This window comes from Mus musculus, chromosome Y (assembly GCF_000001635.26).
Source record: "Mus musculus strain C57BL/6J chromosome Y, GRCm38.p6 C57BL/6J".
In the NCBI taxonomy this organism is placed as follows: Eukaryota; Metazoa; Chordata; class Mammalia; order Rodentia; family Muridae; genus Mus; species Mus musculus.
The window spans coordinates 19,110,489-19,182,577 of NC_000087.7; the positions used below are offsets into that span (position 1 = coordinate 19,110,489).

Here is a 72,089-nt window from a genome sequence, read left to right on the forward strand (position 1 = left end):
TCCTGCCTCCCCCCTTACCTCTCCTTGATCCCCAACATACCTACTCCCACCTCCAGGCCCTAGCAGTACCCTGAGCTGAGGCATAAAACCTTCACAAAACCATAGGCCTCTTCCCCCACAGATGGCCTACCAGGCCATCTCCTGCTACACATTCAACTAGAGACATGAGCTCTGGAGGTACTGGTTAGTTAATATTGTTGTTTTTATTTAAGGTTTCAAACCATCTCAGTTCCTTGGGTACTTTCTCTAGCTCCTCCATTGGGAGTCCTGTGTTCCATCCAATAGATGATTGTGAGCATCCACTTCTGTATTTGCCATTCACTGGACTATCCTCACACAAGACAACTTCAGGGTCCTGTTAGCATAATCTGTAAGTCAAGAATTTTAAGATCTCCTAAAAACACAACAAACAAACAAACAAACAAACAACAAACAAACCAAAAGACTATTTATGTTCACCAAAAAAACTAATAGTGATATATTATTTTAATATATCATACAGTTAATATATTTGGATTTATTTAAAATTTATGAGAAAAAAGTATTTTCAGTATTGCTGCAGACAAATATATAAATAAGACTAATCATTGATTGTTGTTTCTATCAAACAACATTTTTAATATTCATTTTTATTGTTACAATATTTTAGAAATATTAAGGAACATGATAAAAAATGGAAGGTTTGATAGGTTTTGAGTGGGCATCAGCTGGAGGAGTTGGGGTACAAAATAAAAAGAAGAATGTGATGTAAGTCTGTTTACTCAAAATATGTTTTTAGATGTTAACAAATTCAGATAAATTGAAATTATGTATATTTTCTTATCATAATGCAATAAAAATTAAATCAAAACATATTTCTAGAACTGGTGGGATTGCTCAGCAGTTATGAGAACGGGCTATTATTTTACAGTTCCTGAGTTCAATTCCCAGCAACAACATGGTGGCTTACTACCATATATAAAGTGATCTGATGACCCCTTCTTTCATGAAGGTGATCCCATAAGAAGAGGACTCATACATTTTAAAAATGATAGACTTAAACACATTAAAATGTTTCTATTATTATTATTATTATTATTATTATTATTATTATTATTATTATGAAAGTGTCTAACTACTTCCTTTCATTTCTTTCCACCAAACCAGCCTTGGAAATCTAATGCACAAGTAGGAAAACACTGCAAGTAAATGGGCGGAATGCTCTTGGATACATGAAATACACACTAGACTAGTTGAAAAAATGGAAAAACTAGCTGTTAAGGGCAACTTTTGGTTAGGCAGTGGTGGTTCATGCCTTCAATCACAGCACTTGGGAGGCAGAGGACAAGGATTTTTGAGTTCAAAATCAGCCTGGTGTAAGTTCCAGGACAGACAGTGCTACACTGAGAAACCCTGTCTTGAAATATAATAATAATAATAATAATAATAATAATAATAATAATAATAATAATAATAATAAAAGCACCTATTCTATGCGGAGGACCAGGCACAAAGCACCCACATTGTGGCTCATAACATATGCACAATCACAGTTTCAGAGAAACAGTGCTCTCTTGCGGCCTCTGTAGGCAACAGAGGCATAAGTGAGAGAGAGGGGCTGCTCAGCCTAGCACATAAGTGAGAGAGGGGACCTGGGCAGCCTAGCATGTAAGTGAGAGAGAGACCCTGCCCAGCCTAGCACATAAGTGAAAAAGAGGGCCTGCAAGGACTAACATCTAAGTGAGAGAGAGGTCCTGGGAAGCCTAGCACATAAGAGAGAGAAGGGCCCTGGGCAGTGTAGCACATAAGAGAGAGAGAGAGAACATGTGAAGCCTAGCACCTAAGAGAGAGAGAGAGAGAGAGAGAGAGAGAGAGAGAGAGAGAGAGAGAGAGAGAGAGAGAGAGAGAGAGAGAGGACCTGCCCAGCCTAACGCCTAAGTGAGAGAGAGGGCCTGAGCGGCCAAGCACATAGGTGAGAGAGGGAGGGCCTGCACTGCCTAGCACACTCTTCTATCAAGCTGAGGACTAGGAAAGTAGAGAAAGGAGAGTACCAGAGGTTGTAGGAAATCTGCATGTTCCCTTCTGAACTCTTAGGGCAGCATAGACTCTTCTGGTGTGCATGTGTACATGCAGAAGTCCACATTATTAAATGTTTATGCACATAAATAAATAAAAAACCAAAAATGCTTACAAGAGCCTCTACAGCTGAAATTAAGTAGAGCCATTTGCTGTATTTCATATGTTACATATTTGTTCTGGATTTTCAAGTTTGTAAGCACTTGTCAACCAACAAACTGGAAATCATTTGTCTTAAAGCCAGTAGATTACTCCCACCTTCTAAAATCTCCCTTCAAAGTACTTGGTATTCCGTGAACGCATGCGCAGGGTGTATTCAGCCAATCAGCACAGTTCTTTGGTGAGACCTATTTGCTCCAGCTGACATCACAAAGGATCCTCTGAGGCTTCTGTCCGGGTGTGGCCCCTGACAACGTTTTTTTTTTTTTTTTTTTTTTTTTTTTTTGCCATTGAGGAGCTAAGCACAGAAGGGTGCGGTTGGGAAGGTGTTCTCCTCTTAGATGAGCTGTAAGTGATAGTCTGCCCTGATCAGGGTTGTTGGACAGTTAATCGAGGTGTGACAGGGTGGGGAATCTCAGGCCCAGGAGGCCACTATGTGAGGAAAAGCCTCCTCATCGCCATTTTCTGTGGAATCTGAGGGTGAATGGAAGGTGGAGGACCGTATTCATGGAAGAGGATCGAACAGGTCAGGGCCATAGAGAATTGGGAACCCTTGGAAGAGAAAAGCTTGGGGCCTGGGGATAGGATCAGAGAACCAGCCGCAGGACTGTGGGTCAGGGAACAGGGAGCCATTGGTGAGATGCCTTGGCGATTGTCCTGTGTGATGTTCAGGATCCCTTAGAAACACACTGAGGATTCCTCCCTCCTCATTGTCTTCTCTATGGTGTGTTCCTTTGGTATAGACTGTATGAACATTGCAGACAGTAGAATGGCATAGGAAGATGAATGAAAAGAAGAAGAGGAGATAATTGTAAGAGATTCATAAGTCATTGGGGATGGATTCTGACCACAGATCGTTCTGTCTCAGTCTCCCATGTATTGGGATTAAAGACTTGCACCACCAAGTTCAGCTTTTTCTCTCAGTTTAGTTTCTGTAGGATGGGATCTATCTTTGTAGTTTCAGCTGGCCCGGCTTGGCCTGGCCTTGAACTTACAATCTTCAGATGTTTGAAATCCTCGGCTTCCCCAAATCACTAATTTCTCCAATATAAGGTCTTTCTGTGTGGGTGGTGGTGGTAGTTCATGTTTTTTTGTAGACTTAGTGGTGGATCTTTTTGATATGAATATACAGTTACCATGTTCTTTATCTTTCTGGATAGAACTGTGAGTTTACGTTACACTGAGATAAACTGGTAAACAGAATTGCTGATGTTTTGTTTAAAAATATTCTGTGGGAGATAGGACCAAAATTCAGATGCCTCAAAGGTTAAAGGATGTTGCTCATCATTTTTTTGGGAGGAGGGGAGGACTCATATGTTGAAGGTTGGCCAGTTTTTGTCTCTTTTTAAACTGAGAAATGGCAGATTGATAACTTAGGTTCTAAAGGAGGTTTTTAAAGAAGTGAGTTAAAGAAGTTTTTAAAACAAGTTGTGAGGGAGAGGGACATGATAAATGGGATACACAAAGGAAATGGTACGGGTAAGTGTATATATATATATGCATCACCATATTGAATATGTACACAGAACTCTCTGATAAAGGCAATTGATTAAAAATATACATGTTAAGTAAAAAAGAAATGATCTTTCATTGAGCTAAAATAATTATTTGATGTTTTGTTATTTTTAATTATTTAAATGATAATTTTTAATCAGGTAACTAAGTTCTTTTTTTTTTTTCCTTTTTATTTTTATTGTTTTTTTTCTTTTTTATTAACTAAGAAGACTACTGAGTTCTTATGAGAAAAATGGCTCTTAAGAAATTGAAGGTGATACCAAAGGAAGGTTACTTATTACTTTTGGACTTTGATGATGAGGACGATGACATAAAAGTTTCAGAGGAGGCTCTTTCGGAAGGTATAGCATTTCCAGTATTAATTGTGTCCTGCAGTTCATTAGACTTTACCTAGTCACCTGAAATGGAAGAAGTCTTTGTTAAGAGCTTACATATACTTCATTTCTAATTTTACCTATATCTCTCTATTCCTATATACAAGGTTTTGCAGCACATAAACCTACTCTTGGAACTATATCAGCATATGTTGAGAGAGAAGAACTTTCTTGATTTCACCTCAAGAAAAGACGTGAACATTGTTCGTATAATATGTTTGCCAAACATGAATTTATTTCATAAAACCTGCAAATAAATTATTTCCTTTCTTTTTCTATTATATATTTTCCTTATTTACATTTCAAATATTATCCCCGTTTCTAGTTTCCACTCCAAAAAATCTCCTGTCCTCTCCCCTCTCCCCCATCTCCCCAACACACCATCTACCAATTCCTAACCCAGGTATTTCCCCATACTGGGGCATAGGATCTTTACAGGAACAAGTGTCTCTCCTTCCATTGATGCCTGACTAGTCCATCCTCTGCTACATATGAAGGTGGAGTCATATGTCCCATTATTTGTTTTCATTGATTGGTGGTTTAATCCCATGGAATTGTGGGGTACTTGTTAGTTCATGTTGTTTTTTCTTCTAGGGGCCTGCAAACTCCTTAAGCTCCTTAGGTATTTTCTTCAGCTCCATAATTGGGGACCCTGTGCTAAGTCCAAAGGATGTCTGTGAACATCCACTTTTTTATTTGTCAGGCATTAGCAGATCGTCTCAGGAGACAACTATATCATTCTCCTGCACCCAAGCCCTTGTTGGCATCTTCAGTAGTGTCTGGATTTGGTGGTTGTATATGGGATGGATCCCCAAGTGAGGCAGTCTCTGTATTCTTTTATTCTCAGCTCCAATCTTTGTCTCTGTAACTCCCTCCATGATTATTTGGTTCCCCATTCTAAGAAGGAACGGCATATCCACACTTTGGTCTTCCTTCTTCAGTTTCATGGGTTTTCCACATTTTACCTTGGTTATTCTGAGCTTCAGGGATAATATCCACTCATCAATGTGTGAATATCATGTGTGTTTTTTGTGATTGGGTTAACTCTCTTAGGAAGATATCATCCAGATCCATCCATTTGTATAAAAATTTCATGAATTCATTGTTTTTAATAGCTGTGTAGTAATTCATTAAGTAAATGTACCATATTTTCTATATACATTCCTCTAAAGAGAGTCATCTGGGTTCATTTCAGCTTCTTGTTATTATACATAAGGCTGCTATGGACAAAGTGAAGCATGTTTCCTTATTACAAGTTTGAACTTCTGGGTATAACCTTATCAATTTTATGAGGTCCCATTTGTCCATTTTTAATCTTATAGCACAAGACATTGGTGGTATTTATTTTTCAAGAATATTCCCCCTTTGCCCATGTATTCCAGGCTATTCCCCACTTTCTCCTCTATAAGTTTCAGTGTCTCTGGTTTTATGTGCAGTCCCTTGATCGACTTAGACTTGAGCATTGCACAGGGGATGAGAATAGATCAATTTACATTCTACTACATGCTAACTGCCAATTGAACCAACACCATTTGTTGAAAATGCTGTCTCCTTTCCACTAGATGGTTTTAGCTCCTTTGTCAAAGATCAAGTGACTATAGGTTTATTTCTCTGACTTCAGTTCTATTTCATTTATCTACCTGTCTACCACTATACCTGTACCATGTAGTGTTTATCACAATTGCTTTGTAGTGCAGCTTGAGGTCAGGCATGGTGATTCCACAAGAGGTTCTTTTATTGTTGGGAATAGTTTTTCCTATACCAGGTTTTTTGTTGTTGTTGTTGTTGTTGTTGTTGGTTTGTTTGTTTGGTTTTTTTTTTGTTTGTTTGTTTTTATCAAATTCCAGGAGAATTTGTAAATTGCCCTTTCTAACTCAGTAAAGAATTGAGTTGGAATTTTGATGGGGATTGTATTGAATCTATAAACTACTTTTGGCAGAACGGCCATTTTTACTATATTAATCCTTCCAATCCATGAGCATGGGAGTTCATTCCATGTTCTGAGATCTTGTTTCATTTCTTTCTTCAGAGACATGAAGTTTTTATCATATATATCTTTCACTTTCTAAGTTAGAGTCACACCAAGCTATTTTATATTATTTGTGAGTATTGTGAAGGGTGATTTTTCCCTAATTTCTTTCTCATCCTCTTTTTCCTTTGAGTAGAGAAAGGCCACTGATATGTTTGAGTTAATTTTATATTCACCTACTGCACTGAAGTCATATATATGGTTACGATTTCTCTGGTACATTTTTGGGTCACTGATACATGCTATCATATATTCTGGAAATAGTGATATTTTGACTTCTTCCTTTCCAATTTGTATTCATTTGTTTTCCTTTTGTTGTCTAATTGCTCTGGTTAGGACTTCAACTACTATATTCAATAGGTATGAAGAAAGTGGGCAGCCTTGTCTAGTCCCTGATTTTAATGGGATTGTTTCATTTAGTTTAATGTTTCCTACTCGTTTGCTGTCTATTGTTTTTTTTTTTTATGTTTAGATATGGGCCTTGAATTCCTGACCTTTCCTGGACTTTTATTATGAATGGGTGTTGTGTTTTGTCAAATGTTTTCTCAGCATCTAATGAGGTGATCATGTTGTTTTCGTCTTTGAGTTTGTTTCTATAGTGGATTAAGTTGACAGATTTCCATATATTAAACCATCCCTGCATTACAGGGATGAAGCCTACTTGACCATGATGGATGATCGTTTTGATGTATTCTTTTATTTGGTTTGCAGTGATTTTATTGAGTATTTTTGCTTCGAAATTCATAAGGGAAAATGGTCTGAAGTTTCCTTTCTTCATTGAGTTTTTGTATGGTTTGAATATAATTGTAATCTGGCTTCATAGAACAAATTCAATAGTGTTCCTTCTCTTTTGATTTTGCATAATAGTTTGAAGAGTTTTGGTATTAGGTCTCCATGTGTAAGACCCCGAAGATGGACCTCCTCTCAAGTCCAGTAAAGTCCCGGGATGAGCTGGCCAGCACCCCAATGACTTGAGAGAAATCCACACCTGATGCAAACTGCAAGAGGATTTATTATCAGCTAGCTAAGGACAAACTCCTTCCACTGTGCAGGGCAGGGGCGTATGACTCTGAGATGTGACAGAAGAAGGTTTTTATTAGCTAGCTGAGGAATTGGGATGAGTTGGGAGGAGAGTTTGGAGGAGTTGGGAAGTGTTGGGGGGAGTGTTCTTCTCTGCCCGGATGTCCTTGGCAAAACTCCAATTTTCGAATCTCTAGCTGTAAGGCTCAGAAACCAAAAGGCTTTTTGGTGGCTGTAGATAACATAGAGTCTCTTTCTGGCTGTATTTTTATAAATCAGGGAAAACAATCTTGGAGAATATCCAGGTGCTTTACCTTCCAGGGAGAAACGCTCTAAGTTGTAGTCTCACATTTCCCACTCCTTCTAGTACATAGTTCTGATCTTATAAGTTAGAAAATTAAACCTCTGGCCCAGCTGCCAAACAAAGCCAACATGAGGACACAGCTTTAGGATATGTAAGATTGAGAACCTCAGAAGCCCATTGAATGAGACAAAAGAGCCTCTTGCCAGTGGGAGGAGGGAGGGAGGGAGGTTCCTGTGCAGTGCCCACTGTGTGTGAGCAGTGCCAGGCCAGTGGGCCATGGCAGGCTGGATGCCAAAACTGGGCACATGCTGGAGGTGTGGCAGCAGGGCTTGTGAGAATCATCAGGGAAAGTCCTTTTGATCTGAGTTCAAGTTTGCCAGAATGGTGGCACCAGACCAGGACAGGTACTCCTGTTTGAAATTTATGTGGCACCAAGATGGTTTCTGGTTCGTATGTTTTTTGTTTTTGTGTTTTTGCTTTAGTTTTTTATTGTGTTTCAACATTTCCAAGGCATCTTTTCTGACCAGTTGTAGGTCCTTCAAGTGAGCTAGTGGGAGTTCTGAAAAAGAAACATGAGGGTCAAACATTCCCCCTGCTTCTGTTAAAGGGGGGGTGGTTCCCAGTTGAGGAGTTCGAATGGTGTAAGTTTAAATTTCCCTGTGGTGTTCCATACTCAGAACAAGGTGAAGGGAAAAAGAGCTGCATAATCTTTTCTGCAGGTCTCTAAAACCAATTTAGTCAAGGTTTCTTTTAATGCTCTATTCATGTGTGTTTTTGAGCTTTACTAAAGTTTCTTTTATGAGTGTGGATGACATTGCATTTGGCGTATAAATGTTCAGAATTGGGAATTCATCTTGGCAAATTTTAACATTGATGAATATGAAGTGTCCCTCCTCTTTTTTTTTGATAACTTTGGGTTGAAAGTCGAATTTATTTGATATTAGAATGGCTACTCCAACTTGTTTCTTTGGAACATTTCCTTGGATAATTGTTTTCCAGCCTTTTACTCTAAGGTAATATCTGTATTTGTCCCTGAGATTTGTTTCTAGTATGCTTGGTCTTGCTTACACATCCTGTCCGTTATTCTATGTCTTTTTATTGGTGAATTGTGTCCGCTGATATTATGAGATATTAAGGAAAAGTAGTTGTTGCTTTCTGTTATTTTTGTTGTTAGAGTTGGAATGTGATTCATGTAGCTTTCTTCTTTTAGGTTTGCTTCAAGATCAATTTCTTGGTTTTTCTAGAGTGTAATTTCCCTCCTTATATTGGAGTTTTCCCATTATTACCCACTTGATGGGCTGGATTTGTTCGAGCATATTGTGTAGATATCGTTTTGTTTTCTCAATCTATTGTAAAATTTTTTGATGCGTCTAGTAGCCTTGTCTGGCATTTCTTTTCCCTTAGGGTCTGTATGACATCTGCCCTGGATATTATGGCTTTCATAATCTCTGGGGATAAGTTAGGTATAGTTTTGATAGAATTTCCTTTATAAGTCACTTGACCATTTTCCCTTAGTGCTTTTAATATTCTTCTTTTTCTTTTCTTTTTTTTTTATTATGCATTTGGAGTTTTGATTTCTATATGATGGAAGAAATTTCTCTTGTGGTCCAAACTATTTGGAGTTTTGTAGGCTACTTGTATATTCATAGGCAACTCTTTCTTTAGGTTAGGGAAGTTTTCTTCTATAATTTTGTTGAATATATTCACTGTCCCTAAATTTGAAAAACTTACTTGTCATTGATACCTATTATCCTTAAGTTTTGTCATCTCCTTGTGTCCTGGATTTTCTCGGTGTAAATATTTCCTTTCTAAAATCTCTTCCAAAAATTTACATGGAGAGTTTTTCCAGAGAAATTCAAATCGATAGTACTTTATTAACTATTACTTATATAGAATCCTTTCAAATGTTTTTGTTTTCTATTGTTAATACAGTAAAGAGCCCAGCGTTTGATAAAAATGAGAATATATCGCCTCAAGCAGAAGCAGATGAAGATATGGGGTAACATTTTCAATATTTTTTGCCAGCTCAATAGATTACTTCATAAGTAGTGTTTGTATTCCCTTCACTGGAGAAGTAGATTCAGGAAGATAGCAATACAAATCAGACACTGCTATATGTTGAGTTCAAGCCCAGCTTGAGGGCCTTCAGACCTTGTGATAACAAACACATAGCAACTAGTACAATATGACCACCTGCCTGAGATCTTCCAAGATATAACACAAAGAAAAGGAGAAAAATCATGAAAATAAGAAGGGGACCATCTGGCAAGAAGAAGGGTCTCAGCAAGAGTAGGTGACTAATGAATAAACTACTGTGGGTGTAAATGTATGAATTGGTAAAAGTAAAGGATACAAGATCACTTTGATACTCCACCATGTAATATATATATATATATATATATATATATATATATATTACATTTGTTCTTAACCAAACATTATATATTTATTATAAATAATTAAAAGAAAGTTCTTTTTAAAGTTTTGTGTGGGTAAGAAAAATGTCCTACAAGTCCACTATATTTCTTGCATTAATTTTTTATTTTCCTTTCTTCACAGAGATGAAGTAGACAGTATGTTGGATAAATCTGAAGGTATGTGTTTTTGGAGGTATTTGCCTGTTTTTTAAAGAGGTCAGAAGAGGGCATCAGATTTCTAGACTGTATAGCAAAAGGGGACAATTTTAGGGTTCACAGTAATTGTAGTTTCCTTTAAAACACATATGAGATAACTTCTCAGCAAACATTCAGAATGCAAGATTAGCTGAATGTAGCTCAGTGGTAAATCACCATTTAAAAGTGATGAGTTTCATCTTCAGTGGCAAAAATAAACAAACAAAAACAAACAAAGAAACAAAACAAAACAATAACAATAAAAACCCCAAACAAACCAACAAATGCACCAAATTAACAAAAATCCTACCAAACAAGCAAAACACAGTTATAAGTCTTGCAAATGAAATGTTAGGTTGTCCAGTTTGCCAAATTAACTGCAAATTGTAAAATGAGCAAGAAACCCAGTTTGCTCTTGTAAGGAAACAAGCAAAACCAGCAATAAGCATTTTAGGAGCCTAAACTTAGGCATGATTAGAGAAGAAAAAAAAATATACAGTGGCTACCACAAGAGAACAAACCTCTCAGAGGGGCTAGAGAGATGGCTGTTTTGGTAATGTGCTTTCCTTGAAAGTATATAAATTAAGGAGGGGGTCTTAAATCGGCTTTAAAAATGCAGGCTGCAACCCAGTGAAAAGTAGGTGGAGACAGCTTGCTGCTAGCCAGGCTAGTGGCATTGATGAGCTGCACAATCAGAGAGAACCTGTCTCAAGTTTTAAGTTTGGGCAGTCAGAGTGGTTCATGCCTTAATCCCAGCAGTTGGTAACCAGGGTGAGGTCCAGGACTACAACCCTGCCTTGAAAAAAAAAAAAAAAAAAAAGGAAGTTGGAATGTGATTGAGAATGAAGCAAATGTCTATTGGTCGCCTTCTTATGCATACTTATAATGAAATGTATATGCATCAGTTTTTTACAATACTCTTTATCTGATTTACACAATCCATTAAAATGATGGTTTTTGTCTTTTTGTTTTTTCTCTATGAGGAAATTGTCAATATTAAGAAAGTGTTATAATTTTGTAATCTCCACTGTATAGTACAAATAAACATCTTTCAAGAAAAATGATCAGCACACCTTAAAAGACACAAAGGACAGGGATGGAAAGATGGCTTAGAAATTAAGAGCACTTGTTGTTTTTGGACAGAACCTAGTTTTAGTTCCTAGGACCCACACAATGGCTCAAACCCATTTTTAATTCTATATCCATGGGTTTTGGAATTCTCTTCTAGTTTCTATGTGCACCACACATGCATGTTTATAAATACAAACATGCAAAAACAAATTACTTAAATAAATAAAACAATTGAAAATTACAAACAACAGCACCTTCATCTGAAACAAAGTAGGAGAGTCTTGTTTGGGGTCCGTTTTATTTTAGCTTTCAAGTTAGTATTGTAAACTTGGAAAATGGAAAGCCTCTGGGTAGTAGTGGCAGCTAAAATACTAACTCCTTTTTGCTCTTCAATGACAGACGACTGATTGAGCCTTTCTCACCCTTAGTACACATGTGCAAACACTGCCAATCAGCAAGGGCCTTGGCTGAGATTGTTTTCCGCTATCCAAACCCTGTTACCCAGTATGCTTTGTGGTAGTCATCAAGCCGAGTTCTTGTGGAAGCAAGGTTCTTGAGGAAGCATGGTAGGGAGAAGTCTCAGTAGAGGTAGTCAATTGTCTGTTGAAAGATGATTAATCCTGTTTGAGCTGGGGGCCTGTGTGGGGAAGAATGTGGAGGGGTGGAGGTGTTACTTTAGGAGTAAGGAGAGGAGGTAACCCTCACTGGACTCAGGAAGGTACTGCTTCCAGGCTCACAATCAACTTTTCCCACTTAGGTCTCTGCTGAGAAAAACAGAGAACTTCGCTAAGGGCAGGGGTTTGAACAGAATTATTTTCTAACAGAAAGCAGGAAGGCCAGGGAATTGGAGACCCTGGAAGTCTTCTTGGGGCTTGGGGAGGTGAGGAGTGAGTAAATTGGAAGTCAGTTAGTGGAGCCAACAGACTAAAACCTTCTTTTAGCTGCTGCTGCCTGCCAGGAATTCATTAAAAATGAACTGAAAACCAGTCTTCATTTACCTCTACCTGTTGTTAAAATGGCAGATTCCCGAAATTTCTATGTATAGGCTCCAATTGCCTCAAAATACAGAGGCTCCTCTCAGCCTCAGAAGTGCTGGGACTTCAGACATAATTCAGGCCAGGTTGTTGTTATTTATTTGTTGTTTTGTTTTAGGACAGTAAGCTCTAACTCTATATCTCAGGATTGTCTGAAACCTCACCTGCAGCTTTGACTGGCCTTGAAACTGAAGTCCCCAGCCTTACAAATGTACCTGGGCCTGAGGAAATATGTGTTCTTTATTTTTTATATTTAAAATTTGTTTGTTTGTTTGTTTGTTTTTTATTCCTTTTTTCTTTGTTGAAGATTGAAACCAGAGCTTCTTGCTGTAGCAGTAAAATATTTGTCCAGCCAGAAAAACTTTATATTTTAGATCTGCTTTAGATTTGTATTATGATGAAAAAAATTGAGGAGCTTGGTTATGATAAAAGCAACCATGATTTCATTTGGAGATTGAGATGCAAACTCATTTACTCTAATTTATCAAAACCCTAGCAACAATGGGACCAAAATTTAGATTATCCTGTGATTGCATATAAACCCACTTGAAGTCACAGTTAAAGCCATCATATTAGGTGTGTGTGTATGTGTGTGTGTGTGTGTGTGTGTGTGTGTGTGTGTGTGTGTGTGTTTATTTACATTTCAAATATTAGTCATTTCCTGGTTTCACCCCAGAAATTCCCTTTACCATTCCACCCTCCCTCTGCTTCTATGAGCATGTTCCCCCACCCACCAACACCCATGTCCCTGCTCTGGTATTTGCCTACACTGGGACACCAAACTTCACATGACCAAGGACCTCTCCTCTCACTGATGTTTGACAAGGACATCCTCTGCTATGTATTTACCTGGAGCCATGGGTCCCCCTCTTTGTTTGCTGGCTTAGTCCCTGAGTGCTCTGGGGTGGGGGGCGGTCTGCTTGGTTCATATTATTGTTCTTCCTGTAATGTTACAAACCCCTTCAGCTCCTTCAGTCCTTCCTCTAACTCCTCCACTGTGGACCCCATAATCAGTCTGATTGTTGGCTGTGAGCATGAGCCTCTGTTTTTGCCAACCTCTGGCAGAGCCCCTAAGGACACAGCCATATTAGGCTCCTTTCAGCAATCATTTGTTGGTATCCACAATAGTGACAGGGTCTGGTGTTTATATACGGGATGGATCCACAGGTGGGGCAGATTCTGAATGGTCGTTCCTTCAGTCTCTGCCCTGCACTTTGTCTCCATATTTCCTCCCAGTAGTATTTTGTTCCCCATTCTGAGAAGGACGGAAACATGCACACTTTTTTCTTCCTTCTTAAGGTTTATGTGGTCTGTGAATTACATTTTGGGTATTCTGAACTTTTAGGATAATATCCACTTATCAGTGAGTGCATACCATATTTTTTCCTTTGGGATTGTGTTACCTCATACAGGATGATATACTTTAGACCTATCCGTTTGCGTGTGAACTTCCTGAAGTCATTTTTTCTTTATGGTCACTATACATTTTTATCACTATTTCTCTATAATACAGCTTGAGGTCAGGGATGATTCCCCCTGAAGTTCTTTTATTGTTGTGAATGGTTTTACAATATCCTGGATTTTCGTTATTCCAAATGATTTTGCATATTGCTCTTTCTATCTTTATAAAAAATTAAGTTTGAATATTGATGGAGAGGGCATGGAATCAGAGCTTACTTTTGGCAAGATAGACATTTTTACTAAATTATTTGGGACACCAATCTATGGCCATGGGAGATCTTTCCATCTTCTGAGAATTTCAATTTCTTTCTTCAGAGACATGAAGTTCTTGTCCTACAGAACTTTGACTTGCTTTTTTTCGTGTCACACCAAGGTATGAGACTATTGTGAAGAGTGTTGCTTCCATAACTTTCTTTTCAGCCTGTTTATCCTTTGAGTAGAGGAAAGCTACTGATCTATTTGAGTTAATTGTATATCCAATCACTTTGCTAAAGTTGTTTCTCAGGCTTAAGGGTACTTTAGTGGATTTTTTGGGGGTCACTAAATATACTATCTTATTACCTATTAATAGTGATATTTTCATTTGTTCTTTTCCAATTTTTAAATTTTGACCTCTTTTTGTTGTCTATTTAATCTGGCTAGAACTTCTAGTACTATAGTGAATAGGTAGGGAGAGAGTGGGAAGCCTTGCCATATATTAGTGGGATTGCATCAAGTTTCTCTCCATTTATTTTGATGTTGGATCCTGGTTTGCTACTATGTTTAGTTATGGGCCTTGCTTTCTGAATGTATCCAAGACTTTCATCATGAAGGTGTGTTGATTTTTTTTAAATGATTCCTCAGTGTCTAATGAGATAATACTGTGTTTTTTTCCTTGAGATTCTTTACATATTGGATTACATTGATGGATTCCCATTATTGAACCATTCCTGTATCCCTGGGATGAAGCCGCTTGATCATGAAGGATGATCATTTTGATGTGTTCTTGGATTATGTTTAACAGGATGTTATTGAGTATTTTTGCATCAATATTTATAAGTTAAATTGGTCTGAAGTATCCTGTCTTCATTGGGATTTTGTATGGTTTGGGTATAAGAGTAAATGTGGCTTCATAGAACAAATTAAGTAGTGTTCATTTTCTTTTGTTTTTGCATAATAAATTGAAGATTGTTGGTATTGGTGTTTCATTGAAAGTCTGATAGAAATCTGTACTAAACCCATCAGAAACGGTGCTTTTTTTTTTTTTTTTTTTTTTTTTTTTTGGAGCGGGGAGCTCTTAATGACTGCTTCTATTTCTTTGGGGGTTATGGGAGAGTTTACAGGGTTTATCTCAACCTGATTGAAATTTAGTACCTGACATCTGTCTAGATAATTGTCCAATTCATCCAGATTTTCCACTTTTGCTAAGTTACAGGCTTGTATAGTAGGATCTGATGATTTTTTTGGATTTACTAAGTATCTGTTGTTATGTCTCCCTTTTCATTACTGGTTTTGTTAATGTTGATACTTTCCCTGTGCCCTGTAATTAGTCTGGCTAATGTTTTATCTATCTTGTTGACTTTCTCAAAGGTCCAGCTCCTAGTTTGTTTGATTTTATGTTATAGTTCCTTTGTTTCCACTTGTTTGATTTCAGCCCTGAGTGTGATTATTTCCTGCCTTCAACTCCTCTTGGGTGAATTTCCTTCCTGTTATTCAAGGGGTTTTAGGTGTTCTGTCAACCTACTACTGTATCTTCTCTCCAGTTTCTATTTAGAGGCATTCAGAGCTATGAGATTCCCTTTAACACTGCTTTAGTTGTGTTCCACAACTTTCAGTATGTAGTAACTTCATTTTTTTTTAAACTCTAAAAAGTCTTATATTTATTTTTTTTATTTCTTCCCTACCTGATTTATCACTGACTGGATTTTTGTTCACCTTCTACGTGTACATGGGTTTTCAATTATTTATATTATTATTTCAGATCAGCCTTAGTCCTTGGAGATTAGATAGGATGTATGAGATTATTTGGATATTTTTATATCTGTTGAGGCATGTTTTGTGACTGATTATATTGTTAATTTTGGAGAAGGCGTCATGAGGTGCTGAGCAGAATGGACAATTTTTGTTCTAGAATAAAATGTTCTATAGATATCAACTAATGTATTTGTTTCATAACTTCTGTTAGTTTAACTGTGTCTTTTTTTTTTAATTTTTCTTTCCAGGATCTTTCCATTGATGAGGGAGGGTTGTTGAAGTCTTCTGCTATTATTGTGTGTGGTGCAATGTGCATTTTGAGCTGTACTAAAGTTTCTTATATGAATATGGATGCCATTGCATTTGGACTATAAATGTTTAGAATTGAAAATTCATCTGGGTAAATTTTAACTTTGATGAATATGAAGTGTCACTCCTTGTCTTTTTTGATAACATTGGGTTGAAAGTCAAATTTATTTGATATTAGAATGGCTACTCCAAATTTGTTTCTTTGGAACATTTGCTTAGAAAATTGTTTTCCAGCCTTTTACTGTGAGGTAATGTCTGTCTTTGTTCCTGAGATTTGTTTCTGGTATGGTGGGTCTTGCTTACACATCCAGTCTGTTAGTCTATTTCTTTCTAATTGGTGAATAGAATATGGTGATATTAAGAGATACTAAGACAAAGTCTTTGTTTCTTCCTGTTATTTTTGTTGGAACTTTGTTCATGTAGCTATCTTCTTTTAGGTTTACTTCAAGATTAATATCTTGTTTTTGCTAGCATGTGATTTCCCTCCTTATATTGGAGTTTTCCCTTTATTATCCCTTGAAGGGTTTGATTTGTTCAAAGATATTGTGTAAATATTGTTTTTTCACGGAATACCTTGTTTTCTCAATCTATGGTAAAATAGTTTTGCTGCATATTATAGCTTTGGCTCTTATTTCTGCTCTCTTAGTGTCTGTATGATATCTACCTTGGATCTTATGGCTTTCATAGTCTCTGGGGAGAAGTTAGGTGTAATTCTGATAGGAATTCCTGTATATGTTACTTGACCATTTTACCTTACTGCTTTTAATATTCTTTCTTTGTTTTGTGCATTTGGTGCTTTGATTAATATATGATGGCAGGGATTTTTGTTTTTGTTGTTGTTTTTCTGGTCCAAACTATTTGGAGTTCTGCATGCTTCTTGTATGTTCATGGACATCTCTTTCATTAGGTTAGGAAAGGTTTCTTTTATAGTTTTGTTGAAGATATTCACTGACCCTATAATTTGGAAATCTTACTTCTCATCTATACCTGTTATCCTTATGTTTTTTCTTCTCCTTGTGTACTAGATTTCCTGGATGTACTTAATTTTACTTAGTTTTTAAAATCTGTTTCAAAAACTCAAAACGGGCAGTTTTTCCAAAGAAATTCAAATTGATAGTACTTTATTAACTATTACTAATATGGCATACTTTCAAATGTTTACATTTTCTATTGTCAATACAGTAAATAACCCAGCAATTGGTAAAGATGGATATATATCGCCTCAAGTAAAAGGAGATGAAGACATGGGGTAATATTTTCAATTCTTTTTCTTTTTTTCTTTTTTTTTTTTTTTGCCAGTTCAATAGAGTACTTCAAAAGTAGTGTTTGTGTTACCTTCACTGGAAAAGTAGATTCAGGAAGATCAGCATTTCAATGTCAGATCCTGCTATATGTTAAGTTCAAGCCCAGCTTGGGATCCTTTAGAATTTGTGATCACAAACACATAGAAACTCATACAATAGGACCACCTGCATGTGATCTTTGACACACTCAAAGAAAAGGAGAAACATCATAAAAATAAATAGGGGACTATCTGGGGAAAAAAAGGGTCTCGGCAAGTGTGGGAGAGTTATGAATAAACTCCTTGTGGGGTGTAAACGTATGAATTGTTAAAAGTAAATAATCCAAGTTCAAGTTGGTAGTCCATGACATATTTTATATGCATATGACATTTGTTCCAAACCAAACATTATATATTTATTATAAAAAATTAAAGAAGGTTCTGTGTAAAGTTTTGTGTGTGGTAAAAAAATGGCCTACCAGTCTACTATATTTCTTGCTTTAATTTTTTATTGTTCTGTCTTCACAGACATGAAGTAGGCAGTATGTTGGATAAATCTGGAGGTATGTGTTTTAAAAATATTTCCCTGTTTCTTGAAGAGGCCAAACGAGGGAAACAGATCTCTATAGAACCTATAGCATAGGGGGATAATTGTAGGCTTCACAGAAATTATAGTTTTCTTTAAAAAATACACACAGATAACTTCTCATCCAACATTCAAAACTAAAGATTAACTAAAGATGTAGCTCAGTGGTAAAGCACCATTAAAAGTTATAAATTTCATCTTCAGTGGTGAAAACAAAAACAAAAACAAAAACAAAAAACCAGCAAAAAAAAAAAACAAACCCAGCAAATTAACAAAAAAAAAATGCACTAAAGAAACAAAACACAGCAATAAGCCTAGTAAATGAAATGTCAGTTCGTCCAGTGTGCCAAATTAACTGCAAATTGTAAAGTGAGCAAGAAAACCAATTTCCTGTTGTAAGGAAACAAGCAAAACCACCACTAAGCATTTTAGGAGCCTAAACTTAGGCATGATTAGAGAAATAGAAAAAGAAACCAAACAAACAAAAAACAAACAAACAAAAAAAAAATTGCAGTGTCTATAGCAACAGAACAAACCTTGAAGAGAGGCTAGAGAGATGGCTGTTTTAGTAAAATGTTTTCCTTGAAAATAAAAGTGGGGGCCTAGAATCCACTTCTAAAATGCAGGCTGCCAACCAGTGCTGAGTAGGTGGAGACAGCTTGTTGGCTAGCCGAGGTAGTGGCATTGGTTAGCTGCATATTCAGAGAGAACCTATCTCAAGTTTTAAGTTGGGTCAGTCAGTGGTGGCACATGCCTTAATCCCAGACGTTGGGAGGCAGAGGCAGGGAGATTTTTGATTTTGACGCCACCCTGGTATACAGGGTGAGTACCAGGTTAACCAGAGCTATACAGATAAACCCTGACTTGAAAAAAAAAAGAGAAAATGAAAAAGAAATTTGGAATATAATTGAGAATAAAACAGATGTCTATATCTGGCCTCCTTATGCACCCATATACTGAAATGTATACACTCCATTTTTATCTTGAAACTTTTTATGATTTACACAATCCATTAAAATTATGTTTTTTTTTGTTGCTGTTTTGTTTGTTTGTTTGTTTGTTTTTCTGTTTCTGGAAATAGACAACATTAACAGAGTCATTTTTTATACTATCCATTATATAGTAAAATTAAACATCTATCGTTAGAAATGATCCAGCACACCTTAAAACACACACAGGATAGGAATGGAAAGATGGCTTAGAAATTAAGAACACTTGTTGCTTTTGTACAGAACCAAGGTTTAGTTCCTAGAACCCACATAATTCTCAAAATCATTTTTAATTTTAGATCCAGGGATTTTGGCATCCTATTCTAGTTTCTAGGGGAACTAGTCATACATGTTATATAAATACAAACATGCAAAAATACTTTAGTTTAAAAAAAAACAAAAAAAAAACAAAACAAAACAAAAAAACAAACAAAACAAAACAAAACAAAAAAACAATTTAGAGTTACACAGAACAGTCCCTTCATCTGAAACAAAGTAGGAGAGTCGTCTTTGGAGTTCATTTTATTTTAACTTTCAAGTTAGTATTGCAAACTTAGAAAATGGAAAGCCTCTGGGTAGTAGAGGAAGTTAAAATACTACCCGCTTTTTGAAGCTTTAATCACAGATGATTGAAAGAGCCTCTCTTACCCTTAGTACTCATGTGCAAACACAGCCAATCAGCAATGGGCTTGGCTGAGATTGTTTTCCCGCTGTTCAAACCCTGTTACCCAGTATGGTGGCTACAAAGAGTTCTTGAGGAAGCAAAATTCTTGAAGAATCATGGTAGGATGAAGTCTCAGTGGAGGTAGTCATTTGTCTGTTGGTTAATCCTGGTTCAGCTAGGGGTCTGGGTGGGGATGAAGGTGGAGTTTTGGAGGTGTTTCTTCAGGAGTAATGAGATTAGGTGACCCTCACTGGACTCAGGAAGTTGCTACTTCCAGGTTCACAATCGACCTTTCCCTCTTAGGACTCTGCTGAGAAAAACTGAGAACCTCACTGTAAGTGCAAGAGTTTGAACAGACTAGCTCCTAGCAGAAATCAGGAAGGCCAAGGAAATGGAGACCCTGAAAGTATTCTTTGGGCCTGGGGATGTGAGGTGTGAGTAAACTGGACTTCACTTAGTGGATGAAACAGACAAGAACCTCTTCTGTGCAACTGCTTCCCACCAGGAATTTATTAAAAAGAAACTGAAAACCAGTCTACATTTTAACGTGTTGTGAAAATGCCACATTGCCGAAATTTCTATATATAGGTTCCAAACTGCCTCAAATACTAGAGGCTTCTCTCTGCCTCAGAAGTGCTGGGAATTCAGACATAATTCAGACCAGGCTGTCTTTATTTATTTGTTGTTTTAGTTTAGGAAAGTAAGCTCTAGCTCTATATCTCAGGATTGTCTGAAACCTCAATTGCAGCCTGGACTGGCCTTGTACCTGAAGTCCTCAGCCTCAGAAATGAAATGGGGCCCGAGGAATCATGCCTTCTTTATTTTTTATATCTAAATTTTGGGGGTTTTTATTTTTCATTCCTGAAGATTGAAACCAGAGCTTCTTGCTGTAGCAGTAAAATATTTGTCCAGCCAGGAAGAATTTTATATTTAAGATTTGTCTTAGATTTGTATTGTGATGAAAAAGGTTGAGGAGCTTGGTTGTGATAAGAGCAACTATGATTTTATTTGGAGATTGAGATGCAGACACATTTACTCTAATTTATCAAAAAACTAGCAGGAATGGGAAAAATTTAGATCATCCTGTGATTAGATGTAAACCCACTTGAAGTCACAGTTAAAGCCATCAGAGTGTGTGTGTGTGTGTGTGTGTGTGTGTGTGTGTGTGTGTGTGTGTGTATTTATTTACATTTCAAATATCAGCCATTTCCTGGTTTAGTCCCAGGAAATCCCTATTCCATTTGACACTTGCTTTGTTTCTATGAGCCTGTTCCCTCACCCACATACTCCACCTCCCTACCCTGGCATTTGCCTACACTGGGGCATGGAGCTTTCACAGGACAAAGGACCTCTCCTCCCACTGATGTCTGACAATACCATCCTCTGCTCTATATGCAGCTAGAGTCATGGGTGCCCCTCTTTGTTTGGTGGCTTAGTCCCTGAGTGCTCTGGACTGTCTGCTCGGTTCATATTGTTGTTCTTCCTGTAAGGTTGCAAACCCCTTCAGCTTCTTCAGTTCTTCCTCTAACTGCTCCCCTGGGGACCCCATGATCAGTCTGATTGTTGTCTGTGAGCATCAGCCTCTGTTCTTGCCAAGCCCTGGCAGAGCCTCTCAGGAGACAGTCATATTAGGCTCCTATCAGCAAGCACTTGTTGGTATCCACAATAGTGACTGTGCCTGGTTTCTGTATATGGGATGGATCCAAAGGTTGGACAGAATCTGGATGGTCATTCCTTAAGTCTCTGCCCTGATCTCCACATTTCCTATCAGGAATATTATGTTCCCCATTCTAAGAAGGACTGAAACACCTACACTTTTGTCTTCCTTCTTCTTCAGCTTCATGTGGTCTGTGAATTACATTTTGGGTATTCTGAGCTTTTAGTATAATATCCACTTATCAGTGAGTGCATACCATGTTTTTTTTTCCTTTGAGATCACACAGGATGATATATTTTAGATCTCTCCATTTCATGAAGGCATTGTCTCTGTACCATTACCATACATTTTTTTAATCACTATTTCTGCATAATACAGCTTAAGGTCAGGGATGATTCCCCCTGAAGTTCTTTTATTGTTGAGAATAGTTTTGGGATCTTCTGGAGTTTTGATATTCCGAATGGTTTTGCATATTGCTCTTTCTGTCTCTACGAAGAATTGAGTTTAAATTTTGATGGAGAGTGCATGGAATCTGTAGATTGCTTTTGGGAAGACAGCCATTTTTACTAAATTAATCTATGACCATGGGAGACCTTTCCATCTTCTGAGATTTTTCAGTTTCTTTCTTCAGAGACTTGAAGTTCTTGTCATAGAAATCTTTCACCTGCTTGGTTTGAGTCACATCAAGGAACTATAATTTGTGACTTTTGAAAGGTGTTGTTTCCATAATTGCCTTTCAGCCTGTTTATCTTTTGAGTAGAAGAAAGGTACTGTTTTGTTTGAGTTAATTGTATATCTATCCACTTTGCTGAAGTTGTTTTTCAGGTTTATGGGTTCTCTGATGGAATTTTTGTGGTCATTTAAGTATACTATTTTATTATCTGCTAATAGTGATATTTTGATTTATTCCTTTCCAATTTTTATTCCTTTGACCAATTTTTGTTTTCTAGTTGCTCTGTCTAGAACTTGTAGTACTATAGTGAATTGGTAGGGAAAGAGTAAGAAGCCTTGTCTAGTCCTGTCTTGTCTTATTTTAGTGGGATTGCATCAAGTTTCTCTCCATTTAATTTGATGTTGGCTTCTGGTTTGCTTCTATATTTAGGTATGTGCTTAAAATTCTTAATCTATCCAAGACTATTATCATGAAGGTTTGTTGATTTTTTTTTCAAATAATTTCTCTTCATCTAATGAGAACTGTGTGTGAATTTGCTTCAATATATGTGTGCGTGTTTGTATGTGTGTGTCTGTGTGTGTGTGACAGATACATATATATGTATCTGATGAATCCGATTGTTTCATAACTTCTCATTAGTTTCACAGTGTCTCTTTTTCATTTCTTTTTTCCAGGACCTCTCCATTGCTCAGAGTGGGGTGTTGAAGTTTCTCACTATTATTATATGGGGTACAATATGTACTTTGAGTTCTAGTAAAATTTCTTTATGAATTTGGTTGCCCTTGTATTTGGAGCATAGATATTCCGAATTGTGAGTTCATCTTTGATGAATTATCCTTTGATAAGCATGAAGTAACATTACTTACCTTAAAAAACAAAAAAAAAGTACTTTGTGAACCTCCTCTTTTCACAGTAGGCCCTCTTGACTACTGAGGCGTTTTTGTAACAGCTTTGAAGGAATTTTAAAAGGAAAAAAAATAGATGTAAACAATTTCACAGTTCCATGTACTCATAGCTAAGTGATATGTATACAAAATTCTATACATGAAACATATTTTCATTGATCCAGTGCTAAATTTATATTAAGTCAGTTTCTTTTCTAGGAGTCTTCTGTGCTTCCTTCTTTATATGGCACAATGCAAAACTGAATTCTTTAATGTAACCCTTATAACTTATTTTTAAATTTTAAGTTATGGTTATTGTTTTTTTTTTCTTTCACGTGTGTATGTGCACAACTAGTGTGTCTTGTACCTGAGGAAGCCAGATGAAGGCATTGAATCCCCTGAAACTGAAGTTATAGGTAGTGAGCCACCTTGTGGGTTTTGGTACTCCAATCTCAGAAATCTGGAAGGGAACCAGTGCTCTTAACTGCTGAATCATCTCTCCAATCCCTTCATTGTTTTTTTTTTCTTTTTATGAAATGAATTATCTAACTGTAAGTGGAAGACAACTTACTAAACAATGAGAGAATGATACTCAGATTCTAAAGTATCTGTTTTAAATTATATGTAACTGAATGCTAAGTGAGCTTTCTCAGAAGACAGTAACTTGTCTTTGAGATATGGTGTCATTATGTAGTTCAGGCTGGCCTGCATTTTCCTATTTAACCTATGCAGTCTTTACACTGGAAATCTCCTGCTTAAGCTTCCAATACTAGGATCATACACAAAAAAACATCTTACATGGCTTACTAAACAATGCTCCTAATACCTATTTTTGGACTTATTTATGTGTATTAGTGTTTTGCTTACAGTTATATATGTGCACCACAGGTGTACCTGTTGTTCAGATATCAGTAGATTATTTCAGATACCTGGAACTGGAGTCAGATAGTTGTGAGCCACCATATGAGTGCTAGACACCAAACCTATGTCCTTTGCAAAGAACAGGAAGTACTCTTAACTGCTGAGCCATATCTCTACCCCCATGAAACAATATTATATTTTTAAAAAATAATATTTTGCTTCTTTCAAGTTACCCATTTTACCAAATTATTTTTTTTCAACTGAAGGATTTGCTCTATTTAGAGGAGGCAGAATAATCATTTAATAATCTGATTTTGTCTAGTACTATGTATGGTGAGAATATTAAACATGTACACCGAAATATAGCTTCATCCTAGTTACTGAAAGCTAACTGTGCATGCTAGAAAGGTACTAAACATTTTCTGAAGCATTACAATTTTCATGAACTGCAGCAGTTACTGATCAAAAGTTCCTACCATAATTTTCTTCAATTGTTTTTTTAAAGGATATGTTCTGAAATATAATTACCAATTCACTTTAGAAATAATTTTATTTTGATTAAAAAAAAAACTTGGAGATCATTGTTTTAAACATAGATTTTAACATTTTTATCTATTTTTATTTATATAGGTATTTTGCCTATAAGTATGTCTGTGAGTCATATACATATGTACCTGGTGCATGCAGAATTTAGAACAGGGCATCACATCCCCTGGAACTGGAGTTGGAGATATTTGTGCACATTATGTAGGTGCTAGGAATCAAACGCAGGTTTGATTCTGACAGGGTCTCATTTGTAGCTCTGACTGTCCTGGAACTCAGTATGTTGACCAGGTTAACCTGGAACACAGAAATATCTCTCTGCCTTTTCCTCCAGAATACTAGGATTAACATGGGAACCAATATGCCCGGCTGCCGTCTTATTTTAATTGAATATTTTAAACAATGGGTCTAACAGTTCCACAGTCAAGTTTGTTCTTTCAGTTGCATCATCTTTTTTTAGATTTGGAAAAGAATTAGCCTTTATTAAAAGTGTTTCCCTATGAAGAATTAAGTATACTTTTGATCCTTTGTTTTGTGCATTTGTTCTTTTGAAAACTGTTCTTGAAGCTCAAAATTATTTTCCTTACAGAAATTAAAATTCAGATAAGATTAGATATTTCTTATCCAAAATACATGGACTGTTTTTTTTCTATGTTGTGGAACATTTCTGTAGACTTTACAGGTTGAACATCCTTCATCTGAACATACCAAACCCTAAGTATTCTAAAGTATGAAGCATGTTTGTGATATCTATCATTTAATTTTAAGTTTCCATAGCATTATTGAATGAAATTTATCTATATCTATTTTTACTTGAATACATGGAATTATCTATTTTTTTCTTCAAAATGACCCTTTATTTTTAATATAGATGACATTTATAAGACGCTTCACATAAAGAGAAAATGGATGGAAACTTATGTCAAAGAATCTTTCAAAGGCAGCAACCAGAAATTAGAAAGATTTTGCAAAACGAACGAACGAGAGAGGTAGAGTTGTTATATTTGTAGGGTCAAATGTGTATCATTTGAAAAATTATATGTGGCTGAAGTTTAAAAAAAATTATATCATGTCTGATTCTTTAGTAAAAATGTTTGGCTTTGATTTTGTCTAAACAGTTAACCCTATAACATCATGCCTTCAAGCAAACTAAATCTAATTCATAGAAATCTATGAAAATTTTATTTTCTGCTTTAAGTCAATGTTAATGAGATTTAAATTTTAATTTACATTCATTGTGGAAATACAGAAGTCTTGCACATAGTCTTAGGAATGTAATTTATGGATTATTATGTTTAACAATATTCAAAAGGAACAACTACAATTACATATGCAGACAATTTGTATATTTTAGTTGACATGTTTTGCACTGTCTTTACTAAGGCAATGTATGAAAAATAAATTAGAACTTATATTTGGTAGAAAATAATGAAAAAAAAAACCACACTGAAATATAATTAAATTTTGTACATGTATATATATGTGTGTGTGTATGTGTGTGTGTGTGTGTGTGTGTGTGTGTGTTACGTGTGTGTTGTGTGTGTTTATATTTCTTTAATTTTGAAAAGCTAAAACGTAAATGAAAACCTCTCTGATAATATGTTAGGGGAAAAATCTATAATGATTTCCCATTAGATATTTTATACTGCTATTTTTCTTTTTATAGTATGAAATGTTCAATTGAATTTGTTTTGAGTGTTCTTTTTCATATTGGTATGAAATGTGCCTGCTTTTGTTACTGTGCTTTACAGGAAGAACATCAACAACAAATTTTGTGAGCAGTATATAACTACATTTCAGAAGTCTGATATGGATGTACAGAAATTCAATGAAGAAAAAGAAAAATCAGTGGTTGGTACCATAAAAAAACTTAATATTTAACCTAGTATTACTAAGTAGGAATGGAACAACTAGCCTTGAGTTCAGCATATGAAACTAAATTAAGTTCCATTATCTATCTATCCTTGCTTCTGTTCTAGTCTTACTGAGATATAAACTATTGATTGCATACTCTATCAATGAAAACGACTAGGCATTTTATGGTATACCAGATCATAAATTTTCAAGAGGCAGACATTTGCAGAAAGATCAAGAGATGATTACCAGTGACTACAAAAAAAAAAAAAACAAACAAACAAAAAAAAAACACAATATATCAGAGTTGAAAGAAGAGAGAAAGCTTATTTATTGGTTTCACCTGGACTCTGTTGTTTATATTAAAAAACCAACTCAATTTGGTAAATCAGTTCTTACAGTCCTAAATTTAGTAAAGATTTAGTAACAACAGAGGATGGAAACAAACATTCTCAACAGCCCTGGAAGAATTTTCCTGTGGAAGAATATCAGCAAACAATTTTAGATCACATCTCCATTACTCTACCAATCACTGTAGTCATCACCTGGTTTCCAAGTAAGATCTGAGACAACGATAATCATATTAACTATTTTATTTTATTTACTGGTTAATAGTTTGGAAAGTATTCAATTTGAAAGGAACAGCAAATTCATTCTTGCCTCAGAAGGCATTGAGGAACCTGCCATTATGAGTCAGTTCTGGAAAGAGATAGGAACTAAAGATAAATAATAAATACTCCAATTGAAGACAGTTTTTAAACCTTGGACTCTGGATGACATTTCAAGGGAAAGTGATCATCCCTGTAAATAAGGAGTCTAAAGACAGAACAGCAGGGTACTTCAAGATTTGTAATTCTGCATATGGCAGCTGGTGAGAGGGAGCCAGTAAAGGAAGAGAACCACTGGTAGAAAGAAAACTACCATGAGTGAAGGAAAGTTTTAAAGAAGAAAAGATCCCTAAATGTGTCATATGCTGCATGTGGGCCCAATAAGATTGATTTACAGGGCTGGAAGATGGTTTAATTGGTAATCTTTCTCCCGTGTAGGCATGGAGACCCCAGCTTATATTCCCTGCATTGGGATGAATGCCCACACCACCACCACCAACAACAAAATAAACAACAACAAACTAGCAAAACTAAAAACAAACCACCACCACCACAACAAAAAAAAGTTGGTGTGGTTGTGAGCATTTTAAAACAACCAATCTCAGATTTAGTTCAGAGAAAAGAAGATCTCCAGATCTTTGTAGCCACCAGGTGTAGCATAAATGATGAGCTCTAGGTTTAGTGAGATTCTGTCTCTGAAACAGTACTGTGAAATCAAAGATGACACCCAATATTAACCCTTTGTCTCCAAATGAATGCAGGTGCACTTTTTTTAAAGATAAGCATTGCAAATTAGAGGTAATTTTACTTAATTATGATGATTTGAGTGCAAATGTGAGGTAAAAAATTGATCACAGTGAATAAAGGGCAAAACAGGATTGTAGTAGCCCAAGGTGAAAAGGTGTAAAGGGCTTGTCTTAATTTTTTTTTAAATGCAAATTATCATGGTTGTGTGCAACCCTAGAGAATACAATGAGAACTTTATGTTACTACTTCTATATGTTGCTTGAGATTGGAACCTAGAGAAAACCAATCTAAGCTTCCAAGACTAGGATTTTACCGAGTTCATGTATACATGGTGCATGCCTATAAACATAAGAACTTGGGAGGCTAAGGCCAGTATGTGCATTATGAAAAACTCTTTCACATTAAAAAAAATTCCTACCCCACAATTGGTAGCATAATTTTATTTCATGTTATTGTAAAAATATACATATATTTAGTCAAAATAGTTGTTAAAATTTTAAATCAGTTGGAAAACTATTCCTTTTAACTTTCATATAGAATTATTTTTGCTCACATAAATGTTTTAGTATTAGATATACATTTAGTGTTTTATTGTTAGACTACCATGCATGTTGCATGGCAGTAACAACAAAAATAAACAGAATTGTTATAGTAATGTTTTCCTTTTACATTTGTAGAATAGTTGTCAAAAAGAACAACAAGCATTGAAACTGTCCAAATGTAGTCAGAACCAGACCCTGGAAGCAGGTAAAGAAATGCATGAGAAGTCGATGGAGGTATGTTGCACATGGTCCATAAAATGACCTTAGGAATCTAAATATGTTTTAATAATCATAAAGTTTTAACTACTTATTATTTTGAATTATTTCTGACTGAAATGACTGCTATTATCCATAAAATCCTAATGGCTTTGTATGAATTATTAAAGATATGAAATGATAAAATGGGAATTTGACCTCAGATGTACCTCATACTTTAATAACACTATAATTATCCTGCTTTATTAAACATAATCCTAACACTAACCCTAATCCTAATCCTGACCTTAACCTTTACCCTATACATCATCTGCACAGAATCTTTCATATTTGTATCCTTGGGAATTTATTTAATAAGAGGTACTTTTCTGTTTTAGGTTTTGATGAACTTGGGGACCAAGAACTAAGATATGCTTTTTGGTGTAGATGGTGAACTGAGAAAAAAAAATGTCTATTTTTAAAAGAGCCATCATGGAGAATAATCTGAAGTACTCTTCTACTTTCCCATCTTCAGAAAAATGAAGCATGAAAAATTTTCACTTGCTGGTATATATATAAAACAAATAAAAAAATCTCTAACTTTTTTGTTTCCTATGAAACAGAGTTTTAAAGTTTCTTTAATCCTTGTTATTCTGATGATTCTGAGAAGGAAGTTAATCCCAGTGATGTGATTACAAAGTTAACTAGCAGTTATACCTTTAGAGTCAAAATAGAACTTCTTTATTTTTAAATATCTTTAATCATTTTCTTGTTTAAGTGTAAGTGCATCTTTATATTAACTTCCAAAGGAAATCTAAATGAATATGTGAATGGTATATAGTCCTGTGGACTGAAATTCCACACGCTAATATAGTTGAATTATTTAAAATTTATTCTTATACTTTTTTTAAAGTCGAGATTTTATTCTTCTCCTAGTTCCCCCTCTTACTGTTCCACACCCCATATCTCCTGCCTACATGCCCCCATGCTCCCAGGGCCCCAAGCCCACAATCCCCATCTCCAAGAGTATGTCCCCACCATCCTGTCCCCTCTCCACCAGACCTCCCTGCTCCCTGGGGCCTGAAGTCCCTTGAGGATTAGATGGACCTCATCTGACTGAGTCCAGACCTGGCAGTCCTTTTCTGTATATGTGTTGGTGGCTTTATATCATCTGGTGTATGAAGCCTGGTTGCTGGCTCAGTGTCTGAGACATCCTGGGAGGTCCAGGTTATTTGAGATTGTTGGTCCTCCTACCGGGTAGACCTCTTCCTTATCTTCTTCCAGCTTTTCCCCAATTCATCCACAGGGGTTCCCAGCTTCTGTCTATTGGTTGCATATAAATTTGAGCATCTGACTCTTTCACCTGCTGGCTTGGTCTTTCAGAGAGCAGTCATGATAAGCCCATTTATTGTGAGCACAGAATAGCATCAGTAATAGTGTCAGGCCTTGATGCCTCTCCTTGAGCTTTATCACAATTTGGTCTTGTCACTGGATCTCCTTTTCTTTAGGCTTTTCTCCATGTTTTTTCCTTGCAGTTCTTTCAGACAGGAACAATTCTGGGTTAGAGCTTTTTACTGTGGGATGGTAACTCAATCTTTCCACTTGATGTCCTGTCCCTCCACTGGAGGAGGACTCTACAAGTTCCCTCTCCCCACTGTAGGGCATTTCTTCAAAGGTCCCTCCCTTTGAGTCCTTAGGGTCTCTCACCTCCCAGGTCTCTGATATAACCGAGGGTTTTCTCACCTCCTACCTCAAAAAGTTGCCTGTTTCCATTCTTTTTGCTTTTCCTCAGCACTTCAGTTATGTTCCCCACACACACAATACCTGATCATGTTCACGTTCTTGTCCCATTTCCCACCCAGGCTCTTTCCTCCCCATCACTGTAGTGATTTTTTTTAACCTTCTTAACATTTAAAATTGTTTTCATCCATACAGATATTTGAAATTTATTTATTTTTTGATTCATTATCTTATTAGTTTCCAAAGGTAAGAGATACAAATAAAGAAGGTACATTGGGTTGATTTTATTTCACTTCATTTCATTTTTAAAATAGGCACATAGTATGTTGTGTATTGTCCAAGAAGTTCTAGAATGTTTAGGTTCCAGGTGATCTCAGCATTCCATGTAGGTATTATTACAGGTATGTGACAACATACCTGGCTTATATTGTTCTTAAGAAAGTAGTCCCACAAAAATGTACTATAAACACTTTAAAATTAACATTGCTCTCAGAGATGAAAATATTTCCTGTTAACTTACAAAATTCATTGAAAGTATATTTCTTCTTGAAAGAAACTAAACTGCTAACTTCAAGGCAGGATAAAAGGACTGATTAGCCCCCTCTCTCTGTTCTAGGCCCAACCTCTCTGTTCCCATTGTTCTTGTTTCTATAGCTCTCTGTCTCTCTCTTTGTTTCCAGCTTCCCCTCTATCTGTTCTTTGCCCCATATTTTTCTGACTAATGGTTTTGTTTCTGTCTCTAAGCCTCTATACCTCCCCCATTTCCTCATTCCTCTACCCTCTCCCAATCATTCCCTTTATACCAGGTCTGTTCTGTGGTGTAATTTCTGAAGGTCACAACATGCATGGGCCCAGCAAATGTATTCCCTTGCCATGTAATATTTCATAACACTAACACATTAAAAGCAACTGACAAAATCTATAAATATTAGTTTGAGACATGGATTTTTGTATTCCCAAAAAGGAATCAAAACAACATTTCATTTGGCTTGGCCTTCAGATAAATTCAGATAACCTAACCTTACCTAATCACTAAGAATGCTAAATTATGCACTTGTTTTTCTCCTTGCAACAATGTATGTCCATCAGTGCCCTTTGACACAAATAAATCCACAAACTTGCTCCATTGACAAGAGCATTGCTCATTTAATCCTGTGATAACAAAAGCAGGTGCAGCAGGAGCAGCATCTGCCCTAGGTCCTCTCAGGAGCTCTTTCTTTTATACACTCTCAAGAATCACTAGAATTTCAAAAAAAAAACTATCTGCAGCTGGGGACAGACATGAGATTAAAAGAAAACAAAATAAAAAAAAAAACTACACATATAACATTGCTGGGTTTTTATAGGAAGCAAAATTCTCATACATTTTTTCCTATAAGGAGGATGGAGGATCCTACAACTCAGAAGCAAATAAAACTTCCAAGTTTTAGGAAGCTCAGAAAGGGCTAGGTTTGCTGAGGCCCTCCCAAAGGCAAGAAAAGAGGAACACAATTGCTGGGGTGATGTTTCGCCTACCTCTTCCTGGTAAAGGAAGGCTATGCGTCCTGCTAGGGTTGGTCAGTCTGCAGACATGTTAATTTGCATGCACCCACTCAGGAGGGGTTGGTGCCAGATTTGGGTTAGCACCTGCTCAGTGGTGTTGTTTACTGCGATGGTGTACGGGAGACCAGCACCATCTTTTAGGTGCTGGCTGCCTACAGCATGAACAGATTTTTTTTTTTTTTTACTACTTGCTTGGACTGATCTTCCCCTGCTTTGTGGGCCCTGCTAATTCTGTTATCTACTGTATTTGTCTGACTCAGTTGGGATAAGGATTTACTTGGACCCAGCTTCATTTGTCACATCCATTTTCAAGTATAAAAAAAAAATCACATACTCCATCTACCAACATGGGAGACATTATTTTTTGATATGCAGTTTTCCCCAACAGTGGAATGACAAGAAGACCAGAGCCATCCCTTAGGACAGGGACAAATGATCCAAAAGTTACTATTCTCTAACCTAGGACAACCAGTGTCAATAATTTTATATGTCTCTGCAAACCTAGATTATGGCTGATCAACTTCATTGAGTCAGTGGCAGCACTCAGAGTGGGCATACAGGCTAAATGATAACTATATATGTGAACATCCTTCAACTCTGGCCAGATGTACCCCTAAAGCCCATTTTTACATTTCCTACTGGAAACACATCTTATCAACAACCTGGCACTACAAGTGCAAAAATGGTGCTCCTTCAAAAGGAGCCTTCTGCATCAGACTGTCAACTAGGGACCTGGAAACATTCTAATTTCAATATCACTAACTTAAGAAACCCCTGACAGAATACTGGCTAGCAGATTAGAAAGGGCACGATCACAGGGTCTGTGTTAAATGTCAAGAGAGTTTCTATCATGCATTAAGTGACATCCAGATCTTCCATTCTTTTCATGAGGAAATAAAAATTAGCCCATTTCTCACTGCTCCCATAGCAAGAAATCTGTTTTTGGTCCTGTTGCCACAGACCCTCTGGGTCCCTCTTTCTGCATGGAAAGAGTCACTAGTCCGAGATGGGCAAAGAGTCTGCGAATGACAGAAAGATGAACACATGAGATTGTGTACTATCTGAATGTCATTTGTCAAATTGAGCATCAAACTTTTTATACACAAGAAAATAGGGAAGTTAGGTGACACATTGGCAAAGTACAAATGAGGTTACTGGGTGCTTAATGGCTCTTACACAAAACAGAGGAATGTAAACACAAAGACAGGCAGGAACTGGTCAATAAAACAACTGAGACAAAGTCAGCCCTATCTAAGGTCACCTAAAGTCTTAGAAGCCAGGTGTGAGGTCTTACACTCCTAGGGCAATGGCTTTCACACCCAAGTCATATTTCTAATTAGGAAGTTTGGCTCTAGCTAACCATCTCATTACCCTAAAACCACAGCCAGATCTACTGCCTAAACCATTGTAAATTCCTGTATGTGGGAGTGATTTGGCTTTTATTCTAAGTGATAGTGTAATACCAAAGGCAATTCTGAATGTCACTGAATAGGCAACATTGAATTCCAAACCCATGGTCAGCTCAAGGACTTTCTATGACATTGGAACACTGGCAAAGGCTTAGCTATGTCAGAAATCAATCTTAAAAGGCACTTATAATAAGATATTACTAAAAGAGAGCACATGGATCTGTACACCAGACTAACAAGGGGATAGGGTATGAATATGTGGGTTATGAGAATGCCAAAGCTCCAGGAGTTGAGTTCCTTTTGAAACTCTTTGACGCATGAGTGCTTCCAGGTCTCTTGGACTGCCAAGCAGACTTCACTACAGTGTGCATTTGCGGCATCCTGGTAGACACTAGTCCAGTAGCTAAGGGTGTATTTTGGCCATGCATGTGAAAAAACTAACATGGAAGAACTATGGCCTGGATAGATAAAAAAAAAAAGAACTGGATTCCTGTAATCCTTTGTATGAGACAAGGTTCCCCGGTCCTTCTACAAATCTTGACTCACTAAAACTTCAATTATTGGGACTAGGAGTGGTAATAGCACTTGTGTTTAAACCTAAGCACTCCAGAGTCAGAATCCTCTGTGATTTTGAGGCTAGCCTGGTTTACACAGTGTGTTCCAGGTTACTCTGAGCTACATAATAAGATCCTGGACAAAACCAAAACCAAAATTGAACTAATACTTAAGTTGTTGGGGAAAACTGACCTACCTAATGGAAGGGTGATTTAAACTTCAGCTGGAAGCCCCACATGCCTGGGCCAAACATTCTTTAATGCAGTCACTTGGGAAATTCAATGGTGTGGATTCCCAAACCACTTTGAACAAAACATCTATTCCTTGTCTAGTTTCTCTAATCTCTGACAGGACCGAAAAAAATGTCAATGCAGGTATCAGGTACCATGCCCTTTGTGGGCTATACTGGATATGTTGGGTACACAGCCTCGATTATACTTTTTCTCACCTAATCAGGATTGTGTGTTTTGGGGACTAGCTGTACAATTTTCTTCCTGTTCCAACTTACCAGAGGGGACCATTTAGAAATCTAAAGTACTAGCCAGGTGGTGGTGGCACTCGACTTTAATCCCAGCACTTTGGAGGCAGAGGCAGGCAGATTTTTGAGTTCGAGGCCAGGCTGCTGTGCAAAGTGTGTTTCAGGACAGCTGGGGGTATACACAGAAACCCTGTCATGAAAATAAAAAAAAAAAATCTAAAGTACTGGTAGTCGCAAAGTAAATGGTGTGCCCTTGAAATTGGCAACTAAAAATAAAATGAATGGCAATCTGAGTGTAAAATTCATTAACATGATCCAGCTACCTGGACAGAGTCCTGAGGCTACCAAACTCCCATGTATATGTGAAACCATATTAGCAGTATAAGACACAGTTTAAATAATTATTAGTATAATATTATTTTGTGACATAAAATTATTAACTGTACATACAAGAAACATTGAATTTATTACTACTATAACTCCAAAAGCCCTTAATATACATTTGTATAATAGTATCCTCAGAGGATTGAAACCTTCCACCCTATAGGAAGCTTTTTAAGCAGAGAGATAAACAACTCAAAAGAAATCCAGGAAGCTCTTTAAGCAGGAAGGCAAACACCTTCAAAGAGCTTCAAGGAGTCCCTCAAACTGACAAAAGTCAGTAGGCTTCTCCCTGCCAGAGAAAGGAATAAAAGCTGAGAGTCCCTCTCATATGCAGAAAGATGAGGTACAAAAGAGAAATATGAGGCCAAGGCTTAGAGCATTTCTCCCTGGAAGGTAAAACCCTGGACAATCCCCAACCTTGTTTTCCCTAATCTCTAAAATACATTCAGAAAGAAGCTCTTTGTTCTCTATAGCCAGCAAAAAGCCTTTTTGTTTCGGTGCCTTACAGCCAGAGATGTGATAATTGTAGGAAGACCTATAGGGATATGGAGATAGAGAGGATATGCAGACTACTCCCCACCCATAGCCAAGTTTACTCCCAACTCCTCCCAACTCTCCCCATCTCCTCCGAACTCTCCTCCCAACTCCTCCCAATTCTTCATCTAGCTGTTAAAACCCCCTGTTCTTACTGCTCAGGGTCAAACTCCCCTGCCCTGCAAGGCAGAAGGAGTTTGTCCTCAGCTAGATTTAGTAAAAACTCTTGAATTTGGCATCAGGGGGGGTTTTCTCTTGAGTCTTTGGGGTGCTGGCCAGCTCATCCTAGGACTTGAGTGGAGGCCCAGCTTTTGGTGGTCTTACATGTGGGTGCTCATTTGCTGAGATTTGTGGCCTACCCCAGTTCTCAGAAATCCCCGCTGATAGGTAAGATCCTGCCTTTGTCTATGTCATTGTCTATGTCTTTGTCTGCAGGCTTTTTTTGAATTTTGTATTCTTAGTTTACAGTAGCCTGTGCACATGAGAGCAACAAATTCCCTGTCTGGGATGGAGGGGAGGGTTACTGACAGATGTGTCAGGAGTAACTGCCTGCCAACCTGGGAGACATCCCAGAAGGTCTGAGGGAGCTCCAGGGATGCCTGGGTATTTCCCATCGGGGAGCCAATTGAGACTGTGCTCACTCACCCGTCTGTTTCTGTTACTAGGTGCTAATTGAGTGGTGCTCACTCAACCATCTGTTTCTGTTACTGTGTGCCAATTGAAAGGTGCTCACTCAGCAATCCATTTCTGTTACTGGGTGCCAAGTGAGAGTGTGCTCACTCAGTCATCTGTTTCTGTTACTGGGTGCAAAGTTAAGAGTGTGCTTACTCGGCTGTCTGATTGGGTACTGGTTGCAGTTATCGTAATTTATTGTGTGTATATCTTGTTTGTCTCCCTGAATGTGACTCTGACAATGAGACAGACTATTAGCACTCCCCTCGTATGAGTCTTGTGATTTGGACTGAAATTAAGACTAGGATTCACAACCCGTCTGTAGATGTCAGAAAGAGATTTTGAAGAACTTTCTGCTCTAGGGAATGGCACATTTTTGGTGTTGGTTTAACACCATAGGACACTCTTGATTTGATTGTAATTTCTGCCCTTTAAAATGTTGTTTAGGCAGAGGGGACCAGGGTCTCAACCAAATCAAGTGCCATAGAATCTCATCTAAAAAAAATTAGCCAAGGACCCCCCCCATCCTTGTTGAAACCTTGAGTTCAGTGGAAAAAGCCAGACTCCTGAGACCTAACTCTCTGCCACTCAGAGAAAAAAAAAAAAACCGAGATAAAAATAGTGGAGTCTGAACTGCAACCCTGGCTCCCACAAAGATATATCCAGAGATAGAAGAACCTCCACAATGGCATAACACCCTACCACCATATCCCCAACTCGTCCCCTCCCAGACCTCTCAACATGTCTGAGGTGCCGCTGGAGATGTGGGGGTGGGACCAGCAGCTGGAACCTGAGGCTGTTGAGTTCGGAACCTAGAGGAAACAGACTGCACAGTGCTGCCTTTATATACTTATGGCCCTCCTCCATCAGAACCCAGACAACTGCAGTCCCTTTAGTACTGGTCATTTTCCTCTACTGATCCTATAATTTGAAGGCATATCATGCCCCCTTTTCTGGAAACCCCTCTAGCCATACTCATCTAATGTAATCTCTCATGTTCTCTCATCAGCCCACTAGGGATAACTGTCAACAGAATTTGAGCATTCTTTTCACCACAGAGGAGAAAAAAAAGATACTGCTGGAGGCAAGAAAGAACATGCTAGGGGTCAATGAATGGCTGTCACATCTTCTGAATGAAATAGATGCAGGCTTGCCTCTGACAAGTCCTGACTGGGACCCTAAAAGTCCTCACAGTAGGGGGCAGTTGACAGTTTTCCTCTGGGCTCTAGTAACAGGGCTGAAAGGAGCTGGCAGGTGCCCCAGTAATTTGGCCAAGGTAAGAGGGATCCTACAAGAGGAAAAGTAGCACCCAGCAGTGTTTTTTTGAGCACCTCTTAGAACCATACAGGCCTTACACTCACTTTGACCCTACATCAGAGGGCCAGCAGGCAGCGATGGCCATGGCTTTCATTGGCCAGTCTGCTTCTGACATTAAAAGGTTACAGTGTCTATAGATTCTGCAAATATTATCTTTGAAAGATCTGGTTAAGGAGACAGAGAAAGTGTACTATAAGAGAGAGACTGGAGAAGAAAAAAGAGAAAGAGTAAAGAGAGAGTCTGAAAAAAGATAAATTATACGAGATAGAAGGCTGTAAGAAATTTAACTAGGGTTTTGGATATAATTCCAGGTGATAAGGAATATTATAGAAAGGGAGGAGGATGTAGGCAGACAGTGTACCTGGGTAACACAGCACCAAGAAGATGTCAAAACTCCAGAGGACCTTCGCAACCACCTCTAGATAAGGACCAATAGAAAAAAAAATGGACACTGGGCAAAAGACTGCCCCCCCAAAAAAAAATAGATATCAGTCCTCCCAAGGTCCTTAACCCAGATGACAATGCCTAGGGCAGATGGGCCTCAGGCCCCCCTCCCCGAGCCTAGGGTAATCCTAACTGTGGAGGCGTCCACAACATATTTTCTTGTTGATACCAGAGCAGAATTTTTAGTTCTGAAAGAGCCACTGGGGAAATTGAAGAACAAGAAAACTGTAGTAATAGTGGCTACTTGTCAGAATCCATACTCTTGGACCACTGATAATAAAGTTGATTTAAGAAGAAGCCAAGTAACTCATTACTTTCTCATCATTCCTGAATGCTCCACCCCATTGTTGGGGAGAGACTTACTATCAAAATAAAAGCCCACATAAGTTTCTTTTCAGAAGGAACTTCAGTCTCTTGGATTCCACCATCTCTATAATTTTAGCTTGAAAATCAGAAAACTAATATAGATAAAGTGAGCCTCAAACCTGTTAGAGAAAAGTTCTAGAAGGGAACTGGTTAGAGAGATATCCTCAAGCCTGGCCAGAGACTGCAGGTATAAAAATGACAAAAAGGGTGCCCCCATCGTTGTGATGCTCAAAGCTGGTGCGACTCCTATTGGGGTATGATAATACCCCATGAACAAAGAGGCCTTCAAGGGCATCAGACCTCACCTCAAAAGGCTCTTAGAACTGGGTGTTTTATTCCCTTGTCAGTCTTCCGGGAATACTCTGTTGCTAGCAGTTAAAATTCAGGCTTCGCCCCGGGAAAGCAGCTAAGAGGTGACCCGCTAGGGGCATACTGGGCAATAAATTTTACTGACGTTAATCCAGCCAAGTACAGTAATAAATATTTATTAGTTTTTTTAGACACTTTTTCAGGGTGAATGGAAGCCTTCCACACTAAGAAGGAGACCACCAATGTCATGGTAAAGAAGATATTAGAGGAAATTTTCCCAATATTTGACACCCCTAAGGTAATTTCATCAGACAACATCCCCTCCTTCGTTGCTCAGATAAGACAATTGCTTATAGACCCCAGATTTCAGGACAGGTAGAGCAGATAAAGAGAACATTAAAGTAAACCTTAACTAGATTGGCTTTAGAGACCAGCAGAAAAGATTAAACAACACTCCTAACCTTCTCCTAGTTCCCAGGGAAATTTATACTTACACCCTTTGAACTCCTCCATGGGAGACCTAATGAAGCAGGGAGAATGTTTGACCCTGGTGTTCCTTTTTCCCAACCCCTGCCAGCTCACTTGAAGGCCCTATAACTGATCAAAAATGATTCCTGGGAATTGCTGAAAAAAATCAAACACAGACACACAGACACACAGACACACAGACACACACACAGACACACACACAAACAAACAAACAAACAAACAATACATAGGTACCAGGAACCACAATGGGACCACATCAATTTCAAATAGAGCATCCTATCCTGGCCTGACACCACCTTTCTAACAACCATAAACCCAGATGAAAAGGACCCTAACTGGTTCTTGTGACAAGCTCTGCTGCTGCTCCTCCAGCCTGTGTCTGGCTCCTCCTATTGGCCCCACCGAGGCCCACTGGCCCAGCCCTGCTTGCACTAACTGGGCTTGGCTCAGGAACTGAACCTCCTCCCTCCATCCCACCTCTGGTGAGAAACTCTTTAGTCTCATTAAAGGGCTTCTGGGGCTCTCAATGTAACAAATTCTGAAGATGTGACCTCATGTTGGCTTTATTTGACAGCTGGGCCAGAGGTTTAATTTTCCTAGTTCTAATATTAGAACTATTTACTAGAAGGAGTAGGGTATGTGAGACCCTGTCTTATAGCATTTATCCCTGGAAGGAAGAGACCCTGGACATTTCCCAACCTTTTTTTTTTCCCTTGATCTCTAAATAAACATCAGAAGGAAGCTCTTTGTATTCTATTGCCAGCAAAAGCCTTTTTGTTTCTGTGACTTACAGCCAGAGATGCGATAATTGTAGGAAGACCTACAAGGATATGGATATAGAGAGGAGGTGCAGACTACTCCCCCACTACACCCCCACCTATAGCCAACTCTCCTCCCAACTTCTTCCAATTCCTCAGCTAGCTGTTAAAGTCCTGTAATGTTACTGCTCAGGGACAAACTCCCCTGCCCTGCACGGCAGAAGGAGTTCCTCCTCAGCTACCTGATAATAAAACCTCTTGCAGTTTGCACTAGGTGTGGTTTTCTCTTGAGTCTTTGGGGTGCTGGGCAGCTCATCCTGGGACTTGAGTGGAGGCCCAGCTTTGGGAGTCTTACAGAGTCTTGGTGAAGTTGAGACTAGTTGTCTGAAAGAAGCAGAAACAAGAGGGAGCTGGAGCTACCTTGCCTGGAAGGGGTTTAGATCCACTGAGCTACATTGAAAGGATTCTCTCCAACCTGTTGAGCTGTCTGCTCTATTCTCCAGGTTCCCGTTTTTTGTGGACCATAGTGGGGTGGGCTTTGGTGGTACAGCTGTCCCTGAGTCATTTCTGCTCCTGTAAGTAATCCCTCACACATATTCCTGTAAGGAATCCCAGTAAAACTCATTCATCAACCAATTTGGAATTCAGCAACATTTATAACATAACCAGTTCTAATTCCACCACAGTTAATGCAATAGCCAACATTTGGCCTTAATTATTACAGATTGATTATTTTTGCTTGTTTATTGTGTATAAGAATAACTCAGTGAAATTCTCCCTTTCTCCCATATGGATTCAGTCCTTGAAATCCAGTTGCCAGGGAGCAAAAAAAGAAATTTGACTTGCTGAGCCTTCTTGCCAGCTCTGATTTTGCCAACGTTAATGCTTATAGCAGAAACATGGCCTAAAGTCAAAATATTTGTATTTATTTATTCAAATTCATTTGTTTATTTAATATATTTGTGTGTGCCTATTCTCAAGCCACAGTACACAGGGTTTTTGGGCATTGCGGTTTTTAGTGTCTTTTTTGGGGTTCTATTTTTTTTAAGGTTATTTTAGAGTTTTAGGTTTTTTTTTTTTCATTAGTTTGTTTTATATTTTGTTTCTTTGTTTCATTTGTTTTTTTAGTAAGACTTCTTGAGTTCTCTTTAGAATTTTAGATTTTTCTTTAGGGTTTGTAAAGTTTTAATTATGGCTTTTAGGATTTTTTTTTAAGGTTCTTTCATATAAAAAATAATTTTAGGGTTTCCTCAGTGTTTCAGGCAACTTTTTAAAGACATGTTGTTGTTGTTGTTGTTGTTGTTGTTGTTGTTGTTTGTTTTGTTCTTCTGTTTTGTTTTTTGTTTTTTTTTTGTTTTTTGTTTTTTTGCTTTTACAATTTTTAAGGTCTTTTTAGGGTTTTTGAGATTTTGGGGAATTTTAGGGCATTTTTAAAGTGTTTTTAGAATTTTTAATGGTCTTTTTAGAGTTCCTGTTTTTTTTTTGTTTGTTTGTTTTGTTTTGTTTTGTTTTGTATTTTTGTTTTATTTTTTGTTTTGTTTGTTTGTTTAAGTATTTTCGGGTCTCCTTTCTGTGATGTCCAATGGCTTTAATCCCAGCATATGGCAGGCAGAGGCAGGCAGATTTCTGATTTCAAGGCCAGCCTTGTCTAAAAAGTGATTTCCAGGACAGGCAGAATTACACAGAGAAACACTGTCTTGAAAAACCGTAAAAAGTATATAGATAGATAGATAGGTAGGTAGGTAGATAGGTAGATAGATAGATAGATAAATAGATAGATAGATAGATAGATAGATAGATAGATAGATAGATAGATAGATAGATAGATAGATAGATAGACAGATAGACAGATAGATAGATAGATATAGATAGATAAGATACATAGATAAGATAGGTAGGTAGGTAGGTAGTTAAGTAGGTAGGTAGGTAGATGATAGGTAGAAAGGTAGATAGGTAGATAGATAAATATAAAGTATTTTAGATTATTTTAAAAGCTTTTTAGGTCTCTTTTAGTGTTTGTTTAAAGATTCTAAAGTGTTTTAGGGTTTTCTTTTTTAAGATTTTAGGAGTCTTTTAGGGAGTTTTAAGTATTTTAGAGTTTTTAGGATGGGGGGCTTGAATGACAGGGATTTTATGTAGGGTTTTAGTTTTTTATGATTTAAAAATATTTCTGGATTTTTTGGGATTTTAGGGTTTTCTTGTGGTCTATATTTGGAGAGGGATGGATGTTTCTTGATTTCTTTTGAATTTTAAAGTATTTTAGGGTATTAGGGTCTTTTAGGGCTTTTAAAGGAGTTTAGGATTTTTTTTAATTTCTTTTTTTTAAGGCTTTTGTTTTGTTTGTTTGTCATTGTTTATTTTATTTTATTTTTTAGAAATTTGGTATATTTTGTTAGGGCTTTAGGGTCATATATATATATATATATTTCTTTTCTTTTTTTTGGTTTTCTTGATTTTTTTAAACTTTCAGTGTTTTTTGGGTCTTTTACAATTTTTATATTTGCCTCTCACCATTTGTTTATCTCAGATTTTTACTGGCCTTATTGTTTCTGACTGGATCCTGTTCCTCCAACGAGCTGATTGTGAACTGGTTGTGGTGGAGCTTCCGGGAATCAAAGTTGTCCATGGTTGTGGGACTGGATCTGGAGCAGTGGCTCTGGGCCAGGCCGAGTTTTCAGCCAGAAGGAAAATGTATCTCTACCAGGGCAAGACAGATATGGTTTGCTTTCACTGGGCCCCTTGAGGTCCCAGGTAGGCACAGTATTGTGGCAAGCGGTATCTCATCTGTGAGCTTGGCTATGACAGACCTCTTAGTAGTCAAGATATCTCTGTATGTGGGAGGAGTTCTGGAACACCAGCTCTGCTGCAGGGAAGAGTTGTGGCATCATGATAAAGTCTTATCCCTCTGGAATGATAAGACAAAAAAAGCTTTCCTTCTACTAGTTGCCTTGGTAATAGTGGTTGATCACAGCAATAATACAGCAATTGCTAACTCCCCTTTATGTTCATTATGATAAGTAATATATTAGGTTTTCTATCTTTCTGCAAGAGAATACTATCACTCAACCTCACACATGCACGAAATTATATAAAAATGGCCTCAAACCTGTATGAGAGCAAAACTATGTTAATTACCTTATTCCAAATCTGTGTTAACTCACCTAACAAAACACTCTCCTTCCATCCATTTTCCTCCAAATGCCTTGATTTCAGCTACTGCTACAAACACACCAGTAGTGACCCACCTGACAGGCCGAAAAGCCTAGACATGGTCCCGAGGCGAAAACGTCACGGAAACTTAGTCTCCTGTATTCATGGTAACCTGTATAATGAATGTTCCAATGTCCTTGCTTTAGTCGGTAAATGGATCTGTGTGCTTTCCCTTAATATTGCTTTTTTGTAAGTGCCTCTAAGGATTGATTTTGACATATTGCTAAGTTAGATACCTCATCTAGGAATTCCTGTCCTAGGCATTCCTTGAGCAAACTATGGTCTTTGAATTCACCTAGGATGCTGCCTATTCAGTGACATTCAGATTTACCTCTAGTACTGTAAGAGAGATAATGAAAGAAATCAGGCATTACTATCTGTTCCACAGAGTTAGAATTCTCAGGGCAAAGTACTACCATATGCAAGAATTTACTATTATCTAGGAATAAGAAAGGTTGTTATAAGAAGAAACCAGAATAGATAATTAGAACTATAGATAGTTGAGCTTCAAACATACACAGGAATTTGCAATGACCTAGGGGCCCGGGGTATTATATGATAGACTAGAAGAGGAACTATTGCAAGGGCACAAAACCATTGCCTATGACTTCTAAGATTAAGCAAACCTTAGGGAAGGCTACTTTTGATCCCAGTTTCTAACATTGAATTTTATCCCAATTGGTCCCTGCCAGTCCTTTGTAGGCATTCCTCTATTTTGTGTAAAAGTCACTTATAAGACTATTGCTCCCTTTGAGACAAATTACATTCAGATCCACACTCCTTTGTGTCCTGTCTGTTTCTCAGCCTCTCTTCTTGTTAAATCCTTGCCCACCTTTACTCAGAATCCAAGATATGCCCATGGAGCAAGGACGCAAGTGAGGTTTGTCTGTGGCAAGCTACCTTTCAGTTGACTAAAATTATATCATATATATATATATACACTCCAGCTCTATTCAGGTACCCCAGGAGAAGGCATTAGATCTCATTATGGATGGTTGTGAGCCACCTAGTAGTTACTGGGATTTGAAATCTGGACCTTCAGAAAAGCAGTCAGAGCGCTCAACCACTGAGCCATCTCACCGGCCCTATATACCACATTTCATCTATTAAGTTCATAATGGAAAAGAAACGGTTCCATTTCCTAGCTATTGTGAATATTGCAATAAACATGCATTGAACATATATCAGATGTAGGACGTGGGATCTTTAAGTATTTGTCTTGGTGTGTGACAGCTAGACAATCTCATAAGTCTAGTTTTGAAAACCAGTGTACTAATTTACACAGTGCTGCCCATGTTTACATACCACCATGGATACATATGGGAGAGGAAGTAGTCAATTGATCCCTATTTGTAGAAAATGCAATCCTGTCCTTAATAGTTTCAACAGAAAACTTATATACAAACAGTTTCAGCAAATTGGAGTGATACAAAGTCACATTAAAAAATCAACATATTTATATATGCCATCAATGAACTTGCTGAGAAAGAAATAAAGGAAGTAAAAGCCAATTCCTAATAACATTTTTTAAAAAATAATAGGAGCTGGGAAATATTTAAGGGGATATTGTGCTTGCCACACAAATGTGAGGAAAAGAGTTCAGATAACCCAGTACCCAGTGGTGAGTGAGTGTGTCTGCTCACCTATACTCTGAGCAGAGGAAGACTGGAAATCCTGGTTCAAGCTGCCTTGCTAGACAACCCAAACCCTGCTCAGTAAACAGAGTGAAAGTCATCAAATTACACAGCTTTAACATGTGGTCTGTACATGCACATGCACACACATGAACATATACACTTACATATATGTAAAGCTTCATACATGAAAAAACATTATACATACATGCCATTAAGATCCACCTCCATTCTCCCTCATCCACCCTACACACACACAAACACTCACACACACACACACACACACACACACAGAGAGAGAGAGAGAGAGAAAGAGATAGAGATAGAGAGACAGAGACAGAGACAGAGACAGAGAGATAGAGAAAGATAGACAGAGACACAGAAAAACAGAAAGACAGAGACTGAGAGAAAGAGAGAAGGGATGAGGAGGAGTCATAAGAAGATAAATTGTAAGAAAACATTAAGACAGGACAAACAAGAGTGTCTTACTGTTCCCACAAAACTCTGCTAGGAGAAATAGCATAAAAGCACAATGGTGTCATCAATACAGCTCCAGTCATGAAAAAGAAAGTACACCAAGGCCCTATTAAATATCCAAACCAACATTTTGTTTGACTGACTTCCAGTGTCAAGCTTTTAACATGCCAAATGTCAAAAGATATTAATTTAGTTTACAAAAAGACTTGGTCTTATGTCTTTCCTGGTCATTCAGTTGTTTGTTCATGTAAGAGAATAAACTTAAGAAAAGGAATAGATTTTAAAAGCTTTATTAAAGAATATTAATTACTGTGTTAAATGCTACAAACCTATTCAGTTATTTTCATTATTACATTTACAATGAATAAAAGTCATTTTATTTGAACAACATTATAATGCTGTTATTAATAATGATATGTTTAAAAACATATCCAATATTTAGAAAAATTCACCGTAAACTTTTCAAAACATAAGTCAAGTAATCACCTTCATAGATTTAATTTCAAAGTGAAAAATTGAACTTTCTTTTCAATATCACCATGCTTAAAACAAGCATTTCTCCATTTATAAACCACTACTCATTTTCCTTATAGATTATCTGAAAGAAACATAGTAACAGTAACTTAAATCCAGAAAGCTATTTTGTTCTGACATTAAGATTGCACAGCTAATTCTCAAAAGGTGTATATTATCTGAATCGATACATATAATTACCTACCCATTTTACCATGCAGCAAGTTCTTCATGCCTAGCAGGATTGTTCTGTTACTTAAATTCAATGTTTTCAGAGATAGCAAAAGACCAACTAGAAATTCAGATAAGAATAGTTAATACAGAATTAGCCAGGAATACAGGTTACCCCAGATTGTAGGAGAAGAGTGGATATTCTGACCTTCAACAAGCAATCCAAATATGAAAATGAATAAGAACCCAACTTGCTAACTATGACAGACAAAACAATTCTTTAAGGCCACTAGTGCTACATTCAGGAGTCCAACTTTGTCTGTGTTCTGAATCTAGTCAAAAACAGTTAAAATATTGGAAATAAAGCTTGCATCTGTACTATAAATAGATTACTGTTTTGCCCTTATTCTCTGAACAATAACATGTTAATTGCACAGTAATATTTCAGTAAGTATTAGTCATTCAGAGATGTCTTTCAGCATCCAGTTAGACTCACAGTTGTCACAAATTTATCTAGGAGAGGTCGTTTTTAAAATACAGAATAATATCTGTGATATCAATTCCATGCATTCTTTGCTCTATTCAAATACTATCACCAGTTCTTTCCCTAGCAAGTATGCCAGTGTTTGTCTATCCCCATAGCCTCTGAGGAGGAATTGTATGGATAAAACTTTCCCATTCATTTATGAGATGGAAACTGACGTCACTGAAAATCTCACTGACTACCTCAGGTTATAGGGATCTATCCTGGTGTAAAATGGACTTGAGATCACAGCCTCCTAAGAACATGTCCATTATTTCATATCATGCTCTGACTTCAACAATTCCTTGTCATGACCCCTTAGAGTGGGCACCAGACCAGGTAGCACTCTGAACCCTAAAGAAGAGAGTCCTCGGGGTCCCTCCTCATTCAGAAACTTTCGGCGATTGCCATGCTACCTGAAGCAGAACTGCAAAGTGAGGCAGCCTAGGATTGGCCAGTGCAAGAACAAGGACAACCAATCTACAGGTTCCAGATTGGCCTGTGCAGGCAAGAGGATAGCCATTATATAGGCTCGGGACAGGCCCGAGAAGGCATGAGGACAGCCATTCTCAAAATTTGCTTGATTCCTGAGACCACTGTTACTTATATTCTGTGCGATTTGCCTTACGATATGTCCAAAATTTTCAGGAGAGACCATCACTCTTAAAGGATGCTGCTTCATTGTTTCTTTCTGCAAGTCACCATTGGCAAGTCCATTCCTTGCCCCTTTAAGGGTCAGTCGCCCATTTCATGTTTCTTGAACAATTTTCTTAATGATTAAATGGCAAGACATGTGGAGAGATGGCAGCGAGCCTCAGCACAGACTTGACCCTATGACCACAGACCACAGGTTTCCCTGCTTCCAGAGCCTGGTACTGCCTTCAGTGTCGCCCAAAGAATAGTGATACCCTACCCCAATCGGGGAATAGCCTGGGGCCCACTTCACTGACCCCCAGCTGTATTTAACACCTTAAGCCAACAGGGGAAGCATTTGACCAGCAGAGACCCGAGGGACTTTGTGCCTCCAGGGCTCCTTATACAGAAACGGCACAAGTTCAGGTGTCTAAAGCCCTATGAAGACCACACATTCAAAAAAATCTGATGCTCATGTTGCAGAAGAGCTACAGAAACCCAAAGCTCTTATAAAGCGTTCAGCCATTAACACGACCCTGGGCCCTCTGAAGGAGCTAAAAGAGAACAACAAAAAAAAAAGGACAGTTACACTTTCTCTGATGTTTCCTGAGTTCATGAGTAACCCACTGAGCAGGGTACCAGACAATCTGTTTTACCACCTTCCACCAGAAAATGAGTGGCCTCATCTGCTGTGTCCATGCATAGACAGGTGAAAAGAAGTGAGCCTATGTCCACTGGGTTTGAAGAACCTAGGGATTTTGACCAGTCGGGTGCCAGAGTGCCTGCAGCATCTTCCAAACACAGGGCTGGAGACACCAGTCACAAATTCAAAGAAGATAACACAGTGCCTGGGCCATCGTCTGCTGGACAACATGGACAGGTAATTTCCCCACACATTCAAGGTTCCCTACACCCTTCCCAATCTAACCAAGGAGATCTGGGATCTTCAAATTCTCAGGGCAGGTCCTTATGCACCAAAAAGTTTTGAGAACTAACGCAAAGTTTCCAAGACTCTATGGGACATTGCACATCTGCCCAGGCATCCCATAGACTTCCCACCCCTTAAATTGCTTAAAAGAAATTCATAAATGCCTCCTCTTCCAGAAGGAGTTCAAAAGTTTGTTCCCTACCCTACATAACTGTATTCTTTCCAATTCTCCTCCAAAGCATTTTGGAGAAGAACTCTCTTGTCAAGCAACAGGCCCCATCAGACAAAGAGGGCTTCAAACCTTCTTCGCCTAACGGTAATGTCAGTGATGTCTTATTAGTCCCTAATGCATCAAGTCCCACCTCCTCTTCCCAGGAGAATTCAACATGTTTGACAGATGCCAAGGCGTGGCAGAGGGCTAAGCCCTCTCAAAATGACAGCCAAAGATGTTCCCTTTCTCCCCCAAAGTGCCATATGCAATCTGCTTTTAGTAAAATGAGTTTGAGAGCGGACCCTGCTGAACAAGGGGGTTTCAAAACTTCCCCATTAAACCAAGAGGGATTTCAAAGTCATTTATCATTATAAAATGGGCTCATGTCATCTCTTACAGTAAAAGGGAATTAAATGCACAACTTCCTAAGTGAGCCTCACACAGCTCATACCTGCCCAAGCAGAGAGAAAAAAGTTCCACAAGGAGCTCAAGTACTTTGCCATTCATGGAATTGCACTTGAGTGTTCCACACATACTCAAGATGTGGTAGAATCACTTAAGTCCTCCAAAGGGACTCTACTTTACTTCTGCACAAAGTGAACTAGAACCATAGGCAACTTCCCCAGGGGTTATGATAAATTCTCATTCTGTCAGGGGGCCAAGAAGATTATCCCCCTCTATGGAACAGATTCAAAGACAGTTCTTAAGTTTTCTCTACCACAGAAAGGAAGATTATATCATTCTCCTGCTATGAAATGTGACACAAACATTGTCATTCTAGTAGAAGACTGAAAGATGCTCTGTCCAAACAATGGGTCTTCAGAAAGTCCTGATCTGATCAAGAATTATTCAGATATCTCTTATCAGCCAAAAGAGCCCTCTTGATTTGTCAGCAGGCCCCAAACACCTGAGAGATTATTCCAAAACACTTCCAGTGAGCTAAACAATTTCAATATTTGTCTTAGAATACACAACTAAGAGGATATCACCCTCTCAGCTGCCACTGGGCACACAAGAGGCTGTGAAGAATTCCCCATATATGTCCAAGTTTCTAGGATTTCCAAAACCTGTACAGGAGTCTCTGCATACTACTCTATCACATAAAGGGACTGTAGGACAGGATAAATCTACAGAAGAGAGTTCTAGCCACAGTCCCATCTTTAGAAATGGCTCATGGATATGATACATCTTCAAAAGATGTTCTAGGACAGATTCCATCTGTAAAGAAGGGTCTGGATCCAATCCTATGTGAACATGGTGCTATCGGATGTGATTTGCACGCACAAGAGTCTGTAGCATCCTGTACAGCCAAAGAAGGGAATTCCATGTATTCTAACTGTGCACAAGAATTCATATGACCTCCCCAAACTTCACAGGAGACTATGAGAACTTCTCTATCTCTCAAGAGGATCAGCCCTCTTCTCCAAATACACATTCTTATCCACCTGCACAAGGGCTGTTGGTCCTTCTCCATGCCTGCATAAGTCTCCATAATATATTCCAAATGCCTGAAAAAGCTCTGGATTTTACTTCATCTTCCAAAGGGCCCTTGGAACCTGTTTGCCCATCAAGTAGTCTATGACACCTGAAATATCTACACAGAAGTTGTTATCCAATTCTCTAGCTGAAGAAAATTTTCTTGGAACTTCCACTGTTACACAAGGAGGTCTAAAAATTTCACTAAATGCCCATGAGGCTCTTAGACCTTTTACACATGTCCATGAAGCTCTAAGAGAGGCCACATCTACGCAGGTATCTCTAGGGCCTTCTCCTAATTCTGAAGCTATTGTCAAGACTTGTACATATACACAAGGAAATTTAGACCTTCACCATCTGTGCAAAAGGTCATATGTCTATTATATCTGAACAGGGTGCTTTACAATTATGTCCATCTACCCTAGAGTGTTTATTTTCCTTGTCTTGTCGGGTTGAAAGCAGTAGACATTTGCCCTCTACCAAAGTGATCCACAGGCATCCAGTTTCTAGGAATTAAAAAAAAAAAAACAAAAAACAAAAAACAAACAAACAAAAAAAAACAGGTTAATTGTTGATCCTTCTGAAATAGGACACTTCAGAAATTCTGTTAAAAGGTAATACTTGCATCATGTCCTGCTGAAAAAAAAAAAAACAAACAAAAAAAAAACATCAAAAGCTACAACTATTCCTCAGGTGAGTCCCACAACATCTCTATCCAAAATACCTTGAAATGTTCAACAAATGACCACGGGACTGTGGAAACTTTCTTGTCTACCCAAGAGCATGTTGCCCACTTACATACCTTATAAACAGACTCTGCATTCTTCAATATCTACACTAGGGTATTTCCATTTGCAAAGAAATGTTGAAATGTCATCACTGGCACAAGGAACACTAGAGTCTTTATATCATCCCACAAGGAAAGGTATAAAATACAAATCAGAATAAGACATTCTGTGACAGTCTATATCACCACGGGGGACTGTAGAACCATCACAAAGTAATACAAGGGCTTTAGGATCTACTCAACATGCTCATAGGAAGGCTCAAATATTTCCATCTACTCAAGGAACTGAGAAACATTCTTTGTCTTATAGAGGGGCTATGGGACTACCCAAATCTTAAACTAGGCCCTAAAAAATTCACCATCTGAACCAGGACCTGAGAAAATTTTCAGTTTTTTGTTTTGTTTTGTTTCTTTTTTTTTGTTTTTTTTTTTGTTTTTTTTTTTTGGGAAGGCTTCTACACGTTCTCTATTTTTGTAAGATACCCTGTGACATCTACCATTTGATACAGAGGTTCTTACATCTTCTCCATCTAACCAGGGGACTAAGAAAACATTGTTATCTTCCAAAGGGAATGTGAAACCTTCATCAACTGCAACACATGCTCAGAAACCTCCATGCACAATGACGGGAACTTTAACAAATGTCAGACGTAACCAAGGGCCTCTAGAAGATTCTGTGCCTGTCCAGGTGAAGGAGGGATTTTTACTTCTATCTCAGGAATTCTAAGAGCATTCAGCACCTTTCCAAAAGAAGCTATGGTACTTGTCACACATGGTAGAATCTCTAAATACCTTGCCATCTTTCCACGGGACTACAAATCCTCTGCCTTCTACATAGGTTATGTGACCTCCCAAATCTGAACCTAGGAAGTCAGAAACATCTCCATCTGAAAAAATTCTTCATCCACCAGGAAAACTTAAAAAAAAAAAAAAAGAAAGAAAAACAAACAAACAAAAAACAAAAACAAAACAAAACAAACAAACAACAAAAAAAAGCATTGTTATTTTCCCAAGTGACTGTGAAACCTTTGTCTTCTGTACCATGTGCTCAGAAATTTCCACTAATTACATCAGGTACTCCAACAACTGTGAGATGTCAACAAGCAGTTCCAGAATATTCTATACCTGTCCAGGAAACTTTGGATTTTTTGCTGACGATTCCCGGGGTTTCTAGAACATTCAGCATCTTTCCAACAGAAGTGAGGGAACTAGTCAACATGGTAGAATCTCAGGATTCCTCACCAATATTCCAAAGTACTACAGGCCCTTTGCCACATCCCTCAAGTCATACAGGATATTCACAAACTGACCAATGATCTCAGGAGTATTCTTTAGAAGTCCCAAGGGATCTAGCACCTTTGAAGTCTACCAAATTTTCATATCTGTTGAGGCATGTCTAGGCCTTTCACTATATACTCAACAGTCTATCCAGCAGTCATCATCTTCCCAAAAGATTCTGGGAACATCAGAGTGTGCCAAGTGTATTCATTAACATTTTTCTTTCGTCTCAGGTTCTTTGGGAATGTATTCATGTGTCCTATGGATGACAGGAACATTGCTACAAGTCCCAAAGCCTATTGTACATTCCTCACCAATACAAGCATGTCAATCCCCCCCACCATCTATGAAAAGAAACTGTGACAACTTGTATTCACAAGCAACTCTTGTAGCATAAATCTCTCCATTGTTCTCACCATCTACTCAGGTGAATGGACAAGCTTACCTCAATCAAGAATCTACTTTGGGACAGCCCATAGATGCCCAGGGAGTTGAACAACTTTTGTTGTCTAGCCCAGGTTATAAAGAAAGTGACAAGCAGGAAATAGGAATTTTTCCATCTTACCAAGTACTTCTGGGAACTTCCTTACCTGCAGAGGGAATGGTAGGATCTTGACCATCTGTACAAAGGGTTCTGGGAACTTCCCTATCTGTCCAAGAGTCTCTGTTCACACCCAAACAAGAACCTGTAGGTACTCTGCATCTCTAACAAAGTCTTTAAAACATCAATCTACACACTAGAGGGCTCTCAAAATTTTTCCATGTGCTCAACATACAATGTTCATCATGTTCCCCACACTAATGAACCTCTCCTTTCTAGCCAGAAAAATCAGAAGAAATTTTTATATTTGCCAGGTTATCCAGAACACTACCTATCTGCACCAGATGGTCAGGGGCATATAATACCTACTCGAGTAGCTGTAATACTTTTGCTTACTTCTCAAGGGCACAAGAAAAACTTAACAATTGCAATGGAAACTTTGCATTTTCAAAGTTCTTTGTCATCCATTCAAAGGAATCCATTACCTTTGTCAGATTCCATAGGTATATTGGAATTAAGACAATGTAAACACACAGAGACTTTTTTGGACCCTTTGCCTCAAGTGAGGAAGGATGCCAGATCTTCTAAATCTGCTTTTCCTACTCTAGGAAATTAGTCACTATCAACTCGAGAACCTGTGAGACATTCATCTTTTCCTAAAGGAGGTATAGAAATGCTCTCAACTGGTCCAGGGAATCTAGTACCTTTGCAATCAATCCAGGGGCCTTTGACACTTTATATCTCAGCCCAGACAATGACACATAACTCAGGATTTGCCAATGGGGTTGTACTGCATTCAGCTTCTTCCCCAGCAGTTTCAGAAAGAAATGAATATTCTCCATTTACCCAAGGGACTTCAGAAAGTTCCAAAAGATCTGGATTGCATCTGGATCTTACTACATCACTACCGGTAACACAATCATCTTCAAGATTTGAACAAGGAACTGTGGAACCTTGCTTATCTGAACAAGGGACTAAATTTAAAGAAACATCTATAGGGTTGTATGCTTATGCTCAGGATACTATGGGGCATTCTTTATCTGCACAAGCCACAGTATGAACCTCCATGTCTGCAAAGCAGACTTGGAAACTTTGCCTACCACTACAGGACCTTTGGGGTCTACACAAGTGACTCTTGTAGTCTCAGAGTCATTGTCATCTGATCAGAGGCCTCTGGGAATTTATTTAACTTCAACGGGAACTCTAGGCTCTTCGTCTTCCATAGAGTCTTTTGGAATATCCCTTTCTGACCAAGGGTCTCTAAAACTGTCCACATCTAAATTAGGGTCTGTAGAAACTGTGACATCTTCTCCAAAGACTGTGCATCATCCAACATATTGCCAGGAAGCTATGAGATTTTCTCCTCTTTCTAACATTTTGGACAAAAATCCCCAGCTTTTTCAAGGTTCATTGGTCTGTTCCTACCTCGCCAGAAATCTCAAAAATCCATTTCATCATTCATCACGAGATGTAACATACTCATCATCTGTACTAGGTACTCAGGATCACCCTCTTTCTAGTCCAGAGTTTCAAGGATATTTTCTGACCTCTCTAAAGTCTAAGGAATGTTCCACAGCTGCAAAGAAAACTTTGACTATGCAAATTTCTTTGTCATCCATCCAAAGGTATGTAGAACCTTTGGCAGAATCCACAAGGATATTGGGAATGGGACAATGTAAAGACACAGAGACTACTGTGGGCCCATTGCCTCAAGTAATGAAGGATATAGAATCTTCTCCGTCTGCTTTGCCTATTCTATGAACTTTGCCACCATCACCTCAAGAACCTGGTAGACATTCATCTTTTCCTAAAGGTGGTGCAGAAATATTTCCATCTGGTCCAGGAATTCTAGCACATTTGCAATCAGCCCTGGGGCCTCTGGCACTTTCCATCTCAGCCCAGGCAATGACACATCACTCAAGGCCTACTGACAGGGCTCTACTGCATTCAGCTCCTTGCCCAGCTGTATCAGAAACAAATGAATATGCTCCATCTTTCTGAGGGACTTCAGACACTTACAGATGTGCTGGACTGCATCTGAATCTTACTACATAGCTACAGATGACACCATCATCTTTGAGATCTGAGTAAGGAACTGTGGGATTCTTGTCTATCAGAAGAAAGGTGTCTGAAAGTGACTAAATCTAAAGAAAGTACTATAGGGTATTCCACATCTGCTCAGGCCACAGAGGGGCATTCTTTATCTGCACAAGCCTTAGTAGGGAAGTACATATCTGAACAGTTGCAATTGGAAATTTGCCTGTGCAAAGTTCTTTGTCTGGGCACACTGTGCAGACTGTGGGAACTTTGCCTCCCACTCCAGGACCTTTGGGGTCTACCAAATATACTCAGGTGCTACCAGAATCTGTGTCATCTGATCAGAGGCCTCTGTGAGTTTCTTTAGCTTCACAGGGAACTCTAAGTTCTTCATCTTCGCAAGAGGCCTTTGGACATTTCTGTTCTACCCAAAGGTCTCTAAAACTGTCCACATCTAAACAAGGGACTGCACAAAATGTTTTATTTGCTCAAAATAGTTTGAATGCTCCAACTTCTTTGCAAACAGATATGGGATTTTTTCCAACTTACCAACATTTTGCATAAAGATCCCCAGCTTTCCCAAAAAACACTGGAATTTCTCTACCTAGTCAGAAATGTCAAGTATCCATTTGTCCTTCACCATCATATGGAGGACATTTCACACCTCTACTAGGTGTTCAGGAGCATATTGTACCTATGTGGTTTTAGAAGCTTTTCCATCTTTTCAAAAGCCCAAGAAAATTTTCAGGACAGAAGAGGGAACTTTGCACATACAAAGTTATTTTTTCTTCAACCATATAAATCTGGAAAATTCAACAGGTTTCACATGGATATTGACACACACACACAAAAAAAAGACTCACAGAGTAGTTTAGGGCATTTGCCTGGAGTGATAGAGGATATAGAACCTTCTCATTCAACTTCAGTGACTCTATGAACTTTGCCACCATCACCTCCAAAAACTTTTAGACATTCATATTCTACCCAAGGATGTGCAGAGACTTTCCCATTTGGCTAAGGGTATCTAGCACATCTGAAATTTACCCAGGGGCCTCTGAAACTTTCTATCTCAGCATAGGCAGTGATGAATACATACCAATGATATGAATGTTCTTCTAATTCTCTACGTCTTTCCTCCTCAGAACAAGGGACTCCAGCATCCTCAGATTCTCCTCTTGGAGGTGTGAGTCCCTGCCTCTCTGCACAGGGGACCTCATATCTCTCCACATGTCCACAAAGGTCTACCCAAGATTCTACATGTTCCAAAGGCTTTTAAATCCTTCTTTACATAAACAAGTTATAGGAACACAGTCCACATCTACATACTATACAGTAGAAGACTCACCAACTTCCCAGCTGTGTCAGGGATATACTGACACTGCTCCAAATAAAGGAAGGACTTTTAGATCTATCCAAGGACCTCTGAGTATTTCAGGAACTGCATAAGGCTCTATAGAACCTTTGCCATCTCCCCAGGGGACTCTAGAATATTCATCATTTGCATCAGGTGGACAATCATTTTCAACAGCTACCCCAGGACATGTGATATGCAGTGACTCACCAGTGTAACTTGCAATTTCTGTCCATCTTAGTTCCTCACTTTTTCCCTTAAGCATTTTGAATCCATTCATTTACACATAATCACTCTAAACCTACAGAGGGGTCTTAAACTTCATGCTACGGACCAAATTGTTATTTGATTACTCCACAAATGGTCCAACAAACAGATCCATATGCTTCAGATGCTTCAGGATCTACTCATTCTTCCAAAGGCTTCATGATAATTTCTTTATCTGGACAGGGAACACTATGACCTGTATCATCTGCCCTAGAATCTTTGAAAATGCCCTTATCTGCTCAAGTGAATCAGGACCTTTTTTATTTATTCTAGAAGTTGTAGGCCCATGCCTGTCTTCTACAGGAAAATCTGGAAGCTTGTTATGTACAAAAAGCAAGCCAGGAATAGCGAATGTTTCACCAGGAGCTTTGGAAATTTCACTATCTACCATAGTGAGTCTAGGGTTTCCTTTATCTGTCCAATTGGATTTGAGTGATACAACCTGGATTTTTTTCCTCAGAGACTTTCTCTGTATGCCCATGGTATAGTAGGACTATCAACACCTGCACAATGACCTTCAGACACTTCCTTTTTATCACAAGAGACCCAAAAACCCTGTTTGGAAAAAGAGGCTTTAGGTTATTCACCATCTGATCCTAAAGATCTTGGACTTTTTGCCGAGGACAAATTATAAACATGGCCATGTATGCAAAACCATTCAGATATAATACCTGTCACCAAAGAGATCATAGCATCTTTGTCATCCATGCAAGATACTCCCAGATAGATGGGTGGATGGATGGATGGATGGATAGATGGATGGGTGGGTGGGTGGATGGATGGATGGATGGATGGATGGATGGATGGATGGATGGATGGATAGATAGATAGATAGATAGATAGATAGATAGATAGATAGATAGATAGATGAGATAGAAGAGATAGATGAGATACATAAGATAGGCTGAGAGGTAGAGAGGTAGATAGGTAGATAGATAAAATATATGAAATATAAAGCACTTTAGGTTATTTTAGAAAGCTTTTTAGGGCTTTTTTAGGGTTTGTTTAAAGATGTTAAGGTTTTTGAGGGTTTCCTATTTTTAAGGTTTTAGGTATCTTTATGGTGTTATAAGTATTTTAGAGTTTTTACAATTTTAGGGGGGATTGAAGGACTTGGGGACTTTATGTAGGGTTTTAGTTTTTTTATGATTTTAAAAATAATTTTGGATTTTGGGGGGTTTTAGGGTTTTTTGGGGTTTATTTTTGGGGGGGGTTGGATGTTCCTTGAATTCATATGGATTTTAAGGTATTTTGGGGTATTAGGATTTTTTAGGGCTTTTAAAGAATTTTAGGATTTTTTTTAAACCTTCTATCTGTTTTGTTTTGTTGCTGTTGTTTGTTTCTTTTTGGCTTATGGGTTTGTTAAAGGTTTTAGTTTTTTGGGGGGGCTCTTTTTAGAGTTCTCGAAATGTGTTTGTCTTTTTTTTTAATTTTGGGATATTTTGTTAGTGTTTTATGTTCTTAGTTTTAGAATTTAAATGTATATAGTTTTCTTTTTTTAGGGTTTTGTTGATTTTTTAAAGCTTTCAGTGTTTTTTGGATCTTTTCCAATTTTTCACTTGCCTCTTGATATCTGTTTATCTCAGATTTTAACTTGGCTTATTGTTTCTGAATGGATCCTGTTCCTTGTATGAGCTTGTGTACTGGTTGTGATGGAGCTACCAGGAATCAGGCTGTCTAGGGTTGTGGGATGGGATCTGGAAAAGTGGCTCTGGCACAGGCCAAGAACTGGGTCAAAAGGAAGATGTGTCTGTAGCAGGGCAAGACAAATAGGTTTTGCCTGCACAGGGACCCTGGAGGTCCCAGATAGTCCAGGTATTGCTGCAAGGGGTATCTCATCTGTGAGCTTGGCTATGACAGATCTCCTGGTAGTCAAGGTATCTTTGTATGTGGGAGGAGTTCTGGAGCCCCAGCTCTGCCTCAGGGCTGAGTTGTGGCATCATGACGAAATCTAATCTCTCTGGAATGATAAGACAAAAAAAGCTTTCCTTCTACTAGTTGTCTTGGTAATAATGGTTTATCACGGCAATAATACAGCAATTGCTACACACCATTTTATATTTTTTATGATATGTATTCTACTTTGTTTTCTATCTTTCTCCTAGATAATAATATCACTCAACCACACATATGCATGAAAATATATAAAAATGATCTCAAACCCATATGAGAGCAAACCTATGTTAATACCCTCATTCAAAATCTGTGTTAACTCACCTAACAAAACACTCTCCTTCCATCCATTTTCCTCCAAATGCCTTGATTTCAGCAACTGCTACAAACACACGAGTAGTGACCAGCCTGACAGGCCAAAAAGCCTATACATGGTCCTGAGGCGAAAAATTCATGGAAACGTAGTCTCCTGTATTCATGGCAACATGTATAATGAATGCTCCAGTGCCCTTGCTTTAGTCGGTAGATCTGTGTGCTTTCTCTTAATATTGATTTATTGTAAGTGCCTCTAAGGATTGGTTTTGACATATTGCTAAGTTAGATTCCACACATATAAATTCCTCTCCTAGGGAGTCCTTGAGCAAACCATGGTCTTTGAATTCAGTAAGGATGCTGCCTATTTGGGTACATTCAGATTAACCTCTAGTATTGTAATAGAGACAGTGAAAGAAATCAGGCATTACTAACTGCTACATAGAGTTAGAAATCTCAGGACAAACTACTACCATATGCAAGAATTTACCATTATCTCGGAATAAGGAAGGTTATGTTATAAGGAGCAAGCAGAATAGATACTTAGAACTATAGATAGTTGAGTTTCAACCATGCACAGGAATTTACAATGGCCTAGGGTGGAGGGGTACTATATGATAGACTAGAAGAGGAACCATTGCAAGGGCATGAGACCCTTGCCTATGGCTTCTAAGATTAAGCAAACCTTGGGGGGGGCTGCTTTTAATCACAGTTGTTAACATTGAATTCTATCCCAATTGGTCCCTCCCAGTCCTTTGTAGGCATTCCTATATTTTGTGTAAAAGTCACTTATAAGACTAGTGCTTGCTTTGAGACAAATTACATTCAGATCAACCCTCTGTTTGGTCGTGTCAGTTTCTCAGCCCCTCTTCTTGGCTAATCCTTGCCCACCTGTACCCAGAACCCAAGTTAGGCCAATGGATCGGGGACCTAAGTGAGGTTTTTCTGTGGCAAGCTACTTTTCCTTTGACTAAAATTACATCATATATATATATATATATATGTGTGTGTGTGTGTGTGTGTGTGTGTGAGTGTGTGTGTGTGTGTTTATGTGTGTGTGTTTATGTGTATGTGTATGTGTTTGTGTATATGTATATACATACACATATAAATCAATACATATATATATATACATTATACACATATACACACATACATATACATATATATGTGTGTGTGTGTACATATGATATATATGTACAGCTTCATACATGAAAAAACATTATACATACATGCCATTGAGATCCACCCCCATTCTGTCTCAGCCATTCTACACACACACAAACACTCACACACACACATACAAACAGAGAGAGAGAGAGAGAGAGAGAGAGAGAGACGGACATGGAGACGGAGACAGAGATGGAGACAGAGACAGAGACAGACAGAATAAATTTGGAAATCACCAAGACAACAGTGGATTTTTCTATTACACAATGCAATAAGTTAAACCAATAAAAGCATATTTGTGAAAATGCTCTAAGGAATCTTATTCCTTTGTACTCTGACAAAGAAAATGAACAGAATTTAAAAGCTTTATTAAAGAATATTAATTACTGTGCCAAATGCTACAAACCTACTATTCAGTTATTTTCGTTATTAAATTTACAATGAATAAAAGTCATTTTGTTTGAACAACCTTATACTGCTGATATTAATAATGATATTTTTAAAAATTCACAGAAATCTTTTCCAAACACAAGTTAAGTTATCATCTTCAGAGATTTAATTTCAAAGTGAAAAATTGTAATTTCTTTTCAATATTATCAAGCTTAAACCAGACGTTTCTTCATTTATAAACCACTACTCATTTTGCCTTTATAGATTATCTGAGTGAAACATAGCAACTGTAACTTAAATCAAGAAACCTATTTTGTGTGGACATTAGAAATGTGAAGCTAATTCTCAAAAGTTATATATTATCTGAATCGATACTTATAATTTCCTACACATTTTACCATGCAGCATGTTCTTCATGCCTAGCAGGATTATTCTGGTACTTAAATTTAATGTTTTCAAAGAAGTAAAAAGACCAACTGGAAATTCAGAAAAGCACAGTGAATACAGAATTAGCCAGGATACAAGTTACCCCCTATTGTAGGAAAAGAGTGGATATTCTGACAGTAAATAGCTTTTAAATATAAACTACTGAGATAAATTAGAGTTAAACAAAGAAAGGGGGTGCTAAAGCATTCAGGAATTCCAAGAAGAAAGAACTTATGGCATAGCATTGAGGCAATGACACAAGGAAATAATTAGATATTAGAAAGTGCCCCTGTGTTTCTGAATGATGCAAGCCTTTATTGCTGTGTAGCCAAAGGGAAACCGAAATCCTTCAGAAAAATCAAAGAGAGGAGCCAAATAAACACCTTCCATCCAGCAAGATCAAAAACTGATCTTCGAAAACTGGCAAGGTATGCAACAGGCAAACGAAGTTTCTGTGTCAGTAAAGAAGGATCTTCACTTATAGCCTCAATTTTACACTTTCTTAGTGTATCAATTTCTATAAAACATGACCTCTCAAAGAATCAGTTTAACTAAGGGTTTAATAAATCATTCTGTGCAACTATATACCGGCTGCATCATTGGACTGAAAGTGAATGGTCCATGTGTTGCCACTGATGTGAGCCATTTGCCTGTTGTCCTTCAGGAGAATTATATGACCTTCAACAAGCAATCCAAATATGAAAAAGTAATAGGAACCCAACTCACTAACTGTGACAGACAAAGCAATTGTTTAAGGCCACAAGTGCTATTTTCAGGAGTCCAACTTTGTCTGTGTTCTGAATCTAGTCAAACACAGATATAAGTATTTGAAATAAAACTTTCATTTGTACTATAAAGAGATTACTAAAGTTTTGCCCTTATTCTCTGAACAATAGCATATTAATTGCACAATAATGATATTGTAGTAAGTATTATTTAGTAATTTAGAGATGTCTTTCAGCATCCAGTTATCACAGATTTATCTAGGAGAGGTAGTTTTTAAAATTCAAAATAATATCTGTGATATCTATTCCATGCATTCTATGTTCTATTCAATATTAACACCTGTTCTTTCCCTAGCAAATATGCCAGTGTTTGTTTAGCCCCATAGCCTCTGAGGAGCAAGGGTATGGATATGCCTTTCCCATTCAGTTATGAGACAGAAACAAACATCACTGCAACACTCACTGATGACCTTAGGTTAGAGGGATCTATCCTGGAGTAAGATGGACTTCAGAGCATAGTCTCCTAAGAACACCATGTCCTTAATTTCCAACCATGCTTTGCCTTCAACAATTCCTTGTCATGAACCCTTAGAGTGGGCACCAAACCAGGTAGCACTCTGAACCCTAAAGATGAGGGTCCTCTGGGTCCCTCCTCATTCAGAAACTTTGGATGATTGCCCTGCTAATATGAGGTAGCTCAGGACTGGCCAGTGCAAACAGGAGGACAGCCAAACTGCACGCTCCAGATTGGTCTGTGCAGGCAAGAGAACAGCAATCATCTAGGCTCGGGAATGGCCTGAGAAGGCTTGAGGACAGCCTTTCCCAAACTTTACTTGATTTCTGAGGCCACTGTAACTTATATTCTTTGTGATGTGCCTTCTTATATGTCCACAATTCTCAGGAGGGATGCTGCATAAGCGTTTCTTGTTACAAGTCACTTTTGCCAAGTACATTCACTGTCCCTTTAAGGGGCAGTCATCTATTTAATGTTTCTTGAACAATTTCCTTAATAATCAAATAGCAAGACATGTGGAGAAATAGCAGTGAGCCTCAGCCCAGACTTGACAATATGACCACATACCACAGGTTTCACATCCTCCAGTGCCTGGAACACCCTTAAGTGTAGCCCAAAGAATAGTGATACCCTACCGCAATTGATTTCACAGCCTCCATAGCCTTGGACTCCATTCACTGTCCCCCAACTGGATTTTACACCTTAAACTAACAGGGGAAGCAGTTGGCCAGCAGAGACTCAAGGGATTTTGTGACTCCAGGGCTCCATATACAGAATCGGCACAAGTTCAGGTGCCCAAAACCCTATGAAGACGAGAGATTCAAAAAAAAAAAAAAAAAAAAAAACCTGATCTCATGTTACAGAAAAGTTACAGAAACCCAAAGCTCTTATAAAGCATTCATCCAATAACAGGACCCTGGACCCTCTGAAGGATCTAAAAGAGAACATAAAATGGACAGTTACACTTCCTCTGAGGTTTCCTGAGTTCACGAGTAATCCTCTAACCAGGGATACCAGACAATCTGTTTTACAGCCTTCCACTAGAAAATGAGTGGCCTCATCTGCTGTGCCCATGCATAGACAGGTGAAAAGAAGCCAGCCTATGTCCACTGGGTGAAGAACCTATGGATTTTCACCAGTTGGATGCCTGAATGCCTGTAATATCTTCCAAACACGGTACTGGAGATGCCATTAAAAAGTTCAAAGAATATCACACAGTGCCTGGGCCATCTTCTGCCTACTCTTCTGCTAGCCAACATGGACAGGAAATTTCCCCAAACATTCAAGGTTCCTTACACCCTTCCCGATCTAGCCAAGGATATCTGGGATCTCCTAATTCTCCCCAAAATGCTCAGGGTCTTTCCTTATCCAGCCAAGAGGTAATGGAACTATCCAAATTTTTCCAAGACTCTATGGGACATTGAACATCTGCACAGGCATCTCAAAGACTACTCACTTGTGCTGACAGTAAAATCATAATGCCTGCTCTTCCAGAAGGCTTTCCAAAAGGTTATCCATTACACTACATGACTCTCTTCTTTCCAATTTTCTTCCAAAGCATTTTGGAGAAGAACCCTCTGGTCAAGAGGACCTACAACAGGAGTGTAAGTCACATAAAGGGGGCTCTAAACCTTTCCCCCAAGGGTAATGTCAGTGATTTGTCCCAAATGTATCATGTCCCACATCCTTTCCCTAGCAGAGTTGAAAATATTTGCCAGCTGCCAAAACAGGGCAGAGAGCAAAGTCTTCTCAGAAAGACATCCAAAGATGTTTCTCTTTCCCCCCAAAGTGTCCTATGCAATCTGTTCCTACTAGAGTTATTTTGAGACCTGACCCTCCTGACCAAGGGAATTTCAGTCATTCTCCATGAAACCAAGAGGGCTTTCAAAGTCCTCTACCAATAAGAAATGTACTCACATCATCTATTTCAGTCCAAAGGGAAATACATGCAATCACAATGTCCCAAGTGAGCCTCACACCTCTAATAAATGCCCAAGGAAAGAGAAAAATGTCCACACCTACACCAGGAGCTCAAGGATATTTGCCATTCCAAGAATAGGATCTTGTGAGTTCCATACATACTCAAGACGTGGTAGAAATTCCTGAGTCTTCCAAAAGGCCTTTCGCTTCTGCACATACAGGAAGTGAACTAGAACCATCAGCATCTTCCACAGGCAGTCTGAGACCTTCTCAATCTTTCAAAGGGCGACTTAGAGTGGACACCATACCAGTTAACACTCTGAACTCTAAAGAAGAGGGTCCTCAGCATCCCTCCAAATTCAGAACATTTGAGCTGCCCCAAGCTTTACAGGAGACTATTAGAACTTCCCTATCACCTCAGGAGGATCAGCCTTCTTCCCCAACTAAACAAGATACTATAGATTCTTACCCCCCTACACAAAAGCCTGTTGGTCCTTCTTCATGCCAGCATAAGTCTCTAGAAATTTTCAAATGCCAAAAATCCTCTGGGTTCTAATTCATATTCAAAAGGCCCCATGGAAGCTGTTTTGCCCATCAAACTGTCTATGACACCTGAAAATTCTATACAGAAGTTGTTATCCACTTTTCCATCTGAAGAAAAGATTCTTGGAACTTCCACTAGTACACAAGGAGGTCAAGAAATTCGACTACCTGCCGATGGGGATTTTATACCTTATACACCTATCCATGATGCTCTAAGGAGAAGCCACTTTCATTAGTAGACAGGGAGGTAGAGAAATTTCACTACCTGCCTATGAGGCTCTTAGACCTTTTACACTTGTCCATGATGCTCTAGAAGAAACCATATCTACACAGGTATCTCTAGGGCCTTCCCCTCATTTTAAAGCCAAGGTTAAGACTTGCACACTTACAAAAGACATATTAAGACCTTCCCCATCTGTGCAGAAGGTCATAGGATTTGTGATATTTTTAACAAGGTGCTTTACAATTATCTCCATCTACCCAAGAGTGTTTCTTTTCCATGCCTTCTCTGGTAGGAAGTAGTAGACATTTTCCCTCTACCAAAATAAAACACAGTCATCCAGTTTATAGAAGAAGAAAAAAAAAACAGGTTAAGATTTGATCTTTCTAACAAAGGAGACTACAGAACATTTTCTAAAAAAAAAAAGGGGGGGGGGAGACTTGAAACATCCCCTGATGCCAAAGAAACATCAAAAGCTACAATTTCTCCTCAGGTGAGTCTCACATCTTCAGTCTACCAAAGGGCATGTTGGACAATCCATATTTCCCCAAAAAGGCTCAAGATTATCTAACCAAAAGGCTCTTATGTGTTTACTATCTGGCCCAGGAAATTTCTTCATCTTTCTCAAATGATGCAGAACATTTTGACCATGCTTAAGGTAATTTGTCCTTTTGCAAATCAGACTTCAGGACTACACAATCTCCTTTGTGAAATCAAGGGCCTGAGGGAAAGTCCACATCTAAAAAAATCATCTAGAACTTGTCTTTAGCCCAAACACACCAGAAAATTTTCATATCTTCTAAAGTATCTAAAACACTTCTGACTAAAACATTATTGTTGTAGTATATTTACCATCTGCTCTAGAATATGTGAGACCATCATTATTTAACCATGGGCATCTAGAAACTTTGTCACCTATGCAAAGGTGTTTTGGTTTTTCAGGATTTTTCCCAGGATATCTGGGTGCCCATGGAACTACGGAAATTAGTCATCTGGCCAAGGTGTTTAGAAAAATATTCCATATTCAAAAAGTTATTCAGGACATTCACTCCACCTTCCAGGAGATCTGGATCTTTCCTCATCAGCACAATGAGTTTCAGGACATGGAATCTCAACTCATGGACCTCTAGAATCTTCTTCAGGCTCACCTGAGTTTTCAGGAATTTTGATGTCCTTGCAAAGGCCTGTGGATTGTTCCACAACTACCCAGAGTACAGCTGCTACTTCACCAAGTACTCAAGAGAATTTATTACCATTGTTATCTCTCCAAAGTAAACTCAGAACCTGCCAACCTGCCCAAGAGATGGTAGGAACTTTGCCACTTAGACCAGGATCCCTGCCAATTTCCCCTTCAGCCATTGTAGCTCCTGGACCCAAACAGGTGGCTTCAGAGCCTGTGAGCCTTTCACCATTATATCATGATATGCCATGAAATTTTCCCCACATTCATGGAGTTCTAGATTTATCTCAGTATGACTCAGATTCTCCCCTAAATGTAATGTCACTCACCCAATGGCAACAGGGAACACCCTCATCCTCAGAATGAAGTGTAGCACTTTTGTCTTCTGTTCAAGGGAGTGTGGGAATATCCTTAACTGCACAACAGACTCCAGAACTCACCACATCTAAACAGGGAACTCTCATTCTCTTTCTTGACCAGGTGATATGGCAACTTCCTCATCTTCTAAGGTTTATAAAGGACATTGGCCATCTGTGGATGTGGATATGTGGACATATTTTTATGTTCAGAAATCTCCAGGACATTTGAAAAATGTCTCTGTTTTTCCAAAAAACATGCTCTCTGGCTAGGATCCTGTAGCAATTTCCTTACCTGCTATTGCTACTGAGGCTTTGGTATCATCATCATCATCATCATCATGCCAAGGGCATCAAGGTTCTTTGCTATCTACCTAGGATGGTGGAAAAGACTCACTTACTACACCAAATGCTCAGAAAATTTACTCATTTATTTCCCAGGCCTTAGAAACTTTGGTAAATATCCAAGGACCACTGCCCACTTACACACCTTCTAAACAGACTCTGCATTCTTCACCATCTACACTAGGTATTTCCATTTGCAAAGAACTCTTCAAATGTCATCACTGGCACAAGGGACCCTAGAGTCTTTTATATCATCCCAAAAGGAAGGGACAAAATACAAATAAGAAAAAGACATTCTGAGACAGTCTATATACCACAGGGGACTGTAGAACCATCAAGACGTAAAACAGGGCCTTTAGGATCTACTCAAGGTGCTCATAGGATGGCTCAAATATTTCCACCTAATAAAGGGGCTGAGAAACATTCTTTATCTCTTAGAATGACTATGGGACTACCCAAATCTGAAACTAAGACTCTAAAATTTCACCGTCTGAACCAGGACTTGTGAAAAATTTCAGTTCTTTTCAGAAGGCTTATACATTTTCTCTATCTATGCAAGATACCCGATGACATCCACCATCTGATACAGAGGCTATGATATCTTCTCCCTCTACCCAGGGAACTAAGGAAACATTGTTATCTTCCAAAGGGAATGTGAAACCTTCATCATCTGCACCACCATCATCTCCTCACACTACAACAGGAACTCTAACAATTGTTAGTTGTAAACAAAGACCTCTAGAACAATCTGTACTGTCCAGGGACTTAGGGTTTTTTAGTTATACCACAGGGAAATTAGAGCGTTCAGCATCTTTCCAGAAGAAGCTAGGGCACTCATCATACATAGTAGAATATCTGTATACCTTGCCATGTTTCCAAGGAACTACAGATCCTTTGCCTCCTACAGGGGTTATGCTAACTCCCAAATTTGAAAATAGGAAGTCAGAAAAATTTCCATCTGAAAAAAGATCTTCTTCATCCACCAGGACATAAAAACAAACAAACACACACACACACACACACACACACACACACACACACACACACACACACACACACAAACCCCAAAAACCAAAAAATCTCAACAACATTGTCATATTCCCAAGTGAAAGTGAAATCCTCAACTTCTCTATGATGTTCTCAGAAACTTCCACAAACTAGCAAACTATATCAGGCAATTCAATAACTGTGAGATGTAAGAAAACAACTCTAGAACACTTGATACCTGTCCAAGAAACTATGGGTGCTTTGCCATCTTTCCCAGGGTTTTTTAGAACATTCGGAATCTTTCCAAAAGAAGCTAGGGAACTCAACACACATGGTAGAATCTCAGGAAAACTCACCATCTGTTCAAGGGACTACAGGCCTTTTGCCACATCCTTCAAGTCATACAGGACATTCACAACATGACCAATGATCTCAGGAGTCTTATTTTGTAGTCCCAAGGATCTAGCACATTTGCTATCTACCAAACTTAGCATATATGTTGAGGCTTCTATAGGCCTTTCACCATATACTCAACAGTCTTTTGATCAGTCATCATTGTCCCAAAAGATTCTGGGAATATCAGATTCTGCCCAGTGTACTCATAAACATTTGTCTTCATTCTCAGGTTCTTGGGGAATGTCTTCATGTATGCTAAGGGCAACAGAAACATTGCGACATGTCCCAAAGCCCCATGGCCATTTCTCACCAACACAAGCAAGTCGAGCCCCTCCATATCTTTGCGGACACTTGTCACAACTTCCCTATATCCATAAGCAACTCTTGAGCTGAATGTATCTGCACAAATTTCTTCATTACACTCAGCATCTACTCAGGTGCCTGGACAATCTTACCTGAATTCAGAATCCATGTAGGGACATCCCATAGCTGCCCAGGGAGTTGAAGAAATTTTCCCATGTAGCCCGGAGACTCTAGGTTACAAAGAAAGTGATAAGCAGGAACAAGGATATTTCCAGTCTGTTCAAGTACTTCTGGGAATTTTTGACCTGCAGAAGGAAGGTTAGGATCTTTTTCATCTGCACAAAGGGTTCTGGGAACTTCTCTATCTGCCTAAGGGTCTCTGTACACACCCAAACAAGAACCTATAGGTACTCTGTCTTCTCTACCAAATTCGTTCAAACATCCATCTAATTACTAGAGGGCTCTCACATTTTCTCCATCTGCTCAACTTACAATGCTCATCATGTTAGCCACAGACTAATGAATATGTTCTCTCTAGTCAGGAAAATCAGGAGAAGTTTTTGTATTTCCCAAGTTATCCAGAACACTACCTATCTGCACCAGGTGGTCAGGGATATCCACTATCTATCACTGTAAATGTAGAACATTTGCTAACTTCTTAAGGGTAAAAGAAAAATTGCACAGTTGCAATTGAAAATTTGCATGTGCAAAGTTCTGTGTCATCCATCCAAAGGTATCCAGAACCTTCGACTGATTCAACAGGTATATTGGGATTGGGACAATGTAAACACAAAGATACTACCATGGGCCCTTTGCCATGGAGGATGTGAAAGAGGATGTCAGATCTTCTAAATCTGTTTTGCTTACTCTAGGAAGTTTGCCATCATCACCTCAAGAACCTGGCAGACATTCATTTTTTTACTCAAGGAGGTGTAGAAATATTCCCATCTGGTCCAGGGAATCAAGTATATTTGCAATCAATCCAGGGGGCCTGACACATTCCATCTTAGCCCAGGCAATGACACATCACTCAGGACCTGCTGAAAGGGCTCTACTGCATTCAGCTTTTTCTCCTGCAGAATCAGAAACAAATGAATATTCTCCATCTTTCTGAGGGACTTCAGACAGCTCTAGATGTGCTGGACTGCATCTGAATCTTACTATATCACTACATGTGCCACCATCATCTTTGAGATCTGAGCAAGGAACTGTGGGATTCTTGTCTATCGCAAGAAAGAAGTCTGAAAGTGACTAAAACTAAAGACATGATTCTAGGGTCTTCCTTGTATTCTCAGGGCACTGAGGGGGCATTGTTTATCTGCACAAGCCACAGTAGGAAAGTACATATCTGTAAAGCAGACTGTGGGAACTTTGCCTCCCACCCCAAGACTATTGGGGTCTATGCAAAATACTCAAGTGCTACCAGAATCTATGTCAATTGATTAAAGGCCTCTGGAAAATTCTTCATCTTCACAAGGAACTGTAGGTTCTTCATCTTCCCAAGAGGTTTTTGGACATTTCTGTTCTGCCTAAGGGTCTCCTAAACTGCCCACATCTAAACAGTGGACTGCACAAAATGTTTCATAAGCTCAAGATAGTTTGAATGCTCCAACTTCTTTGCAGACAGTTATGAATTTTCGCCAACTGTCCAAAATTTTGCACAAAAATCCCCAGCTTTCATAAGGGAAACTGGACATTTCCTACCTTTCCAGAAATCTCAAGAATACTTTTGTCCTTAACCATCAGATGTAGGACATTGCCCACCTCTACTGGGTTCTCAGGAGCATCTTGTACCTCCTACAGTGGTTCTAGAAGCTTTTCCATCTTTTCAAAAGCCCCCCAAAATTTCCAGGGCCAAAGAGGGAACTTTATGCATATAAAGTTATTTTTTCTTCAACCAAAGAAATCTAGAAAATTCAACAGGTTTCACAGGGATATTGTCACAATATAAAGAATCACAGAGTATTTTAGGACATTTTCAAAGAGTGAGAGAAGATGTAACATCTTCTCAGTCTACTTCATCCGCTCTAGGAACTTTGCCACCATGACCTCCAAAACTTGGTAGACAATAACATTGTACCAAGGAGATGCAGAGACTTTCCCATTTGGCCAAGGGAATCCAGAACCTTTGTAATCTGCCCAGGGACCTCTGAAACTTTCTATCTCAGCATAGGCAATGATGAATACATCACAATGTTCTGAATGTTCTAATAATCCTCTGGGTCTTTTTTCCACTTAACAAGTGACTCCAGCATCTTCTGATTAATCTCATGAAAGTTTGAGTCCCTTTCTCTCTCTGCAAAGAGGACCTTATATCTGTCCACATGTCCACAAAGGTATATAAAACAATCTACAACTTCCCAAAAGCTCTCAAATCCTTCTTTACATAAACAATGTATAGGAACTCAGTCCACATCTACACACTACACAGTAGCAGACTCACCATATTCCTCAGTGTGTCAGTGATATACCCACCCTACTCAAAATATTGCAAGGATTTTGAGATCTGATCAATAATCTCTGAGTATTTTGGCAACTGCACAAGGCTCTGTAGAACCTTTGCCATCTTCCTAGGGGACTCTAGAATATTCCTCATTTGCATCAGGTGCACAAAAAAAAATCAACAGCTATCTCAGGATATGTGATATCCAATGACTCACTTCTGGCACTTGCAATTTTTGCCCAACTTATTTCATTACTTTTTTCCCTAATCCTTTTGATTCCTTTCCTTACACAGAAGAACCTTTAGATCTCTCTAAACCTACAGAGGGGCCTTTGACTTCATACCAGGGACCAAATGAGTATTTGAATACTCCACAAAGGGTACAAAAAACAGATCCAACTGCTTCAGATATGTCAGGTTCTTCCAAAGGATCCATGGCAATTTCTTTATCTGGACAGGGAACCCTAGGATCTCTATCATCTACCCTACAGCCTTTGACAATGTCCCTATCTGTTCACATGAATCCAGGACCTTTGTTATCTGTTCAAAAAGCTGGAGGCCCTTGCCTGTCCTTTAGAGGAGAATATTAAAGGTTGCACCTGTACAAAACACAAGCCAGGAATAGCAAATATTACACCAGGAGCTTTGGAATTTTCAGCATCTAGGATCACCTTTATCTGTCCAATTATATTTGAGAGTGTCACAACCTGTCGTATTGACTCAGAGACATTCCCTGTCTTGTCATGGTGTAGTAGGAACATCAACATCTGCCCAACGGCCTTCAGAAACTTCCTTGTTATCCCAAGAATCTCCAGGACCTTGTTAGAAAAATGGGGCTTTAGGATATTCACCATCTGATCCTAAGATCTGGGACTTTCTAATTCTGCAAAGGAAAAACTAGAAACAATGCCAAGTATGCAAAACCCTGAGGAAATAGCATCTGTCACCCAAGAGATCATAGAATCTTTGTCAGCCACATAAAATTCTCCCAGATTACCAGTTTCTTCAACACTTAGTCCAGAGTTGGAAGAATCTCTGCCATGTAACCAATCTGTTTCTAAGAGTTCAGAATCTGTGGCAGGGTCTCTAGAATCTTTGCTATCTTTGCCAGGGTCTCTGTGTCTTATGAAACACAATGTAGATGTGCTGAGCTCTTTAGTATCTGATCAAGGGATCCTTGGAACACCAACATTAGCCCAGGAATATCTAGAACTTTCTCAACTAGCTAAGGGGACTCTAGAACCTATGCCATCTAGAAAAGACACTGTGGGTACTTCCTTTTCAACAAAATTTCCCAGACTGTCACTTTGTACAGACAGGGACTTAATTCCAACCCCTTCTCATGAAGATGGCCAGATAGTTACTCTTATCAGAGGAAGAGCCCGAGTACTTCCAATTCTAACCAAAGGACATTGAAACATGTCTCATTTTCAGAAGGAGATATCAGATACTGCCTCTCAGAACTTGATGTTTTAAAATGCATCTCTTCTGCCAAAGGTAGCCTCACATCTTCCAAGTATGCTGAAAGGAATCCAGTCCTACCTCTACTCCTCCAAGAAGCATCTCCCCCTTTTAATCTTCACAATTGAGTTTCACATCTAGCATTCCTTATAAGAAAGATCTCAGTTATTCTCCTCATCCAAGGGGTTGTCCCAAAAATTCTATACTGCAAAAAATAAGACTAATGTTTTCCTCTGTAGATCAAGCAGGCCTGAAACCTGTCCTCTAAAAAGATGCTAGCTGGAAACACTGCCACTATTCCAAAATGCTGGTAAGATCTTGCACATCTAAGAAAAAAAGTTGCAAATCTTAAAACTGTGACTACCATAACCCTCACTACTTCTGATACTGCTAAAGGAGCCTTTGGATGCTCACCATCTCATGAGGAGGGCCTCAGAAGTCCTCCACCATACCAAGGTGAATACAGACCATCCAAATCTATTTTATCTTATCAGAAAAGGACCGTTCTGAACAATGGGACAGTCAAGCTTCCCATTCAGAATATGAGAGTGGCAAACCATGATCCATGCCTAGAGAAAAGTGCACATAAACCACTCTATTCCTCATGAAGAGAGCCTCAGACTTTACATGTCTCCTCATGAGATTCTCTGAAATGCTACTTCTAATAGGAGGAGAGAGAGTAGTGCCTCTAGTACCCAAATAGCCCTGTAAACTTCTCCTGCAGAACAAGAAGGCATTGAGTTATCTCCAGATGGAGAAAGTCCCCATAGAGGTGTCAAATTCTTGTCATCACCCCAAGAGGATATCAACCACCCTATTTTTACTAAGTAGTGCTCAAAACATGTTTCTACTGCCAAAGAGAGAGAAACACATAACTTCCATTAATACAAAAATGGGAGCCCACAGCATTGGCTATTTTCCTAGTGGGATTCATACATCCATGAATTCCAAATGGAGGTGCCACTTCATTCCCTGTTATGCAAAGTAATTACACGTAATATCTCAAACACAGGACATGATACTTGCTCTCTCTTGCCCAGGGAGAAAACAATCATTACAATGTGAATTTGGGTGTCCCTTTGTGACCCTTCTGTCCTAGGAGGCCACAAATATATACATCATATCAAAATCAATTTCAAAAGGATCACAGAGCAAAAGGGGAGCTGTAGTTCTTTCTTCTCCCCTAAAAGGGAAAGTCAGACCATATCAGTCTGAGCATTGTGAACTCAGACTTTCCAGTTCTCACCAAAGGGACATTGGCTATGTGTCCTCTTTCAGTAAGGCTCAGAATGCTTTAGCCTGAAAGAGGCAGGCTCTCAAATGCCCAATCTAAAAAAAATGTGCTTCACAGATGCTTTCTATGAAAAAAGAGATATCATAAATGCTCTAGGAAGCTTATGACTTAATCCTCACTCCTGAATTACTCCTTTGACCCAAGGACACACCAGAACTTTACAGCTTGCCAAATGGATCCTGTAAGGCAGTCCTTC

At 38.5% G+C, this 72,089-nt stretch overlaps 1 protein-coding gene across 1 annotated transcript; it reads left to right on the forward strand.

Annotated features, from left to right (window-relative positions):
• The first annotated feature begins 3,961 nt into the window (after positions 1-3,961).
• On the forward strand, positions 3,962-28,409 carry Gm35134 (predicted gene, 35134). Its single transcript, XM_011251052.1, has 7 exons — positions 3,962-4,070; positions 9,389-9,455; positions 10,016-10,050; positions 24,907-25,024; positions 25,787-25,877; positions 27,922-28,020; positions 28,380-28,409. The coding sequence occupies exons 1-7, from the start codon at positions 3,962-3,964 to the stop codon at positions 28,407-28,409; spliced, it is 549 nt and encodes a 182-aa protein (XP_011249354.1).
• The last annotated feature ends 43,680 nt before the right edge of the window (positions 28,410-72,089 follow it).

Bases quoted from the DNA above. Each gene is read 5' to 3' on its own strand.
- Gm35134 (XM_011251052.1), top strand. From the start codon at position 3,962: ATGGCTCTTAAGAAATTGAAGGTGATACCAAAGGAAGGTTACTTATTA. The intron at 9,456-10,015 runs GTAACATTTTCA...CTTTCTTCACAG, and splicing joins GAAGCAGATGAAGATATGGG to AGATGAAGTAGACAGTATGT. The intron at 25,025-25,786 runs GTAGAGTTGTTA...TGTGCTTTACAG, and splicing joins AAAACGAACGAACGAGAGAG to GAAGAACATCAACAACAAAT.